Here is a 72,089-nt window from a genome sequence, read left to right as displayed (position 1 = left end):
ATCAAATCAAATCAATCAAAATATGGTACTTTCAAAACGATACGTCAATCTTAAATACTTGGTAGGGAATCCCTTTGCCTTAATCACTGCCTCGATGCGCCGTGGCATTGAGGCAATCAGCCTGTGGCATTGCCTGGGAGTTATGGAAGCCCAGATTTCCTTGATGCTTGCTGTCAGCTCTTCTTTGTTTTTGGGTCTGGTGCCCCTCATTTTCATCTTGATAATACCCCATAGATTCTCAATGGGGTTTAGGTCCGGCGAGTTGGCTGGCCAGTCAAGCACTGTGATGGCATGGGCATCAAACCAGGTTTTGGTGCTTCTGGCGGTATGGGCAGGGGCCAGGTCCTGCTGGAAGATGAAATTTGCATCTCCATACAGATCCTCAGAAGGAATCATGAAGTCCTCTAAAACATTCTGGTAGACTGATGCGGTGACCTTGGATTTAAGAAAGCAGAGTTTACCAACACCTGCACTGGACATTGCACCCCAAATCATGACTGACTGTGGATATTTCACACTGGATCTCAAGCAGCTTGGGTTCTGTTCCTCACCCGTCTTCCTCCAAACCCTTGGGCCTTGATTCCCGAATGAAAGGCACACTTTACTTTCATCGGAAAAGAGGACCTTGGACCACTGGCCAACAGTCCAGTCCTTCTTCTCCTTGGCCCAGTTGAGACTCTTCCTACGTTGGCTCAGGCTCAGAAGCGGATTGACCCGAGGAACCCGACAGTTGTAGCCCATCTCCCGGATGCGTCTGAATGTGGTGGTTTTTGAAGCTGTGAATCCCGCCTCATTCCACTCTTTCTGGATCTCTGCCAGATTCATGAATCTTCTCCGCTGAAGCCCATGGTCAGCTCTTCTGCTGGTGCATCTTCTCCTGCCACATTTTGCCCTTCCACTAGACTTTCCATTGATATGCTTGGACACAGCACTCTGTGAACAGCCAGCCTCCTTAGCTATGAACTTTTGTGGCTTACCCATTCTATGGAGGGTATCAGTGATGGTCTTCTGGCCAGTTGTCAAGTCTGCAGTCTTCCCCATATTGATTCTAACTGAGACAATTGAACCAAAAGTGAAGCAATTTAATGACACCTGGGAAAACCTGTGCAGGTACTTTGAGTTTAGTAGATGAGTAGTGTGTGACACTCAGTTTAAAACATTCATGCCCTGTAAAATGTGGGCTGATTTCTTCACAGTATTCACATTTTTTTGAAATCCTGTTTTCGTGGGTAACACATGCACGTCACACGCTACTAAAAGGTAAACTTTTATTATAGGCCTGAAACATCATGCCCAATCATGCCCACAAATATTGAACAGACTGTCCATTAGAGAGAAGCATAAGCTAATAACACTGGCTAATGTTAAATAATATGAATAAATAAATAAAAATCCAACTTCTCCCTGATCCTCTGCATGGTCAACTGTCACCTGTTAATGCACGTGAGTGACGCGTACATACACTCACCTAAAGGATTATTAGGAACACCATACTAATACTGTGTTTGACCCCCTTTTGCCTTCAGAACTGCCTTAATTCTACGTGGCATTGATTCAACAAGGTGCTGAAAGCATTCTTTAGAAATGTTGGCCCATATTGATAGAATAGCATCTTGCAGTTGATGGAGACTTGTGGGATGCACATCCAGGGCATGAAGCTCCCGTTCCACCACATCCCAAAGATGCTCTATTGGGTTGAGATCTGGTGACTGTGGGGGCCATTTTAGTACAGTGAACTCATTGTCATGTTCAAGAAACCAATTTGAAATGATTCAAGCTTTGTGACATGGTGCATTATCCTGCTGGAAGTAGCCATCAGAGGATGGGTACATGGTGGTCATAAAGGGATGGACATGGTCAGAAACAATGCTCAGGTAGGCCGTGGCATTTAAACGATGCCCAATTGGCACTAAGGGGCCTAAAGTGTGCCAAGAAAACATCCCCCACACCATTACACCACCAGCACCAGCCTGCACAGTGGTAACAAGGCATGATGGATCCATGTTCTCATTCTGTTTACGCCAAATTCTGACTCTACCATCTGAATGTCTCAACAGAAATCGAGACTCATCAGACCAGGCAACATTTTTCCAGTCTTCAACTGTCCAATTTTGATGAGCTCGTGCAAATTGTAGCCGCTTTTTCCTATTTGTAGTGGAGATGAGTGGTACCCGGTGGGGTCTTCTGCTGTTGTAGCCCATCCGCCTCAAGGTTGTGCGTGTTGTGGCTTCACAAATGCTTTGCTGCATACCTCGGTTGTAACGAGTGGTTATTTCAGTCAAAGTTGCTCTTCTATCACCTTGAATCAGTCGGTCCATTCTCCTCTGACCTCTAGCATCAACAAGGCATTTTCGCCCACAGGACTGCCGCATACTGGATGTTTTTCCCTTTTCACACCATTCTTTGTAAACCCTAGAAATGGTTGTGCGTAAAAATCCCAGTAACTGAGCAGATTGTGAAATACTCAGACCGGCCCGTCTGGCACCAACAACCATGCCACGCTCAAAATTGCTTAAATCACCTTTCTTTCCCATTCTGACATTCAGTTTAGAGTTCAGGAGATTGTCTTGACCAGGACCACACCCCTAAATGCATTGAAGCAACTGCCATGGGATTGGTTGATTAGATAATTGCATTAATGAGAAATTGAACAGGTGTTCCTAATAATCCTTTAGGTGAGTGTATATGCTACGGTATTGTTGGAACTTGCCCTGAGGGGAATATACAAGTTGTGAAGACAAAGCGGGTGAGTGTTTTTGCCACAAAGTTTTTGCCTGATCTTGACGCTGAGACACTGACTAATTATTTGAAGGAAAAACTCCATCATGATGTTACTTGCCAAAAGATGGACACTGCTCAGAATCGATATAGCTCCTTTAAAGTAACGGTTGAATGTGATAAGGTGGAAGATGTATATGAGCCACAGATCTGGCCTCATGGAGTATTTGTACGTCGATTTTTTGAGCCACGCAAACCCAGGGCAAATGCAGGCCCAGTGGATGTAGTAACAACTAGTAGCTTAAGAAGGATGTCGGCATCTGAGGCGCTTGCGTCTACGGCTTTGAAGTCATGAGAATGAACGATGTATCTTAGAGTTCTGTCATATAACTCCAGAGGGCTGCGCTTGGGTCGGAATATGAGTGATAAAGCACAACGGATTGTTATTGACAGACTCTTGGAGAAAGCGGACATTCTATGTTTACAAGAGACGTTTTTATCTAAACAAGATCTAGATAAACTTAATTCCTTGCATGATGATTTCCATGGAGTTGGTGAATCCACAACTGACTTAAGTATGAGAATATTGCGTGGCAGAATACCTGGGGGTGTGGCCATTTTTTGGCATAAGAAATACGATCCTCTGATTACTGTGATTAGGCTAGAGGTAGACTGGTGTATCGCAATCAAAGTGGAGCATAATGAAAAGGTTTTTGTGATTCTGAATGTGTATACTCCATATGAATGCAGCCAAAATGAAGATGAATATATGAATAGGCTTGCTTTTATAAGTGCTTTTATCAAAGACAATGTATGTACAAGTATATTTGTAATGGGGGATCTAAACGCTGATATATCTGATAATAATTCTTTGTTTGGCCAACAGCTAATCAGGTTCTGCCAGGATAGCAAGTTGGCTCTCTCCAGTCAATTACTATTGCCAGCAGAAAGCTATACATATATCAGTGAGGCATGGAATACAACATCTTGGCTGGATCACTGTATATGTACAGCAGATGCTCACGATTCCCTAGATAAACTTGAAATATTATATGACTTAGCTACAACAGATCACATACCAATTTCAATTATGTTAAATGTTGAAAGTTTACCTGAGATGACTAAATGTGAAAACTCCATAAAAAGTGGCAAATTAGACTGGGCAAGACTCACAGTAAATGACCTTTGGAGATATAAATTATTGACAGAGGAAAAGCTCAGCAATATAAAAGTGCCTACTGAGACAATTGTGTGTGTTAATGCGGGTTGTAAGAATCCAAAGCATAACGACAAGCTATGTAAGATGTATGATGAAATAGTGGACTGCTTAAATGATGCTAGTAGACCTTTCTGTCAAAAAAGGGTTAAAAAATATAATTTTAGGGCCGGATGGAATGAATTTGTTTCTGAATTACATCTGAAGGCCAGAGTTGCTTTTAAAAACTGGGTTTTAACAGGTAAAGCTAGGTATGGTCCAGAATTTGAGGAAAAGAAACTGGCAAATGCTAAATTCAAATATGCTCTGCGATATATAAAAAGGAATGAGATGACCATGAGAGCAAACTCAATGGCTAAGAACCTGCAGCAAAATAATGGCTATGACTTTTGGAAAGAAGTTAAGGCTATCAACAACAGAAAAATACCACTGCCGACTTGTATTGATGGGGCTGTTGGAGCCGAGAATATTGTTAACCTGTGGAGAAAACATTATGAAGCTCTTTTTAATTGTGTTGCGAGGAAAGAATTTGAAGTTGGTCATGTGTCGAATGAAGAAGATATGATTATTACACCTGATGAGGTTAAGGTCGCAATTGATAAACTTGCGGTGAGTAAAGCATGTGGTCCTGATCGAATAACAGCTGAACATTTGAAACACGCTAGTTCAAGGGTTACTGTATTACTTGCTTTGTGTTTTTCAGGTTTTTTATTTCATGCTGTGTTACCTGATTCCATGATAACAGTATTACTATTGCCTGTTATTAAGGATAAAACTGGTAAAATAACTGCGACAGAAAACTACAGGCCAATTGCATTGGCAAGTGTGCTTTCTAAAATATTTGAGCAAATCCTCATGGATAGGATCAAAGAATATTTAATAACTACGGATAACCAATTTGGTTTTAAAAGTAAGCTTGGCACTGATCTATGCATATATTCATTAAAAGAAGTAGTTAGTAAGTATAATACTCATAATTCCACAGTTTTCATGTGTTTTTTTGATGCTTCCAAGGCGTTTGATCGAATAAATCATTCTAAGGTTTTTTTTAAATTACAAGAAAGAGGAGTTCCCTCTTATATTATAAGAATTTTACTCTTTTGGTATATACATCAAACCTTAAAAGTACAATGGGGTAATTCCGTTTCGGAACCGTTCTATATGACAAATGGGGTTCGGCAGGGTGGGTTATTGTCACCCTTTCTTTTTAATCTCTACATGGATGGTCTTTCTGTGGAGCTAAATGACTGTAAGACTGGATGTCTGATAGGTGATAGCATTCTTAATCATTTGATGTATGCGGATGATGTTGTCATTATGTCTCCGTATAGTGTAGGCCTACAACAATTGCATCGAATTTGCTCAAATTATGGTAAGCAGCATGACATAAAATTTAATATTAAAAAGAGTGTAATCATGATTGTTAAAACCCAAGAGGACCAAAAGATTAACTTTCCTTCTTTATATTTAGATGATAAAGCTTTAAATGTAGTAACTAAAGTAAAGTACCTAGGCCACATCATTAAAGATGATTTAAATGATGATGATGATGTGCAGCGCCAGTGCTGTAAATTGTATGGGCAAGCCAATATGCTGGCTCGTAAGTTTTCTATGTGTTCAGACGATGTGAAAATAACTCTATTTAGAGCATACTGTGCTTCTTTCTATACAGCCCACCTGTGGTGTAAATATTCTAAAGCAAAGATGAGAAAGTTACAGGTGGCATATAATGATGCTCTTAGAATTTTACTTAAGGTCCCAAGGTGGTCAAGTGCAAGTCAAATGTTTGTGGCTAATAATATACTCACGTTGAATGCTGGCTTGAGGAAGTATATGTATAGTTTCATATGTCGGATGAATGATTCTAAAAATAGTATCATAAGAGACTTAAATAATATTGTGTTGAGTGAAACAAGGTATTTTTCTTGTTTCTGGAAGCATTGGAGAGAAAGCTTGTATGTATTTTAAACTATGTATGTTGTTTTTTGTCTATGGATGTTGTAAGTTATTTATATGGACCCATGGGTCTGAAATAAAGAATTAATAAATAAAATAAATAAATATATGCGTATTGCGTTTGTGTTGCTTAAGCGATGTATAATATTTATAATATAATAAATATAACAATATTTCATACACACTATGTGACGTGTGCTCTGCACGTATATTATGGGCACAATGAAAGGAGAGAAGCTAAATGAGCCCGAGCCCGAGTCCGACCCGAGCCCTATCTGTAAAAAAAAAAATTTGCGTGTCGGGCCCCGTCGGATCCCAACGGGCTTGCAGACCTCTAATTCAGAGGGACTCTCTTAACCACAACAGAGTCAATGACAACATCAGGAGTTTGGCACAATTTCTTCATTCAATGCAGAAGAAGTCTCTGCTTGCAATAAAGTTTAATTTACGATTTTTACATTTTGACTACCTATTCTGAGTAGTACTGTACAGTAAGAAAGACATTTCTCTCACCCTGCAAATGAACATTTCTTAGAATTAATAAACAATTAACACTGAGTGTTCATGGGACATGCAGGTCAATTTATTGTACTATTAATTTTACTACATTAAGTTAATTATATTAATTGATCCATATATTCATCATTAATTATAACAAGTTATGATTGATTATTAATATTTATTTATAATGTATTAATATTTGCTACACTCTGTACGAACTTGACGTGCAATGCCACGCTGACTGACATAATATGCGCATGAATCACTGTCACATGCTCAGAGCAATATTGTAAGTTATTGCATAATACATTTTTAACTAGCAGAATAATACAGCATCACGACACACACTGTTTGCTATGTATTTGAACTATTATAGTATTTCGAAGGGCAAAAACATGAACTTTAACTATTGGCTTTACATCAAGTCAGCTGTCACTTTAGCGCGAAACACTTGGCACAGTCCATATACCATTAGCTCCTTAGCCTGAGCTAACTTGATCATATTTCACACGTATAGTGTGAGCAGTCAAGTCGCAGCTCGATGTTCGGACCGTTTGGTGTGAGCACATAAATTCTGAGCGTTGGCTTTACATTGCATGCAATCTACTCGTACAGTGTAAATAGGTAAACTTGACGGCAATTGACACCTCTCGCAGTTCAAACACACAGGGCTGGGCAACTGCGTTCGTCATTATGTTGTGCGTCAAGTTCAAGTGTTAACCTACTCTTTTGGCGTAAATCGATGCGTAAGGCCGTGTGCCGGAAGCTAGTTATTTTAGTCGATAAAGTTTTAAATATGGATATTTTTCTTACACGAACGCATCACTTAACTTCAGAAGACATTTATTAACCCCTGGAGACGCGTTGAGCACTTTAATCATTAATAGATGTGCTTTGATGGACTTCCAAAGACATACACCCATTCACTGCCCTTATAAAGCTTGGAAGAGCCAGGACATTTTTTAATATAACTCTGGGGCCGGTTTCACAAAGATAGACTTTGACTATGGCTTAGATATAGTAGATAGTCAGACTTCAGGTAGACATCTAAATCAGACCGTTGCACAAAGCACTTAAAACTCTGACTATATTAAGTAGGACTACACTGCAATGCATTCTGGGTAAAATAAGACACTTTTCAAAACAAAAAAACATGGCGGATCGAGTAAGCGCATTCAACCGGTCAGTGCAGTTTACCCCAGTGGAAAATATGTGTTTGTTGGAGGAGTATAATAGTTAAGACGACATTTTACTTGGGAAATTTAGCGGAGAATGTAGTAACAAGAAGAAATGTTTCATTTGGAAAAAGATTGCTACAACAGTAAACAGCGTTAATCCGACCGTTGAGCGGAGCGTTAAAGACGTACAGAAAAGATACAAAAACATGGTACAAGATGCCAAAAAAGAAATATTTAAGAGGAAATATCCAAAAACGGGAGGAGGACCCCAAGAGAAACTTAAAGACACCACTGAAATGGTGATGAACATTTATGGTGGACAGTCGCCTATGTTCTTGGGGATAAGCGGAGGACGGGAAAGTGGAGTGGCGTCAACATTGACGTTACCGGCGGAGTTCCCTCAGCCACTGACAGCAGCACCCTGCCTTGTCAAGAGGAAGAGCCAGACAGTCAAGAGGAGAATACAGGTAACAGCGGGTGATTGTTTTAAAGAAATCAGTTTGTTTTTTACTTTTGCTTCATTGCCGTCAAATTTATGCTAATAAAGTTAAGTTGATGTATGCTAATGTGAACCGGTAAGCTTGCTAGCCAGCAAATAAACATGAACAACGTTATGACTCATCCCATAATACAAGGAACCTATGTTCTAGGTCTGCAATATATATAATGTAGGAATCAGATTCATGAAGCAAGTAAGGTAATGTTATGTCTGTACTTATTTTTAGTGACCCTGTCTTTGACTTGGGACCGAAGCGAGGCAGTAGAGGAGGAGCCGGGTGAGAGACGGGAGGGGACGGGAGATGAATTGTCTGAGTCAGCGTCAGCATCAGCTACAGCTGCTGGTCCCATGGTTTGCCCATCGGTGTCGAGAGGAACAACGTCAATGGTGCTAGACAAACAATACAGAAATCTTGAACTGGAAAAGAGGAAATTACTGCTCGAGATTGAAGTTTTACAGCTTCAGAGAGATAAATTAAAATTAGAGTTGCACAAACAGTCACAGGAGTTGTGAATATCTTGAGTGCTTCCAATAAGGCAATGAGGTATTTTAGGCTAATTATTTTCTGTGTTTTTTAAAGCAGTTTCAAAAGTGAATATGTTGAGTAGGCCTACGTCTAATATGCCTAAAATACCTCACTGCCTTATTACTTTTACATTGGTTTACAGTTTGTATAGTAAATATGTTGTAGCCTATTTTTAATAACCTTGAGGATTTTTATATGAATGAAAGAGACTTAAGTTGTAACGATCACCAGCTGGAGTGCCCTTGAGAACCACCAGAGGGCACTCCACACCAGACTCTCCTATTCACTCACTAACTACATTTCCCATAACTCACTGCCCGGACTCATCATCTCTGATTGCATTCACCTGTGTCTCTTCACCTGTGTCTCATCACCCTGTTAGTCTCAACCTATTTATACCATGTTCACTCATTCACACACTGCAAAGTTTTGTTTGTGTTACACTGCATCTCTGAGCGTTTTTCCCTGGTTTTCTTGTTTCTTGTTTTTTTTGGATATCTTGCCTTGTTCCCTGGATTACTCTCTTGCCTCTGGTCCCTGCCTGTTTTGTTGGTTTGTTTATTTGTTTGTTTGGACTGCTTACCTGTGTTTCGACCATTGCCTGTTTATTGGATTTCGTCTTTGGATTACCCCTCATTAAAGCTGCATTTGGATCTCTACCTTCGTGTCTCGGAGCAGTTCGTAACATAAGTGCTGTATATTTTCTTGGAATAATTTATTGAATGAACAGTATGTCACTTGAGAACTTCAAAAAAATACATTTATATATTTATTGAGTTCATTTAAGCCTAATAGGTAAAGACAGGCAACATGGTGGCCCACTTTAATGTGATTTTTGTTGTTGTTTCAGACATTGAAAATCCTGTCAACATACATCTGACGCACATATCGACCAGTTCCATTCTGCTCCTCTAAATCTCTGTCCTCCAGTTCATTGGTATTGTCATCACTGATATCCTCTCCTTCAGGGTCAGGTAGCCGGAGATCCCTAATGATTAATGAAGTAAACAATTTTGATTACAGTTGTTGCATGTGGTAAATAGTAATTCAATTAGGCCTATTGAAAATGGCTAGCAATTTAAATTGTTTGTTTTCAGGTAGGCCTACCTCGCTAATGTTACACACTCTGTCAGGTGCCATTCGCAATTCCCCATGTAGACAATGGAAACGCCTCTTCAGTACACCAAATGCCCGCTCTACAGTGTTACGAGTTGAACAGTGTGCTGCGTTGTAGTTTCTCTGTGCAGGTGTAGTAGGATTCAGGAAGGGAGTAAGGAGCCAAGGTTTTAGAGGGTAGCCAGAGTTTTGAAGAATTCGAGAGTCATGAATTGATCCAGGCCAGCGGGCCACACAGTTGAGGAACCGGAGATCAGAATCACAAACAGCATGAATGTTTAGGCTGTGATATCCTTTTCTATTCACAAACAAATGTTCATGAGCTGTTGGAGCCTGGATTCTGACATGTGTCCCATCAATTGCTCCAACAGCATTGGGAAATCTTGCTATGCTGAAGAACCCTCTTTTGACTTTGTTCAGCTCAGCCAGTTGGTTTGGAAACTGAGGGAGCTTATTTGAAAGTGCTCTTGATACCCTGTATACCGCCCGTGACACAGAAGCTTTGCTGAGACATACTGTGTCACCAACAGCATTCAGAAAAGTTCCTGTTGCATAAAATCTCAACGCAGTGCAAACCTGTAGCACTCCTGGCTTCGCAAACCTGTAGCAACCTGGCTTCTTGAAGTGGCAGGGCTCAGTACTTCAGCTAATTCATCTGTCAGACTCAGGATAGTTTCCTTGGGCAAACGAAACCGACCGATGAAGTCCTCATTATTATATATTTCCAGTAGGTTACTGCGGTCCCTAAAAACCCTTTCCCTTCTCATAGCTCTCTCCATAACGTCGTCAGCAAAACACAAATTATGAGCCATTTTCCCTTTTCTTTTGGCTGTTTGTAATGTAACTGATTGTTACTGCTGGTTGCCAAGATAACATAGAGTCTTATGCCGCGTTCCAGGCAACCTGTAACCCGTGTTTTTCCAACCTTATACCCGTGAAAGTGCACTGGAACGGCAGTCAAACCTGTGACTTCCCACCCGTGAACTCGTACTAGATCGATGTACTCCCAGTTAAGAGTTGGAAAAACACGGGTTACAGGTTGCCTGGAACGCGGCATTAGACCTTAGTTAGCCTGGGGGTAAGGTGTCTAATTTTTTGGGTCTAAATTAAGTCAGTCTTTATTTTTGTGAAACAGTCTAACTTGCATTAGACTAGTCTATGAGCAAATTTTAGACTTGTCTAACACTATAGACCGGACTAAAATAGCTTTGTGAAACCGGCCCCTGATTGTACACTGAAAAAAGGGAGACTGGTCACCTGTTAGATTTATCATATTATATTTAGTATATTTTACTAAAGGGTTTTATGTTCTTAAGTAAAACGTGATAGCATTGTGTAGACTGCACATTATATGCAGAAAGCGTGCACAAACATATTTAGCTCATGTTGGGATAAAGTAAGTCAATCAAGTGAATACCAGTTCTCATTTTATCTCAGGATATTCACGCACGGGTGCAAATGCATTTTGGGAAGAAGAAAGAAAAGTCCGTGCTTTTTTCAACGTTCCCACTTGCAACTTCCAGCTCAACTCGCCCTGGGTCTATTCCACCATCGCTCAGCTCAACTCTGTAAGTATGCTTTGCTAATAGCCTGCTGGTAACAGCAATTAAATAATGTGGGACCCCCATTTTCGAAGAGAGCAAAGAAAAAAGCAGATTTTACAAGATGAAAGTGAGACTAATGCGGGGACCGCTTTGGTCGCTTGTTAAGCACCTGCAACAAACGGTTGCGTAGCTCAGAGTAACTTTACCAGTAAGAGAGAAACAGAGACGTGCATCATGTAAGTTACAGACAGAATAGGCTACAATAATAATTCTACGAGTTAGAGGTTTGTTGCAGCAAAACTGAAATTGGTGATTTTTGTAACAACAAGGTTTTGGTGAGTTTTATTTAGTTTTTGTTGAATTTGAATGAAGTGTGTTTTAACCATAGATATAATAGAGAGTAGACGCCCTATCGACTGCTACTGCCTACTGGTGTGGACGAGCCATGGGGCCGCCATCTTAGACTGGTCACCCGCTCCACTCTGATCACAGATTACACAGTGTAATCTGTTTGGCGGGGGCAATGAGCTGTCAGCGCATTTAATTAATCACACCTCACTGAATACCGAACTGATTTTCACGCGGGGGTTTTTTCTGCAAAGGTCATATATGTAGCTATGATACAGGACACATGGTTCAGCGTATTTTAATATTCATAGTGGGCTTAACAGTAATTGAATATTCTGATATATGATAATGTGACCAGACGTCCGAGATCAAAACTGGGAAAATAATCCCCGAAAAGGGGAAAAAAACACTGGGACATTTTGACTATCAATCTGAAGTGTTTTAACGTTATACAGTCTATTAGTAACAGTAGAGATAAAAAAAAAAAACTACTTTGGGGGTGGGGTACTTAGCCCCAGCCATCTTAACTTTTGTGGTGCAAACACCCAAAATACTGCTTTGCCAGGAACTGCATTAATGTTTTAAGTTGTATGGTACATTTTGAGTAAGTTGAACCTTTTAGAAAAGACAAAGGGTCACTTAATCTACAAAATGTGTTTTTAAATGGTTCTTAGCTGTTCATCTTAAACAAGAAGGAAGAGTTTAACTTGAAAGGCTTATGATGTAACGTTAACATATAGTTTTTAATTATTTCATGGTAACATTAATTTATGTTCTTGCTCTTTGTTGTTGCAGATGGAGACTAAACTCACACTCTGTACATGTCATGTGGAGTCAACTCTTTCACTGTGGGCTCACGTTTGTGCGGTGAGTAATGTTTACATTTTTACTTCTAAAGCCTTTTCCGATGGGGTGCGACGGTCCGTTTGCGGACACATTTGGATCAATAAATAACCATTCAGTCAATAAGTAGAGGCTGCAATCACTTTTTTGCAAGAAGGTTAAGCTACTGCTTTTATATTGGTTGTATTGGCCATTTAAAGGTAATTTTCTTTAAAGGTTAATTTTAATACTTAATATACATTGTTGTAAATAATATTTAAATAAAAATATAATTCCACAGGCTTCATTATAGACACAGTGATTGGTTTCGGACGATACTGTGTCCAGGAAATGGTGATTGTCCCCAAAAATCCTGATAGGAGTACCCCTAGTATGTTTTGTTGTTGTTGTTTGATATTTCATAATTTGACAGCATGTTTATTTTTTACTTATATTTGTGAAACCTTTCTTTGATTTATCCTTATTTTATTTTTTATGTCTCTTTTTCAGTGACGAGTGATGCAGAAAATGCTGTGAATGTGGCGTTGTAAAGCATGTGGCGTTTGACAAACTTGCATACTTGCACATTTGATCTCAACAGTTTACTCTTTCAGATGACAAACATATTATTGTTCTTTTTCTTAACAGACAGTGCAGTAAGACCATGACAGCGATTCTCAGAGTAATCCTGGGGCCAGACAGCTGTCAGAGGCTGGTATTTCCTTCTGGTCTACCTTCAACTGTAACTGAACTAGAGACTGAGATAAAGACTCAATGTAAAATAAAACAATCCTTTCGACTGCAGTTTATGGATTCACTTTTTGCCAACGACTTCATGAACCTCACTTCTGTGGAAGAAGTACAGACAAAGCTACAGTCAAGGTCATATACACATCCTGCAGACCTCTCGATGGAGATCACTGTGCTGACGTTGACTCACCAACCACTCACAATGATGACTCCTTTGGTTCTTCTGATGATAGCACCATAATTCTCTCATCGTCACAGTCCACCTCTTCAAGGTCTTCGTGGCCAGATTTTTTTTTTATGTTCCTCGTTTTTCATATGATGCAGAGTTAAAGCTTGAACAAGCCCACGCAGCTTTCAGAGAAAAGGGGACCCTGCTCATTCCTGATCCAAAGCTGAAGTCCGATATACTAGAGGGGTTGATACAAGCGATAGTCCAGCACAAAGTCTATGTCACAGACAGGGAGTTTGACCAAGTTGCTGAGGCGCTCATCAAGAGGCATCCATGTTTACAAGAGAGAGGCTCAGCTACTGGCTATGGAGGATGGAAGACCAGCCTCAAATACAAGCTGTCCAACTACCGCACACATCTCCGGAAAATAGGAGGTCCTAAAGTATGTGTAAATGCTTTGAAACATAAACCAGATGGTAAACGTAGTCCTGCCTTTGACGTTAAGAAACCAAAGAGGGGTGAAGTGGCCTACTATCCCTCCTTTCCACTTGGGGAATGCGAAGTCCCTGGAGACGATGAGGGTTGAACTCATTTCAGATATCAAGCAGCGTAATAACAGAGAGACAATTAGGGCTAAAATGGAGAAAACGTTTGCATTAAGAAGACAAGAAGTAATACGTTGTGCTCCGATGATCAGCGACTTTCAAGAGAGATGGCCAGCTCTCTTTGATGTAATGGAGGCAAGTAAAAAAAAGTATCAGTAAAATTGTGAAATCTTGTGTGGTAGATTAAGGTTAGACTAACACTTGGCTCCACTTTGCATGCAATGATGTGGCTTGCAGGCTTATTTTAATGCTTACACAGGTTTATGTATTGTAGTATGTCTGATGTGAAACTGTGGTGGGCCTCCACAGTTTACTACATTCATGTTTGGAAATACTGCATTTGATCTACTCTTAAAGATTACATTTCTCTAAGAAAAAGAAGCATGAAAAAATAAAGATGGTATTTGACAAATACAGGGATTGTTGCAGCTAAGAAATAATGACATAACTTTACATTTGTTTCGTTGAATTCAGTTGAACCACATTTAAATGATATTTCTTCCCAACCTCAGGTCTAACTAATATCTTGTATGCATGTCCCTGTACTAATGTTTCAGATAAATGCAGAGTTTAAACGGATCACCACCATGCCTCTACAGTCAAGGTTCCTCTCACAGTTGGACCTATTCACTGCAAATTTGCTGAAGGTGTTTGAGAAGAGATCGGGGCAGCAGGGAAAGAAGCTGAGAGACATGTCTGTCATGGTGATGGTAAGAATACTAACTATTTAACTTTCAGTTGCATTTTTTCCCATGTTGGGATTAGGTTGGCAGAGGTGGGTAGAGTAGGCAAAACCTGTACTTAAGTAAATCTGGTCGTCAAAATAATTATTTGAGTTAAAAATCCCATTGCATGAAAATGTCACATTATGAGTTTTTTTAATCTTAATATGGCTTTCCCTAGCCTGCCTATGGTCCCCCAGTGGCTAGACGTTTTGAAGGGTGTAAACCAAGCCCTGGGTATTTTTGAGAAAATGAAAGCTCAGACGGGCGAATCTAGAAATCTTCCCCTTATGTCGTCATAAGGGGAAAGGTTACCTCCCCTTTCTCTTCTTTGCCCGCAAAAAGAATTTGGCCTGCCCATGAGAAAATGAGCTGCGCGAGCGCGATATTGGTTTTTCCTCGAGAGACATCATGGCTTGCAAACGAGCAAAACATGGCAGTTGCTCAGTGTTTGGATGTACAAATGAACACAAAAGTATTTTTTTTAGTTCCTTCATCCGAGCCTCTGAAGAACCAGTGGGTTATGTGAATTTCTGATGTGTAATTGTTCAAGTTCAGACAGATAATCTTTCTCTCAAAGTCGTTCAATACTGTTTATGCATCAGTAAATCAAGCCAGTGACTAAACGATCAACTTCACGTCGTTTCTCTTAGTAGTATGAAAATAATCGTACTTAAACTGTGATTAATATATATACAGAAAGCGATCAAAGAACAATCCCTTTCCAATCGCCCAAGCTGTCAATCACACAACGCGAGTTTATCTGGACACTTGACAAAACTCGTTATGAAATCAATGACGCTGTTACGCTGCACAACGAAGCTCTTACTGTACTTACCTCATGTTTGCATTGGTGAAATCATTAGTGAGAGTGCAGAAACTGCGTTGCAATGATAAGATCTTCATTCACGCGATCAACATGCTCAATGCTCATCACTGCAACCTTTTATGTGATGGCAATAGATCTAAATACTTAAAAAACTTCTCACGATTTGTTAATCTCGATAGCTGTAATAGTAAAAACGTGTAACAGCTGTAATAGTAAAAGTTTTCGAGAGAGTTCCTACATGTAATGCGAAATATTTCATATGCAAGCATGTTAGCCCATCACAGCAGTGGGCGTTTACACTGAAGTCTCACAGCTGACACGCCCCTTCAAACAGAGCCTTCAATCAGAGGCTAAAATCAGGCTAGGAAATATGCCTTTTATTTCTAAATTATAACAACTTTTGATCTAAAAAACATACTAACATTATAAGGGCACCCCAGGAAATATTCTAAAATAATAAAAATAATCCATGCAATGGGACCTTTAAGCTTAATTTATACTTCTGCATCAAGTCTACGCCGTAGCCATGCATTTATACTTGTGTGTTGGTTTCGGCGTTGTTCTGCAATTACACCACCAAAACGCTAGTTGGTGGTAGCGCTACAGCTTCCATTGTGTCGACTTTTGCCGGCCAACCAGGCTAACTTCCTGTTTAGCTCTCGCTTACTTAAAGGGGATAAAATTATATATGTGCGGCTCTTATAGACTTTTCAAATGTTATTGACAAAATGGATCACATTCTGAAAATTTACTTCAAAGCATGGAACACTTCCTGTGGGCTTGGAGGCATTGCAAGGCTATCCAGCCGACCAATCACAGTTTTGCGGTCCACATCGCTGCGACATAGTTACATTTTTACATAGGTGCACGTTGGGCTAAGCATAGGCTACGACGTAGATTCGACGCAAAAGTATAAATCAAGCTTAGAGTACAAAAAGATTTTGTGAAAAAATTACTTGAGTAGCAAGTAACTTAAGAAATATAAACATAAATAAAAAAACACTAGGGACAAATACTAAATTAATTTTAAAGTCCTAAGTACATCAATAAGTAATTATTATTTGAAAATGTTCTTGTCATCTACTGTAATTTATTATTAGGCAAACAAATTAAACAAACCTATGTATTATGTCCATTGGTAGTCAATTGATGATGAAATGTCTTTACCTTTGCATTCAAATAAAACAACTATCTGTAACTTGGAACAACTTTGTGTTAAAATGCAGTCATATGCTTTGTTTTATTCTCTAAGGATGACATTGATGCTGGTCGGGCTTGTCTCTTCCGCGAATAGTGTATCAGAAAGCACAACTACCATCCAGCATTTTGGCAACGCAAAAGTAACAATCATGTATTAAACCTATGTATTATGTCCATTGGTAGTCAATTGATGATGAAATGTCTTTACCTTTGCATTCAAATAAAACAACTATCTGTAACTTGGAACAACTTTGTGTTAAAATGCAGTCATATGCTTTGTTTTATTCTCTAAGGATGACATTGATGCTGGTCGGGCTTGTCTCTTCCGCGAATAGTGTATCAGAAAGCACAACTACCATCCAGCATTTTGGCAACGCAAAAGTAACAAACTTAAAGTAACAGTGTATCACTTGTTTCCTGGTTGGCGGGCAGCGGAAAATGTATTTTTTGCCCTCCTAGGGAGCGTTTTCCTTAGAATGTGATGTCACGTGAAAACTATGAATATGCTGATCTTGTTGGTTGCTATACAACCACAGAATTAGCTGTAATTTTGCTGTTAATTGAACTTGCACATCTGAAAAAACATTTACATAAAAATAAATGGATGGGCAGAGAGAACCACAGAAGTTGAATAGTAGGATATACTTTGTAATCTAAATGTAAAAATTTAAACTACAAACATGTTTTATCTGCTTTAACAAAACAATACAAGTTAGCTTGCCCTTTAACTTAAAATAATGTACATAAAAATAGGACGTCTATCCCATTAAATTCCTTTGCCAGGGTAGCAAACAAAATCTTAAATAGAAGTTTTTTTAAAAAAGGATCACAAAAGCCCTGGCACATTTTATGTATTCAACTGTAGCCACAATTTTTTTGTGCTGCATTTTGTACTGCATTTTTATACACTTAGGGGGCTTTCACACCTACCAAACAGACGAAATATGGTCCAACGAAAAGAGCCAACTAACCGAATGTATCAAAACATGAACTTTGATTCATTCAGGTGTGACAGCCCCCTTTAGTGTGTTCGCTAGAGTTTGGGTACTGCTCATCTGGAATTCTGTATCAGTACCCAAACGGTACATTTTAAGGTACCAGTCTCTGTAATAACAAATGTACTGTAATTTCAGTTAATCAAACAAAACATTAGTGTGTCTGCTGTTTCTTTATGCAAAAGCACATATGCCAGAGGGATTTGGATCTTTATAACTAGGGGTGTGACAAAACGCTCACGAGACGAGACACAAAATTGGGTTCACGAGATAGAGACGAGATTTTGACAGTGCTTTTAAGAGATCTTCAATGCTGACTTATATGAAGATTTTGAGCATTAATTTATTTCCTGCAATTGACGGTAAAACATTTTTTATTTATGTAAAGAGTAAAACAAAATTCTGTATTTTTAAGCACAAAAGTAATGTTGGAAGTAACTTTGGTGTAGTTTAAAAGATGCTCTATGTCCTAATGAGGTCTGAGTTTAAATAATTGTGTCCTTTCTTTTCACCAGGAAATGGCTGAGACCCATTTCTTCAGTGCCATAGAGATGACGACAGTGGGGATCTATGTTGTGAAAGACACTGCCAACAGCGAACCCTCTGACGTCGGAATAGTCATCGAGGGTGTGGTGGCACTTCGAGATCTTGAGAATGTAGCCCTTGCGTCTGCAATGTTGTTTGGACTCTAAACATGCAGTACCCTACAAAGCTCCACTACACTTTTGAAGTAATTCAAAAGATAATCATGGATGTGGATGCAGGTGACAGGAAAGGCTCAAAGCTCGAAAACTAAGCTCCACCAGTAAAGAGAGCTCATTGTTCTTGGCTCTTGGTTGGATTAGGACATGACTTTTGGCAAACTAATAGTCTCCAACTCTACATTGAACTTTTAATTTTGGAAACTCAGTGCCATTTTTTTCTAGCCACACCTGTGCAGTACATTCATTTGTTGAATAAAATGTCAGAATTGAACAGGCTTATAGTTTTTAATGAAAATATGTTGTTAATGTTTACAATAGTAAAGTGAAATGTCAACAACAATACATTTGATAATTGTTTATTTCTTTACTAATTTGTTTGTGAAGTCATCCAGGTCATGGTTATCCAAGAAAGGTTGAAATCAATGCCAACTGGACTGGCTAAGGTTTCTTGAAGACGTTTCACTTCTCATCCAAGAGGCTTCTTCAGTTGTGGCTGAATGGTAGTTGTTCAGTCAGAACTAAATAAGCCTCTCAGATGAGAAGCGAAACCCCTTCAAAAAACGTTAACCAGTCCAGTTGCCCTTGATTTCCACTTTCCTTGGTTAACTGGAATTTATTTTATTAATACATATAGATTTAGAACATAGAAATTACAATTTAACTTAATGTAAAAAGAATATTTACAATAATCACATTCCATTAACTTTATATCAATATAAAGTACTTGAGTTGATGAACATGAATAGTCTGTGTTGATTGAACATGAATAGTCTGTGTCCGTCTGTGTTGTTTGAACGTGAATAGTCTGTGTTGATTGAACATGAATAGTCTGTGTTGTTTAAACGTGAATAATCTGTGTTGATGGAACACAATTGTGTAAGTGGCTACCAAAGCAAACAGTTTGTGTGCAACTGTAAGGCCCGCTATATTGGTCCAAATGCCGGTTCGCCAATACACGGGGAAGTGTATTGTTCAAATTAATTGGTTAGATTTTTAAAGAAATTAAAAGGATTTTTATATTTTATTAACTCAATAGCCTACAAAAGCAATACGAATTAAGCTAAAAAAAACATAGCACAAATAAAAAAAAAAATGATAAAAAATGCAGCAGAGTTTTCTATGGTTGGTTGCTCAATCGACTTTTATGATTGTCCAAAATAGCTGCAGTTGCAGCCAATGTTTTTCTATCAAGTCAAGTCAAGTCATCTTCATTTATATAGTGCTTTTAAAGGAACACTTCGACTTTTTGGGACTTTAGCTTATTCACCGTATCCCCCAGAGCTAGAAGTCCATACATACCTTTTTCATCTCCGTGCGTGCTGTAAGTCTGTTTGACGCACCCACCGCTAGCCTAGCTTAGCACAAAGACTGGATGTAAATGGCTACAGCTAGCATACTAATCCCAATAAGTGACAAAATAACGCCAACATTTTCCTATTTACATGTTGTGATTTGTAAAGTCACAGTGTGTACAAATAACAAGGTCATATGAGACACAGACATTTTTTAAACGTTTAAATACTGGGAACTATTTTCTCAGAAGGCGAAGCACTGCTACTTGGGCGGAGTGATTAGCGCAGCACCCGAGAAGTTGGAGTAATAGAGTCAGCAATTACTATATAGTAAATGCAAAGTTTACAATCATGGGTGTTCGCTGTATTGTAAAGAGCTGCGACAATAAACAGGGGAGACCAGGTGTTTCATAGAATTCCAACCAAAAACGCTGACCTGATGAATCAATAGCTACTTGCTCTGGATATAGATCCAAACACACCTGTAGACATCATCAAGGACTATCGCGTTTGCTCAGAACATTTCACTGAGGACGACTATTTTGAAAAAATGGAATTTGCCACACGGACCATGAAACGTGTGCTGAAGGATACGGCCATCCCATCGATAGTAAAGACAGGACAAAGTGGATCACCTGCGGCTGCGGTAAGTGTTCCGTTATGTTTTAAATGTTTAAGTGTTACGGAAAGTTTTCATTTTTGAGAAACAGTGACCTTGTTTGTGAAATAGTAGGCTACTCCCGTTCTGATTCTCCCCTCGACCTTGGTCTGTTCGGCATCTTGTCTATCAGCTTCCAAAGTTTGTAACTCCTCGTCTGTGTATTCTGGCTCAAAACGATATGGTTCTGGATCTTGGTTTGATACCAAATAAAAATCCTCTGACAATTCCTCAAAGTCAGCCATGATCACGAATCACATTCACTACTAGCTAGTTAGTCACGTTGGTTTTGTTGACGGAACGGCGCTTCTCGGGTGCTGCGCTAATCACTCCGCCCAAGTAGCAGTGCTTCGTCTTCTGAGAAAATAGTTCCCAGTATTTAAACGTTTAAAAAATGTCTGTGTCTCATATGACCTTGTTATTTGTACACACTGTGACTATACAAATCACAACATGTAAATAGGAAAATGTTGGCGTTATTGGGATTATTATGCTAGCTGTAGCCATTTACATCCAGTCTTTGTGCTAAGCTAGGCTAGTGGTGGGTGCGTCAAACAGACTTACAGCACGCACGGAGATGAAAAAGGTATGGACGGACTTATCTAACTCTGGGGGATACGGTGAATAAGCTAAAGTCCCAAAAAGTCGAAGTGTTCCTTTAACAATGTAGATTGTTTCAAAGCAGCTTTACAGAGATAAACGTATAATTTAAGGTAACAGAGATTGTTTTGGCTTTATAGCGGTTCTAAAGTTATTTTCCAGCTAAAGTTAGTTTTGATTGGTTCGCTTCTGTCGCAGCGATCATTTGTTATTAAATTAGGGGCAGCTAAGACGACACCATTCTCTCTACACAGACTTTTAACGCGAACCTGTGATAAACGCTGATGGCGTTCACATGCACATTAAGAATTGGTTCTGTAGTTATCAGTGCGGGTCCTCACAGAACCGATCATCAGAGCAAACCACTTCAGGCAAATAAACTGTGATGAACCAAGATTTTAGCAGAACATCTGAACAGAAACCATTACTTTAAAGGAACACGCCGACTTTTTGGGACTTTAGCTTATTCACCTTATCCCCCAGAATTAGATAAGTCCATACATATCATATTCATCTCCGAGCGTGCTGTAAGTCTGTCTGACGCACCCACCGCTAGAGCCTAGCTTAGCACAAAGACTGGAGGTAAACGGCTCCAGCTAGCATACTGCTCCCAATAAGTGACAAAATAACGCCAACATTTTCCTGTTTACATGTTGTGATTTGTATAGTCACAGCGTGTACGAATAACAAGGTCACATGAGACACAGACATGCACTGCTACTTCTGCGGAGTGATTTACTCCAATTCTGAGCGAACTCTGCTCCTCACCACGGGGCTTCTCAGGTGCTGCGAGCAAATCACTCCGCCTAAGTAGCAGTGCTTCGCCTTCTGAGAATATGTGACCATGTTATTTGTACACGCTGTGACTATACAAATCACAACATGTAAATAGGAAAATGTTGGCGTTATTTTGTCACTTATTGGGAGCAGTCGGGTAATTTTTTTTTTTTTTTTTTAACAGATTGGGCTTTGGTCGGACTCAGGCTCATTTAGCTTTTCTCCTTTCATCGTGCCCATAATATACGTGCAGAGCGCAGGCTACTGTATGAAATATTGTTATATTGATGTAATGGGAGATTTTTGATTTTCATTACTTACTTTGATTTTCATTAACATACACAGGATTGACTTCTATGTGTGCTGCTGACTATGTGATATAATGATTGATGTGAAACGCCTGCGAAGCAGGAGAAGAGGGGGAGAGCTTTGAAGGCCGAAGCCCTGACCCCTAAGGTCAAAGGGCTGTCCAATTTAGGACTTGCAGACTGTAAGTTAAGCTAAACTAAAGTTCAGTGTATAATAGGATCACTGGTGGAGTGTCTTATCCATCTCTGGAGTTTAAAGAACCTTGGAAGATAACAATAACAGAGTATAAAGACTGGCCTGCCCCTCCCTCCTGGTCGCACTTGTTTCACAGACTGTACTGTCTACCTCTGTGTGGCAATTGGGCCTCTTGCAAGACAATAAATTACTTTTTAATGATCATTTGATTCCAGACTGTCTCTTACGCCAAAGATGATTGTTTAGTGAATTAAACTGCCATAACAGTTGGTGTCAGAAGTGGGATTCCATGGCGGTTTCTTCTGGCCCTGAGTAAAGCGGATTGACGACTGATCATCCTGAAGCACCAGGCTTTAGTCTTACCTCGCAGAATTGAGAGAGAAGAGCCAACTGCTATCAGGGCCAGGAGGAACTCCACTGGAATCAGAAAGAATCCAGGTGGCAACAGAAAATCTTGGGTAAGAGACAGCAAATCTATTTTTCATTTGGGGATTTTGAAAAGAACATTTTGTGGGTGAACCATAGTGGCTGTATTTGAGAACTGAAACTAGAGCTGTGGTACGAGGAAGGGAAGGCTTTTAAAAAGGGCGAGGAAATTGAGACCTAGGCAGGTCAAGCGATTGTCCAGACCGAAGCCGAGTACTCGTTATTGTGAGATTAATAGGAGCTGAAATAATTGATCACTGGAACACTTCCAGGGAGTCAATTGAGAGTATGCAGAAAAATTAATTCCAAAACCTTTCCTGATTTCGGGTGAAAATTAGAGTAAGCGCGCTGAAGTAAAATCCACATGCAATAGTGAAAGAAGGAAAATAACAGCCATTATGGGGACATCTAATAGTAAATACTGCACACCGGTATACTGTGCAATGAAGAAAATTATGGGCAAAATGCATGCAAGTCAAATTAAGTGATATAAAGATGAGGAATGAAAAAAGGTTTTATTAAGAAGAATGGGGAACAATTATATATTTTATTGGTAAAATAATGATGTCTAGAGAATTTTCGTCATCAATCAAGGAGGCAGCTATAATGGCTGTCTGTGCATTTTAGGGAATGAGAAAATAATGATAACATTAATTTGGATTTGTTTTAATTAAATTTATGGCATATAGTACAAATTTTATACTTTATGAAGAGAAAATTAATGCTGCCAATGATAATGATGAAGATTATAATTCGGCTATGTGATTGAATCTGCCACTGGTGGACTGTAAAAGAATACAGAGAACTGCTTATCAGTGGCTCTGTTTACATTCCTGATTGGGACACACTGCTTCAAGGGTGTGCAGTAAGTTGGAGCCGTTTGCAAGCTCAATGATCAAACTATAGGCAAGGTGACAGAGAGTGTTTTAATTGTGGTCAGCGGGGCCATTTAGCCCGTAATTGTAAATGGACACTCAGAAAGTTAAGGAAAGTGATAATGTGAAAGTGACGTGTATTAATGTGTGTTTGAAAGTAGTCTGAGAAAGAACTAAGAATGTGAACGCAGTGTTAAAGAAAGTGAAAAGAACGTACGAGTAAGTGAGGTAGAAAAGAAAGTTAAAGGAAAGTTGATAGATGGAAGTCGTAAGAAGATTGAAGGTTAAAAGAAGGTTGAAAGATTTAAGTCGGGAATCCTTTTGAAGGAAAGAGCTGCTGAATTGATGAATACAGGTTGATGTAAAATTACAGATAATGACAAAATATGAGTTGCTAAATGTAAAATGTGTAGAAAGGCATCTGATTAAACAAACAGATTGTTAAGTGTTTTGAACGTGGATGGAATAGTGTTGACCATGAAAGAACTAGGAGCTGATGTTTTGCTTTAAGAAGATAAGCTTGTGATTGGCTGAAACAGTTTGCTTATCTGAATCTGGTGTGTGCTGTGGCTGAAACGGCCAGTGCGACAGAGACACGATCTGAGTGAAAATTTGTAATGTGGGCAAAAGACAAATATAAAATATGGTTGTTGGAAAATACATGTAAATTCTGGCAAAGATGCCTAACGCTGGGCTAGAGTTAAAAGATGGTAGATAAAGTTTGATTTTAGAAATTTATGAGAGTGCAGTGTACCAGTCCTAAATGCTTCAGGGTCTCTCTCTCATTCAATGTCAGCTAAAAGCTGTTATCTGAGCCTGTGTCATAAATGATAATAGGCTATTTATAGTAAGGCACAGTGTTTTAGTTGAAAACCATAGATATGGGGATGTTAAAAGAAATTATGCTACAGGCATGTCATACATTTAAAGGGTAAATGTTTCAAAAGTAAAACTGAATGTCTTTAAAGAAGTCTTAAACGATAGAAGGGACGTTTTTGACTAGTTTAATTCAGGGCCAGTAACTTTGTCTGATTTTAGCCTCCACCATGAAACAGGGCTGATGGCTCCGGCTACAGATGTAACAGTACACTGAATAGACGGATGTGATTAAAATTCACTGAGATTTTGCTGATTCGGACAGATTTAACAGATTTTTGTGATTAAATACTGTTGTTATTAACCTGTCTCCCTGTGTTAACACTATTAGGCAGTCCAGAGTACTCTGGTGACTCTTGAATGTGCCTTTCCTAAGCTCCAGAACACACTGAGTCTGTTGAAGAAAACTGATTCTGTGATGGGAAAGAGCGGTAACCAAGTGTGTACGAAGTGATTACCCCAAAGACGGGTAAGATCCTTTGGCCAAAGGTCAACCTAAGACAGGGGAAGTCACGCCACAAACACTGGGCATCTCCATAATGGGGAGGTGTTTTTATGTGAGAAAGGTATTAGAGTTGAGCAGGTGACTGTGAGTGGCCAGCAGCATCAGCAGATCACTGAGAGGACGGATGGGCTGTGAGGAGTTACGGCACGCCTGACCCAGAAAATGTGAGTTCCTCTATATACCACTCACCAGAAAAACCGCATTTATTGTATGGCTTGTTTTTCATTGTGACAAGTGTCTGCAACTATGCCAGGGGACAACACCCTGAAGAGAAGAAAATTATAGATTAAGAGCTAATGGGAATGGGCTTTCAAGAGCCAGCTGAGACCATGAGAGGACTGTCATTATTTGTTGTGGAGACAGTAACAAAACTTAATTTATGTCAGGAACATGATGCTGGTTGCCTTATGGGCAAGGGTGTTGATATTGAAATAATATGTCTGTAAGATAGTTCTAACTCCTGAAGGTCATTAGACATGTTGGTGGCTAAAGATGAAGACAGCTTGTGATGAGTTAAGAGAAATTTCTGGATAACAAAGGTTAGGTGAATTGAGTATTTAAACTAACGATAACCTTAGAAATGCTCATAGCATAATGTATTTTAGATTGTTGTAATGGTACTAATTTGAGTTAAACATTTGTATTTTAAAATGCTGTAAAATTAAGGGTTCTAGACTATGATTTATTTAGTTACAGTCTTTGGGGGCTGTTGAAAAGATTATTTGTTTATAGTGAGAGAGACTGCTGAGTGGAGGAAGGGTACTCTGTCTGTCTTTCTGTTATCGGCCTGATAAAGCAAGCTGAAGCAAAATAATGATAATGAACAAGAACAACCCAGCTGACTTTTCTAAGAGAAAATGAATAATGAACAGACGTGCTTTGAAACTGGTTAAGAGACCATGTAAAATTAGATCAAAGCTACAGGAAAATGAGAAGTTTAAAATCGTATTTAAAATTTAAATATGTTTAGAGTAAACACCAAAAGATATGAATATGAGAATATGAGCGGTTCATAGTCAGGTATGCGTGTATGTTTGTTTGGCGGTGACAGCATTGTATGTTTTATGAGTGTTAATTCATGTTTGGTATGTGTTTGTTTAGGGGAGCTATTCCGTCTGAATAGTGTGTATATTGTGTCATTAACATCTGGAATGAGTTTTATCATGACAGATGGGTTAAGGCAAATGACAAATTTTAAAGAAGCCAAAAATCTGATGAAAAGACAATACAGAACACGGGGCAAGCTTTAAGGTGATTAGTCATCAAGCTCTGTCTGGCAGTAATTATTTTTGACATTTATGGTGTTGATTTGAATTACTTTCTGGATCAGTTTAAGTATTTATGTAAATCTGAACTGTGAAGTTGCAGATCGTCATCCATTATGAGTTGAGAAAATGGTATAGATTTGATGGCAACGACAAAGGTGACACATTGGCGAAGGCAATATCAACTTATCCAGAGAGCCCCTCACATTTATGAATATTGTGAACTGAACAAAGAAGGAGAATGTTGTTTGACTGATACTGACCAAGTCTGTACACCACGACCTGACCTGATAGAAACAATTGATGACTTTGACATTGGAAAATGTTTGTTGATGACTGACTTAAGAGAGCACACAACAGGCCTGAAAGGCGGATATGCGGTGAAACTGAGGGCCGCTGTCCTTCAAATACTTCGATAAGAAGATGAGATTGTGGCTTGGAGTGAAGAATGTAATGTTTTGTTTCAGAGGCAGAGAAAGATGTCTGGGGGAAAAAACCCTGCAAGAAGTCATTCTTCTCCCTAACAAAAGTGTTGTATGTGTGTGATAATAACAGGGACTGTTTGAACAGGGAACGCCAGGGAAGGCCGCGGCAGCACCGCAGACAAAAGAAACTACGTACTTTACTATCTGACAGTAACCTCGACATTTGTTTTTCTTTACAGAGCATGCAGACTTTTGATACAGGGCAGAATGTCAGGATGGATTGTGTCGAACAGAACTGATTCTGTTCCAAATGTAGAAATATTGTTTTGTTGACATGAGCAAAGTGGACTGAGTGTTTTTCAGGTAAAACAAGGACCCTGAGTGCTATTCAGTGAGCAAAATTATCTGGTGAAAATATGTTTCAGGTGGTTGATTCCACAGGTCACACCAAAAGGGACGACCGGCTAGACAAGCGGTCAATAATAAAATAGCTAGGGTCTGCATTCACAGGTGACAGCAGGCAGGAAATGGTTCAGTCCAGTGGAGGTGCGGTCGGGATGAGGGAAAATCTTGTAATGCACGCAAAGTGGTTGGAGAGGGTGACACCTGGGTCCACGCCTCTCACCTTGGACTACACCAACAAACCTCAGCAACCCCACGCGCCGACGCGGAGGGCAGTGAGGGATCAAGGACGTGCTAGTAACGTACCTCCCTTGCCAGCGAGGGAAAGCCCATTGCAACGGCACGCAAAGTGTCATATTGGTGAAGACGGAATGTCCATGGGGCGAACGAGATGATCAACACACCTGGAGGAGGATGTGGACCAACTAATGGTTTAAGTTTAGCAGAATAATTTGTTTTGTGACGATTTTGATGATTTTATTTGATTGAATTAAAAGCTTAGTATTGATATGGATCTAATGATTTGATTGGTGCAAATGTTTTCAGGAAAAGTAGAAAATCTATTCAATGATGACTCTTATGGTTAGATTTTATTAAATAGGGTATTAAATAGAGCTTACTAAGTAAAACCATTGCCCGATTGAATTAAAGGTTAACAAAAAATGGTTAGGAAATATGTGGATGGGCATGGATTAATGGAAAAGGCTGAATGTATAGGTTATGATTGTATGTGTTATTCTGATAATTTTGTTATTCATGGGTGAATATGAGTGCGGGAATGAATGTTCAATTGGCGAAAATGACAGTCCATTCTGATGATGAAACTGGTGAACAAAATGTGACTGATACTGATAGCGGAAGCTATAGTAACATGTGGTAAATGAATGTTTTCTTTATGTTTTCTGTTTATGTTTTTATTTTTCTTATTTCATTTTTGTTGAATTTTTCTGATGTTTTTATTTTTTAGAACGATGATGATATGTAAAGAGGGTTAAAAGCAGTAGCCATCCGTATTACGAGATGGCATACAAGGACAGGGTTTGAATATGAGGAGTTTTCCTATCTACTTTATCTGTGTTTTTATAGCATGTTTTGTTTTCCTACAAAATATTAATCCAACTTTTTCTTGTTTATACTGTAATGACTGAGGGTCCGACCTATAGTGTTGGGGATGCAATGACAGAGCTCGTTCGTCTAGCCCGGTTTCAGAATAAACCTTTATCTGCTTGCTGTAAAATTAAGGGTCTATCCCTGAAAAAATAGCCTGAGCTTATTTCATTTTAATCTTTTTTTCAAACTAGTTTTAATTCTAATGTTTTGCCTAATAGTTTTAATTTTAATCTTTTTGTCTACTAAGTTTAAGAGTATGATCAGTTATATGAAATTGAGAAATGAGAAGTATAAGTGTGATGTAAGACTTAAACTTGGTACGTTTCATTATTATTTATACTGTGTGAGTGTTTTGATGAAACAATTATCAATGAATGATAAAAAGGGAGGAGTGTAATGGGAGATTTTTGATTTTCATTACTTACTTTGATTTTCATTAACATACACAGGATTGACTTCTATGTGTGCTGCTGACTATGTGATATAATGATTGATGTGAAACGCCTGCGAAGCAGGAGAAGAGGGGGAGAGCTTTGAAGGCCGAAGCCCTGACCCCTAAGGTCAAAGGGCTGTCCAATTTAGGACTTGCAGACTGTAAGTTAAGCTAAACTAAAGTTCAGTATAATAGGATCACTGGTGGAGTGTCTTATCCATCTCTGGAGTTTAAAGAACCTTGGAAGATAACAATAACAGAGTATAAAGACTGGCCTGCCCCTCCCTCCTGGTCGCACTTGTTTCACAGACTGTACTGTCTACCTCTGTGTGGCAATTGGGCCTCTTGCAAGACAATAAATTACTTTTTAATGATCATTTGATTCCAGACTGTCTCTTACGCCAAAGATGATTGTTTAGTGAATTAAACTGCCATAACAATTGATAATATTATAAATATGCAACGCAATATGCGATCTGGTGAATAAGCTAAACCAAAAAGTCGGCGTGTTCCTTTAATATATGTGACAACAGAAAATGTGATATGGATAAAACTTGAGACTTGCGTTTGCGTTAACCCTTAAAGACCGATACAGCCGCCCGCGGCATAAAATAACTATCGTTCTAAAATGTTTAATAACTTTTGAGTCGCTAATCCAATTTGTATACTTTAAAATGCACCGTAAAGATGAGATTCTCAGCTTTGCAGTGTTACCACGGTTGTCTCTATTGGTCATTCAGTGGCTCCGTAGTGCCGGTGATGTGTCATCAAAATCTGCAGCAGTGATTCGTCAAGGAAACACATGTGGTTTCTTTCTCTGAGCCAAACAGGAACGATTGTTGATGCTTAGTCCCACCCCCATGCCCAGATTCTTCCAAACGGTCATCAACTCAACAAATAAACATAGTGATTGGTGTTTTTAACAACCAATCACGTCTCTTTATAAATGTGAACAAACGCAATGCATTGAAATCTATGCATAAAACTAACGGATGCAAAGTTTTTGACCATAGCGCAAAACATGAAAGAGGACAAAACACGAAAGAGCATAAAACACGAAACACGAAAGAGCATGAGTATGTCAACACAGCAGTACACAAAGGAGGATGTGTTAGAATTGATTTTTTTAAACAAGTCGTTAGACGATGACCTGGTGGAATCTTCCGATTCTGATGCAGATACGTGGTGCAGTGAGGATGATTACATTCAAGGGTTTGATCCGTTTGAAGACAAGTGAGTAACCTTATTTCATTATTTTATTTTACTGTGCAGTTTGTGTATCATTCATTGCTTGCTATTTCTGTACAATGAGGATATAATTCCCTCAGGTTTTCTAATCCCTGCGCACCGCACACCAACAAACATTTTCAGTAAAATTCATGGCAAGTATTGCGTTGTGTGTGTATTACTTGATGAGGATTGCCCTTTTTTGTAGTTTGCCATTCGGCCATTTATTTTATATGCATTGCATAAAAAGTCTGTTGGTCATACCATCAAATTTGCTAGTGATCTTGGCAGGGGGATAGAGTGTGTGTGTCAAATCAACAGTTTAGAAGTCTGTGTGAATATGAGGATGACAAACCAACTGGAGCAACAATCAGAATATGCTTTTAGGCAATACAATTGAATATTATTATTATTATTATTATTATTATTTAGGGGTGTAACAATATATCGTGTCACAATAAATCACAATACAAAAATGCATCAATATGTATCATGGGTAGTTCACCCAAAATAACAATTACTGTGTGAGAAAAAAAATCAAGTTTTCAAGTATTGTATAAAACAATACAATATATAAAGTATTATAATGCAATGGGAGAATATTTGTGGGTCCTGATATTGCCAAATGTCTGAAGTGGCCAGTAAATATATCTAACTTATGACAGAGTGCAAGTATATTTGTCTAAAATAATTCTGTTTTCAGCTTCAGAATCATGAATATTTTTATTCTGGTGTCACCATTGTCTTGTGCATTATTCATTTACACCCACAAAGTAATATGAAATTTAGCATTTTAATCAACAGTACTTTTTTTTTTTTGTTAATCTTTTACCATATGTCTTGGAGTATCACACTAGTATCAGTTCAGAGTTCAGAATCGTGATGTGTATCGAATCATGACACGAGGGTATCGTTACACCCCTATTATTATTATTATTATTAGTAGTAGTAGTAGTGGTAGTAAAATAAAGGATAAAAAAATTCACAATATGAACGGATGCCTTTTATCAGATGTTATATACAGTTATTATATATTTTATACATATGTTTTCTTCCCTTTTTATTGTAGTCGAGAGGATGAGAGAAGAGATGCACTGCCCATCAGCATGCTTCCTGCAGACACTGGGGCTGAAAGATGTGTCCAGGAGGGTCCAGAGGGCCAGCAGAGGAGACAGAGGGCCACACCAAATACTTCCTCCATACCAGCCTCCCTGACTGGGAAAGGAAGAGTGAGAGGAAGAGACAATGGAGCAGAAAGGTGGCAGGGAGACACAACACCTCATGCCCAAGAGGAGCCTGGAGCTGGGTGGAATGGGCCTCTAGAGTGCCCGCCGAGGAGACAGAGGGTCACACCAAATCCTTCCTCCATAGCAGCCCCCCTGACAGACAGAGAGAGAAGGAGAGGAAGAGACAGTGGAGCAGGAAGGGAACAGGGAGACACAAGACCTCATGCCCCAGATGAGCCAGGAGCTGAGTGGAATAGGCCTCCAGAGGGCCAGCAGAGGAGACAGAGGGTCACACCAAATCCTTCCTCCATAGCAGCCCCCCTGACAGGGAGAGGGAGAGGGAGAGGGAGAGGGAGAGGAAAGGGGCTAGGAAGGGGAAGAGACAGTGGAGCAGAAAGGGACACAACATCTCATGAGCCAGGAGCTGAGTGGAATGGACCTGAGGTGACAGATAATGTCCAGCAGCTTCCATCCTTTTTCCCAAAAAGAACCCCTGGATTACAGGGTTTTGTGGGTGTGACATACTCTCCTGCACAAATTTTCAGACAGTTTTTTAGTGACAAAGTTGTCAAGATAATCTGTCACAACTCCAATATGAATGCAGAAAAGGAGCATGTTTGAAGTTTGTTTGGGAAGAGCTGCAGCCTGTCACTTTTCTGGTGTATGTGGGCCTTATGATTTATATGGCACTTGTAAAACTCCCAAAAGTTAGAGACTACTGGAGGAAGGGATCACAGCTAAGTGTACACTTCCCTGCTACAATCATGGTCAGAGATAGGTTCATGGCAATTAGCAGAACTGTTCACATGAGTAACCCAGAACATGACGTTGTAAATGACCGGAAAAAGGGCTCCCCTGAGTATTATCCTCTCCAGCGTCTCCAGCCTCTTTACACAACTATGAAGCATGCATGCAAGGCATTTTGGCAACCTAGAAAGCAAATTGCCATCGATGAGAGAATGGTGGCCACAAAAGCTAAAATTGGGCTCAGACAGTACATGAAGGCCAAGCCAACTAAGTGGGGTGTGAAGCTGTTTGTGCTTGCTGACTCTAGCAATGGGTACACCTGCGATTTCTCCATTTACACTGGAAAGAGCCGATTCGTTTCAGGGCAGGGTCTCTCGTACGAAGTTGTCAGCAGCCTCATGGATTCATCATTCTTGGGCAGAGGTTATCATTTATATGTTGATAATTTCTATACAAGCCCAAAACATTTTACAGACTTGTATGCCAATGGTTTTGTTGCATGTGGTACATTCCGTGATTCACGCAGGAATGTACCTACCACCAAGAACAATGCACTGACATCACGGAGCCCCAGGGGTTCAATCCGATGGATCAGACATCAGGAACTGTTGTTTGTGAAATGGATGGACACGAGAGAAGTGTCAGTTTGCTCTACTATACACCAAGCCTTTGATGGAGGCACTGTCACCAGAAACGTGCGCAGCAAGGAAACTGAGAGGTGGCAGAAAAAAAGCATCACTGCACCTTGCTGTGTGCTAGACTACAACAAATACATGGGAGGGGTAGACCTTTCTGACCAGCTCCTCCAGTATTACTCTGTTCTTAAAAGGTCCAACAGGTGGTACAGGACACTGCTGTACCACTTCATTGACATGGCTGCAACCAACAGCTATCTTTTGTACAAAGAGATGTGTCGGATATCAGAGACTGTGCCCATGTCTCACAGCCAGTTCATGGAGGAGTTGTCTGCAGAGCTGTGTGGAGTCCCAAAAGGCAGTGATGTGCCACCCAGAGCGCCACAGTGCCTACCTGAGTCATTGGCCTGTGTGGATGATGAGGAATAGGAGGAGGGAAGTTCCTCATTTGAGAGACTGAGGTCAGCAGAGACTGCAACAAAGGGCCGGCGATGCTGCGTACTCTGCAAGAAGCGCACTATTTGGAAGTGCGCACGGTGTGATGTGGCCCTGTGTCTTGTCGCCCACAGAAACTGCTTCAGTCAGTGGCATAGGAGCAGGGGGTCACAAGGTGGCACATAAACCTTAGGACTGTCGTCACGCAATCCAGTTTGGTTATTATATTATGTAACGTATATAGTTTGAGAAGATTGTTTGAATCATTTGCACTGTTTATTTATCTATTTGTATTTAGTTTGTGAAGATTATTTGCACTATTTGTTCATTAGCACTCAGTATATTACCCTCAATGAACCATTTGTTCATTTGCACTGTTTATTCCTTTTTGTATTTAGTTTGTGAAGATTATTTGAACCATTTGTTAATTTACACTCTGTATATTGTATTGTTAGTATTTATATTGCACAGTTGTCACTACTTGTTATATTGTTTGCATTTGTTGTTCATGTTCAAATTATATTGCGTCTTTGCAAATTATATTGCGTCAGTGTTCTGTTGTAATATAACAACTTTTCTATTTACTTTACTTCCTGAACTTATTTGGACAAATCTACATTTTCAGTAAATGTAATACACCTGTTTTTACTCAAAAACACCTAGAATAATATTATAATAAATGGCTATAACTTGCTGAGGGATTGTTACATGTAGACAAAATTTCATCTGGAAGTCTAAAACAACCAAGTCTAACTTTCTAAAAAAAAAAAAAAAAAAAACTTCAGGAAGTTCTGTTTGAGTTCACACTGAAAACCACATTTTTTGCTGCCGTTTTTCTTAAAATTCTGTTAATTTCATCAATTATCTGACAAAATAAATGTAAAACTGGGACTTTAAATGAGCTAGATGGAAACATTAGGTTCTCCTGTTTAAAATGATATATGACACTTGATGCTTGCTGCTAGAATGGGTTAGAAAAACAAAGAAAAGTACAGGTGAGTCAGGCGCCCCAAAAATGTTCTAGGTCTTTAAGGGTTAATGAGACACACAGAGCTGCATGATTAATCATTAAAAGATCGCTATGTCGAGTCAAACACCCCATCGATCTTATTCCTAAATTACATCCAGTAATGAAACAAGTGAACTCTTTATGAGCGAGTCATTAAATCATTAATTCAAGCAGATTTAAAAAAAGGAGAATTTGAATCAATCAAATATTTTTTAGACTGCAGCAACTAACATTGTGTCAGAACCATAGGGTCAGAACCTGTAGTAAACTACATGTTATTTAGTTTAGTTTTGTTTGTGATCTCTGTGAAAAAAAAAAAGTGAATGTGATGTCAATTATCAGAATTGTGCAGCTCATTGAGTAAACACAGTATCATATCATAATCTCATGTGATGAAACAGGTGGGGGAGATATTAATACTGTATAAATACTTAAAAAAAAAAAAAAAGAATCAGTTAAAATTATTTCTGAGAATTCTTATATTAGAATACAATTGTTTTTTTTGTTGTTTTTTTTTACTCCAATGTTTATATGCTAACAGCATTAAAACAAAATGTTTGCACATTAGATTACCTTTCCCTCAAAACTAGATACACCTTTAAATGTGTTTAATAATTGTGGATTTTCAAAGCACTAAACTGAGAGGCCACCATCTAAAACATCCTACAGGGTTTTTTTTAAAGGTTTTTTTTTACCAGAGGACAAATGTTTTTATAATGTTTGTGTGTGAACTGTTAAATTCTGGATGCACCACATATGCAGATTCTTACACAATAATGTATCTTTAATTTAGCCAAAATGACACAGGTAATTATCTCCAAGCAGAGGTTCTGCTGAATGAAGAGCTTGTGCCACACAAAAAATTTGTTTGGAGCAAACATTACATATTGTATAATGTATGAAACATTTTAAAGCATTTTTTAGAAAAAAGTTTTTAGATTCTAATTTAATATGTCCACATTTTAATATAAGGACAAAAAAACAAAAACACTTTTATATGTGTTTCAGTACTGAAGTGTGATGTATTAACTGTTTTATGAACTCGGGTTTTAATCACATCTGTCACTTACATTTTGATTATATTTAGTAGTCTATTATGTGTGTTTTTTTTCCACCCTAAAAATTACAGGTTTGCTGTTTAGACATAATATCACACTCTTTCAATAGTAGTTAATATTTCACAAAGAATTCAACTCTGAATTCCTCTGACATCTATTTTACTATATAATCTATGCACTTTTGCGATTTTAGGTGTGTGAGCAGGGCCTTTATTTTGGCATCATGACATCATAAGTGTGCGACCCGCTCGTGCATCTGCTGTGGTTCAGCTGAAGAAAGGTTTGTGTTTTAAAACATTTTAAGTATTTAAATCGATTAAAAAATAAATAAAACAAATGCTTTATCTAACATTAATGGACGTTATTTCTGTCAGTAAAGCGCATTCACACATGAGTAATAGAAAAGGTGCGTCTCATTTCTCCCCCAGTGTCGTGAATCAGTTTATTGTAAACACCAATTCGGTCACTGGCGAGTGGTGATGGAGAAACGGAGCTTGTAGAAACTACAAGTCAATTTAATAAAATGTTACGCATAATAATTCAGTGATTCGAATCACCCCATACTGTCAAAACAGTGTAAATGCAACGTGAACACAAACGTGTGATTACAACTTTACCAAACGCAATGTTTTTAGGAAAGTGGTATATATCAAGTATTGTATATATAATGTACATATCCATTAAATTCAAAGCACAAATTATTAAACGTGAGGTGTCGGGTTTAATTTGTTCATTTGTATTGCTAAATGTGAGGTGTTTTTATTTATTTATTTATTTATTTTTTAAAGCCATTTCTCCCTCTTATTGACTCTCATAGCAGTGCACTGAACTACATTTAGCCTACATTTATTTACATTTATGCATTTGGCAGATGGTTTTATCCAAAGCGACTTGCATTGCATTGCAAGGTACACATTTATATTCTTATCAGTTCTTGCTTTCCCTGGGAATTGAACCCATGACCTTGGCGTTGCAAGTGCCAACGCTCTACTGTTTGAGCTACAGGAAAGTGAACTACTGAACTAGAGCTGATTAAGAAACACACAGAGATTTAGTTTGGATTTATTTTTCTTTTTGTTCATTATTCTCATCTTAAACATGTCAAACTGTTCAAACACACAGAAAAACTCCTGGTGAAGCGACTGAGATCTATGTGAAGATACTGAAGAACAAACAAAGATGGCGTTTATTAAAGAGGAGAGTAAAGAAATGAAGATTGAAGAAGCGATCAGTGTGAAACAAGAAGATGCTGAGACACAAACAGGTTGGTTTTGTCTCAAAGCTGAACTCAGTCATTATTTGATCCTTATTAAAATGTCCAGCTCTACAGAAATTAATGATATTTTTTGTAAAAGGTCATATGTAACAAACCCAATATCTACTTCTGAACTGAAACAAGGAAAAACATTCATTTCTATCACTTTTAATTATGCAACCGTAACAAAACATGGATGTTACAGCAACTAAGGCCCCGTTTACACGAAGGGAAGATGCAGATATTTCCCTGTGGTTTGGCCTCTCATTCATACGAACCCTGTTTTTATCACAGAAAACGATTATTTCTAAAAACTCCGGCAAAAGCGGAGATTTCTGATAACGCCGGTTATGTGTTGCCGTGTCAACTGGGAGAAACGGGGTTTTAGGTTCTCAAACGTCACATTATGCGCCAGAAAAAGCTTAACGTCATGTGAGTGCCCTATGTTTACAGTTTGTTTGGCTATTGATCATGCTTGACGGCGTATTTATGCGGGTTTGATATTAAATATAACTATGTAAAAATTTAATAAATAAAAGCATTATTGTACTTTATTTAGCTAGTTAAAAAAAATTTAAATAAACAAATTAATAATTGGTGTGATCATACTAGTATTAAATAAAATACAATTATTTATTGTACACTTAAAAATATTTATTTTAATATTTGTTCTTTTTTACTGTTTTATTTTTATATGAATTTTCAACATTTTCAAACCTAAAATCAGCAAGCATTTATTTTGGCGGGTTTCCAGGAAGTAAGTATATGCACTGCCTAGTGAACCACGGCATGGCAGATTTATTTTGCCTTCAGTTCAAATGGAAATCTTATACAGTATTACAGTTAGTCTATCTAAAACGGTGATTGTGCATTAACAGCTGTCAACCATGTCGGTACGCAAATGAGTGGTCTGAACTTGTTTACCTAGCGCATTTTTTATTTTGGTTACACATGCGCACCACTTATGTGCACCCCTGGTTATAAAGTTGTTACCATTAGTGTAAGAAGGGCATGAGGTTAATGGAGGTCCACTCTCAATACACTCTTAACCCTTTCACACGTAAGTTTAAAATATTCAGGCTGACCCCCCAGCGTGAGTTTTTCAAGGCGACCGTTATTTAGAATGTGTCACTTTATGGTTTCCGTGGTGACGCGTCATTGCTTGTCACGTGACACACCGCAGCAACAACAGAGCTGAATGAATGATGATCTGCTTTTATGTCATTTTTCCTTTTTTATTCAAAATATTCACAAATTTGTTAGATATGGCATGAAATATCTGATATTCCGGTTGTCAAATATATGCAAGTGGAAGTGTTTTGTTGTTTAAACACATTTATAACGATCGCGTTAGTTCAGCTGTATTCGCGATGGGCGCCGCCATCTTAGTTTGTGCCGCAGACGCGCAGTTCAGAGAATCGGATCTGTTGGATTTACAACACGTTAATTCATCCACTTCTCCCGAAATACATACAAGTAAGTGGCAGGTCAACTGGGAGAAGAATAGAGTAAACTTTAAAGTTACTTACACAATGTGTATCTGATATGAATAAAACTAATTATAATGGAAAGGATTATTATTGCCTCTTCCTTTGACATCAGTGTGTATTTTACGAACTGTAATGTATTGTTTTTTTAGGACTTATATGTCTGGAACCTAAAATAAACATTATGAGGTTGAAAACACTGAAAAGTTGTGATATATGACAGCTGAGCGCGCCTGTCTCTGGCTCAGCGCCAGCCAACGCGGGAAAGCACATTTGAATTTAGCAGTTGATCACGTCATGCACTGACCGTTCTAATCACACCGGTGTGATCGTACGCTCCAGGGACCAGCTTAGACTGATCACACCGGTGTGATCGTACGTGCGAAAGGGTTAATGGCCATTGAATAGATTCAGCAGCGGTATTTTTAAAAAATGCATCTCGCTAATGGAATTGAAACCGGTTCACCGCCCAGTACTAGTTGTGACCTTCACATCTTTTATTAACCTCCATTGTGAGCACGGAGGGGAAATTGTTGCCTCTCCACTCTGCTCACATACTTTGGCCTGTACATATCTGTTCACATCTCAAAAAAGGTGTTTTGGGGTTTCATGGCCCTTTAAAGGAACACTCCACCGTTTTTTGAAATAGGGCTTATTCACTTTCTTTCCTACATTTAGATAGGTGGGCAAATGCATTTTTGTCTCAGTGCATGCATTGTTTTAGTTTGAGGGTCTGCGCTAGCTTAGCTTAGCACAATGAATGGAATCCTTTGTTGCCAGCTAGCATGTCCTGAGTAAAAGTGATATAAAAAATAAAAAAACCCACCTAATTACTTCTTGTGGCCTGCGTATTCACAACAAGTACAAATAGTGATGCAGATTAACACTAGGCGATTTCCTAGGCAGATATTGACTTATATATTAAGGACTATATCAGGGTGGCCGCGGGTCCTTAAAAAGTCTTAAAATGTCTTAAATAAAGTTTTCCTAAAAAAAGGCCTTAAAAAGTCTTAAAATGTCTTAAATTCAGATTCGATAGGTCTTAAATATTTCTGGTCACGTTACCGCTAAAATTTCTCCAGTCTGACGGACCTAATATCCGTCAAATAACAAGTGAAGCATCGAATCGCGAGAATGATTCAGATTTTATTACATAAACAGCTATTGATAATGATAATGTAGGCTTTTTCTGGTAACGCTGTTGAGGCTCGCGCTGCTTGTCTCTGTGATAGATTTTATAGGAAGAAATCAAAACAAATGAGCATAACGGCAAACAAAAAAACTCCCAGAAGAAACATACTGAGGTAAAAATACACTCTCGCGTTTCGGGAGTCGGGATAGACGGAATTGTCACTTGCATAATCGGGCCAGCATTGCATCATAAGTAACTTTACCATTTGCACGTCTTTTAAAGTTTTACCTGATTAAACATTCACGCGATTTGAAACTATTCAGTACTTGCGCGCTGTCTGAGAGAGATGGGTTTTTTTCTGCACACATACATAGAGTAAAGCCGCCTCACAAACAGCTCGTGGGTAACAAAAGTTATTTTTCGTGGATTTTATCGCTTTAACAGTCAAAAACATGCGAAAATGATGTCAATTTCGGTCTTGGTGAGTATCCTCTAAACACAGTCGGTTATGTCTTAAATAAGCATAAATCGCACGTGACCGTATAATGAACACAGGATCCGTGCACTAGCTCTTAAAGGGACAGCAGCCATATGTGTCTGTCATTCATTTGGTTGTCAAAACAACAAACCATAGCTTTCATTTTAAGGAATCAGGATTAATAGCCTATGTATTTAATTTAGTCAGGACTAAAATACTACCCAGTGTTATTTTACATTTGATTACTTTATTCAGTCTCTGTAGTATTTCTGAATACTAGTGTTAGACCTAAGCAAAAACTTTTCTCTTTATTTCTCTTTATTGGTATCTTTATTCTATTGTATTTATTTGTGCTACTTTTTTCAATTTAATTCAAAGATTGAAATCAAGCTTCCTTGTGTTGTGTAAATTCTTAAGACCAAAATTACCCCATTGTAAAAATGCAATGAGTGAGCATACATTTAGGCCAGATACATGTAATAAATAAAAGAAAAAGTCTAAACTCCCCCCTCAAATTAAAAATCTAATACGCATGTAATATAATATGTATTTCCATCACAGGTTTGGTCTTAAATTTCATTCAAAGTGGCATTAAAAAGGTCTTAAAAAGTCTTAAATTTTACTTGTTTATATCTGTAGACACCCTGTATATTAGGGCGAAGCACTGCTACTTGGGCATGATATCTCTGCGCCCAAGTAGCAGTGCTTCACCTGTGCTTCCCCCTAATATAGTCCCAAGTCAAAATCTGCATAGGAAATCGCCTAGTGTTAATCTGCATCACTATTTGTACTTGTTGTGAATACGCAGGCCACAAGAAGTAATTAGGTGTTTTTTTTTTGTTTTTTTATCACTTTTACTCAGGACATGCTAGCTGGCAACAAAGGATTCCATTCATTATGCTAAGCTAAGCTAGCGCCGACCCTGTCAAACTAAAACAATCAATGCACTGAGACAAAAATGCATTTGCCCACCTATCTAAATGTAGGAAAGAAGGTGAATAAGCCCTATTTCAAAAAACGGTGGAGTGTTCCTTTAAGTTCTTATTTTTGCATCTTAGTACACTTGAATGGTTTAATAGCACTTAAATGAGAGTGTGATCATATACTGTACACAGCCCAAGGATGACAGGAAAAAACTGATGCTGCGTTAAAGAGGTCATGAACTGAGAAATACAATTTTCCTTGAGCTTTTGACATGTAAGAGATTATTATAAGAATATCCTAAAAGTTAAGAAACTGAAAACATCCTTGTTAGTCCAAAATCAGCTTTTATTGTTATCAGGCCCAGCGAACAGTGTTGCCAGATCGGGATGGTTCACCAAGCTCACCAAGACCCACCCACTCAAAAAAACAACAACAAAACCCCCCCAAAATTTTACAGCCAAAATAATGTGGTGATATTTTATTGCCATGTCATTCAAGGTTGATAATCAAAATTTTTATCTCCTTAAAACAAAATAACGATAATAAAAGAAAAGAAAAAATTTATTAATTTCCCAGGAAAATGGATCAAAACAGGGCAATAAATTAAAGAGAATTAGCAAATATGACTAAAATGTCCAGGTGGACACTGTCAAAACGCCAATCAAGAAATTAACTCATGACTTTAACCCTCGGATGTACACATTGCAGAACATAACGCAGAATTCAGCAGTCAAAACTGATTCATCGTCAACAGCTGTCAGGGATGAGTGGAGTGCAGTCTGGACGGTGTAAAAGTTGCAGATGTCTGGTTAGGCCAGTGTGCACGTGACCATGGCCAGGAGTCGTCCCATATTCGATTTCAAGTCAAATCAAGTCACATTTATTTATATAGCGCTTTTTACAATACAGATTGTTTCAAAGCAGCTTTACAGAGATAACAGGAAAATAATGCACAAAAGTTTGTTTCCAGAAGAAAATAGAGTTCTTGTATAATAGTGTCAATGCAGGCAGATCAATATTATTGTTGACTGAGTCATTCAACTGTGCTCTCAGAGTTAGTTATATTTATTAAGAGCCATCGAGTTACTCTCCACACAGGTGTAATTCACGTTTTTAGAGTTGCTCACTATCTCACTCTTTGCTGTAGATACAACTTACTGTATATTTATGCCACTTTGGTATTATCGATCACTTGAATATACAGCTACAAGTTATCGTGCTAAATCGCGTCTGCCTGCTGATCGCTGATTGGCTAAAAGTGTGTGCTCGTCTGAGACGTCAACACCAACGCCAGCTGACTCTGCATGGGCGTGTGTTTAGTAATGTCACGATGACTGATTTTATGGACTACATGCACACTTTAGTTTTGTTTATTGTCCATTATGGTGCGTTCACACCGGACGCGAATAGCGCGTCAGGCGCGAGTGATTTCAATGTTAAGTCAATGCAAAGACGCGTTACGCGCGTAAAAAATTCCTGCGGCGCGAATGAGGCGTAGAGCGCGGCGCGGTAGACGCGAATACGCCTCATTCGCGCGTCAAGTTCGCGCGAATGGCGCGAAATGAGCGTCTGGCGCGTTAAGCGCGTTACGCGCGAATGTTTTATGTAGTGCTATTTGTGCATTCTCGTGTTTGACGCGAATTCGCGTCTGCCGCCCGAGTTGAAAAATCTGAACTTCTGCGTCAATTCGCGCCGCGTTAACCAATCAGGAGCCTGCTTGCTGCTGTCACGTGGTGAAGTGACAGTTTATAATGTTATTTTATGTTTGGCCTCAATAAATTATTTTGTAATATGACTAAAATGCACAACAAAGCAAATCTTTCACAGAAAAACTCGATTTCAATATATGAGAGATACTCATTTTGTATTGAATGCTATTTATTCCATATCTATTCTAGATTATTTGAAACATTATTATTCTAATGTAAAGACAACAAACACAATTTAGTGTATAAAAACAAAAATCACAGGACAGGTTTCACTTTTGGAGGCTGACTCCATTTATTATCAAAACAAAAATAAATGACAGATTAGGTGGGTGCGGGCGAGGGTGAACCTCGCGCCGGGCTGTAGAGCGCGGGCTCGTCAGGCAGCGACCACTCGAGGCCGAGGCCTCACGGCCTACGCTGTCCTCGTCAGCGTCCTCACCGTTAGGTCCACCAAACCTAGCTCCTGGAGCAAATTGTGAAACTCCTGAAACCCTCTGGAGGGTCTGGTGGACCCGAGTACAGCGACGATGTCCCCTACGCAGCTGTTTCTGCTCTCCAGAGCATATACGAGCGATGACTCTCTCGATTAATGCTAACGCTAATGCTCGATAAACATCTAAAAAAGATGGCCGCCAAAACTTTCACCTCTGACGCGCGTAAATTTCGCTTCAAACTTTTGTTTTTACGCGCGTTAGACACGCGAATTAACACAAAGTGGTCAAGCGTCAAACTAGTCGCGGCAGGCGCGAATTTGACGCGCTATTCGCGTCCGGTGTGAACGCAGCATTAGACTTTAAAATGTAGATGTTTGAAAACCACGAACTGACCCCAAACCAGCCCAAATTTTGTCCACCCGACCAAACCCTTTTTAAAACCGCACAATCAAATTCAAAACCGGTAACCCGCCCAATCTGGCAACACTGCCAGCGAACGACTCATTCTGGAATATGCCTCTTTATGACGTAATAAAGTAGTGAAAGACTGCCTCTTTAGAGCACAGGGTCTGGAGCACTAGTCACTGGACTAAAAGTAGCATTACCTTCTAAAGGATCCTAATGCTGGGAATGTGGTTGTTTATTATAAACAGTGTGACTGTCTCATTTGAACATTATTTATTCATATTCGGTACATTTCAGTCTGCAAGTTTCTCTTAGTAGGGTGTGAATAATCTGTTAATTAAATTGATTGAATGATATATAGAAAGCGATCAAAAAAAGCTCAGTTTAGAATAGCTGTTACAGCTGTCAATCAAACAGCGCAAGCTGGAGCTGTCAGTCAAACAGCGCGTTTATCACTGACTGAGTTCTGGACTCACGCCAAAACTCCCATAATAATCAACAAATCTCTTATTAACCTTGTGTTTGCACTGTTAGTAATGATGAAAGCATTCGTTGGTGCGCAGAAATCGAGTTGCAATGAGAGATCGCTGCATAAATGTCTATGGCTATGCTCATCACTGCAACCTTGATATCTTGATATGATGCCATAGATTTGCAAATATCCTGCAAAATGTGCCTAAAATGGCTAAAAAAGGCTTACCCAAATTAAATTGCATGCTGTTTTTTAACCATTTGGAGTATATGCATGCTTTTGGTCTCTTTTGAAAGGGGACACTCAGAATCACTGTAACTCTTACTGGTATTGAGTAAAAGAACTTTGAACACAGTGAAAAAGGACCAAAAAATCGGCCTACATTTTTTTTTTTTTTTTTTTTTATCAGATGCCTGCAGATTCACTGTCAATAATTGCTGACACATAGTAACTGAAGCATAATCACATTACATTACATTACATTTAGTCATTTAGCAGACGCTTTTGTCCAAAGCGACTTACAAATTGGGACTAAATCAAGCAAGTCATCGTGAAGAGGCAAAAAACAACGCAAGAAGTGCTCAAATACGAAGTTCAGGCATTATTCAGAGTAGCATAAACCCGATAAGCGAGAATTTACAGGAAAATATTTTTTTTGATTTTTTTATGAGAAACACATTATAGTGTTTCTTTTTTCTTCCAATTCTTGAAACCAAACTTTCTATAAATAAAGATACAAAACAAGTGCTATGGTATTAAAACACTTTAATATTAGAACTCACACTATATATGTATGTTTTTTTGTTGATATCTTTCAAAATCCATTGCATTTAAAGGGATAAACTATTTATTTTATAGCTTAATTTGACCAAAGACATTAATATATATAAATGCTATTAAACCAGGCTGAAGCTCAAATTATTTAAAAGTTTTTATTTGAATAAATAATTTAAAAGGCACTTTTACAAAAATGTACTAAAATCAGAAAGATTGAACAGAGGTCCTACATTTTTGCTAGAGAGAGAGAGAGAGAGAGAGTGTGTGAGTGTGTGTGTGCGCGCGTGTGTGTAAGAGAGAGAGAGAGAAAGTGAGAGAGGCAGAGAGACAAGGAAACAGAGAACAAATAATGTTAGCCTATGCAATCATATCTTTGTGTAGGCTAGTTGACAATAACAGTGGAACAAATTCATAACGGAGATACCAACAGTTAAATATTGGGTTAAAATAAATCAAACACATTATAATGGATTATCCTTGCAGATAAATACACTCACAGAATAATTGCACTCACTCACATCCATACACGATAAATACCACAGGGCTGTCTCTGTCATCAGTGGATGACACGTCTCCAGATCCAAACAAATCACTGACTAGCCTTAGCCACTCTTGCTGACCAGCAGCAGAGCTTAGGTTAGAAGCCTCCAGTGAGTTCAATGCTTTTGGTGACTTTTTGGCGACTTTGCTCTCTTTTGACAGCGACATTTCTCAAATTAATAATATTTAATCTTTCTGAGGAGATCTGCTAGCTTGTTTACACAGAGCGCTGCGAGTCTGACAGGAGGATGGCTGGACCAATCGCGTGCTGGTCAGTCGAAACGGGGATTCCCATTGACAAATGATCAGCATTTGTGTACATTTCTAAGCTTTTTGATTGGTTCTATACAACATGTAACACCATATTTGGAGAGCAGAGAGAGTGACGTTTCAGGGAATACCCGGGAAATGCTCAGAGGTGACTAGAGGAGTTGAGAAAAGCAATGTTCATTTCCAGCAAATTTAGTAAAACTTTGTAAACTTTAATAGTCATTTAAATACCTTACTCAATTATCTGGACTACGAAACTTTGGGAGATTATTTTTGAATGTCTGTTCTTTGAAATTAGCACAAAAAACAAAAACAAAAAATCTATTATTTCATTGTTTTTCCACATAATCGGCCCATATCTTAAAATGGAACGTTGCGACTTCCGACTCATTTCGCCAGAGCGGGTCACATATATTTATATATATACACACATACACACTCACACATGTATGCAGGACTTGACATAAACTTTTTTGCTCACTAGCCAATGTGGCTAGTGGTTTTCCAAAGTTACTAGCCACACAGCATTTTTACTAGCCACATTTTTGTTGTTGTGAAATTATCTGATAAAAGTTGACTATGGCGTGCTAAAATTTACTTGAACTAGATTTACAACCCTTTTAAATGTAAAACCACTGTACACACCCAAATCAAGACTACATAAATATATAACAATACAGGTCATTATCATTAGCTCTGATAAGGTTGTGTGTAAAGCTCCTTTTTTAAAATAAAACCATGTATTATGTATTATATGTCGCCACATTGCTCCACCGGCATACGACGTAACTCCAGCAGGGCAGCTAGCTGTCTCTTCGATTCTTTGTTGTCGGTCACTAGCGATCAATACTCATTAGGGCTGTCAAAATCGCTCAAAAACGACATTCGAATATTCCCTCTAAAAAAAACACATAGCTTATTCGAACTATTCGAACATCTGGTTGCGCATTTTGTCAATGACGCGCATTACGTCAATAACAGGACAAATTAATACAAAGAGACATAACTACTTGTATAGGTAGTTTATTTAAGTTTAAACATATTTGACAACGTATTACCTACACGAAAACAAGTAAATCAACTAATGGCCAAGACCGCAGACCTCGCTCACTCGCAGGCACTCTTTCTCTCTCTCGCCCTCACCCTCATGCTGCGTTCACACCAAACGCGAATAGAGCGTCTGGCGCGAGTGTAAAGAGACGCGTTTACGCGCGTCTGGAGGTCTTGCGGAGCGAATGAAGGCCAATTTATACTTCTGCGTCGAGTGTACGCCGTAGTGTACGTCGTAGGCTACGCACGTAGGCGACGCCGTCGTGAGCATTTATACTTCTGCGAATGTCTGTGTTGCTCTGCAGTTACACCGCCGAAACGCTAGTTGGCGCGGGTGGGTTTCCCCACGTCACCCGACGCAGAAGTATAAATTGGCCTTGAGGCGTCACGCGCTCTGTGCATAACAGATAAGCAAATGTTGTGCTGATCAAGAGATTTGTGCAAGCAATTTAAGGTCGCGACTCTTATATAGCAGGCTTCATTCAGTGATTGAAACAAATATTATTAACATTAATTGAAGTTTTACAGTAGGCTATATAGAACCGACATTGAACGCTCCGAGCGAGCTGTGCTGTGTTAACATGGAACTTTTCCTTGACATGAAACGGTAAATAATCAAACCAGTGGAAGCCTGCAGTGCATGAAACTGCTGTATCTAACCTACCTTATTCATGCAATATCTATTCAGTCAGTACAGTAGCCTACACTTTAGTAATGTTTCTGTTTAACGTTAAATAAAATGACCCCTCAGGCAGCGCGCCCACTCGCAAAGCAGACAGCCGCGCCTCTGCTACCGCGGGCGTTTTTCCACATTCGAATATTAATTTTCACCTTTGAAATTCTGTTTTTTAAAACTATTCGAATATATATTCGAATTTAGAATATTCGTTGACAGCCCTATGGGAGTTGTAGTGTCGTAGTGTCACACTTATTTCAGATGCCTTTTGAAAAGACTACAATTATTCAACCCGCCAAAGTGGCTAGTTGGAGTGACTGTGTTACCCGCCACGAGCAAAATCCACCCGCATTTGGCGGGTTGGCGGGTGTTAATGTCAAGCCCTGCATGTATGTATATGTATTTCAAACTATTTACAAATTATGTAATAATTCACATCTGGGGCACAGGTTATTGGCAACATGCCAATCATTATAGCAATCCCAATTTGGGACAAAGCACAGAGGCACATCACAGGAGGAGAACTTTACTGGTGTCTTTTGCTTTGCTTTGGTCTGCTGCTGCCAGCTCCTCAACAAGTGTCTCCCTAAAGGCCTTCTGGTGCATGGGTACCTCTCCTTTACCTTTTTTTGATGTCCTTGTAAAGAAGGAAGGTATTCACAACAGCAATGTCCATGAAGTGATAAACAAAATGTCCTATACCACTTCTGGGTCTTGTGGATGACTTTGTAGTAACTTATTAGGGCATCAGATAGATCCACCCCACCTGTTTGGACATTTTTTTAAAACAATGAGATATTTTATTTCATTTCAAATAGCATAAAAGATTGTTGATTTATATAATACATACCAGTTGTACTCCTTCATTGCTGGTGGAACAGTGATGTCCTTCAACATCCAGTGCCCATCTGGATCTCTGACTCTCCTCTGAACAGTGTCCCCCGCATGGGCTGTGTGGAGTGTGGAACACATGAACACGTACCTTGTGTCTCGCCACTGGACAAAGAGGAGGGAGTCCTTTCGTATCCATCTGATACTGCCACAGGGAGATTTAGAGTCCAGAACATTTATTTTTGTTTTTGGAAAAACAATTCTGTTTGTGCGTATGGTTCCGCACGCCCAGATCCTCTTCTGAAGGAGGTCGCAGAAAAGAGAGGGACTGGTGTAGAAAAGATCTGGTGTAGAAATGAGACACGGCCCTTCAAAAAGAATGTACAAGTCAGAGGCCAAAATCAGGCTAGGAAAAATGCCTTCTAAATTATGATTAGTAATTAGAAGTAAAATCATACTAACATTATAAGTGCACCCCAGGAAACATTATGAAACAATAAAACAATAATTAATTAACCCCTTTAAATAATTTGAATGCGTTAAAGCACTAATTTTGGCTGCTTTCTACAAGTGTCTTGGAGTCGTTGCTACCGTTCTTCTGGATTTAGATAAACTTAACGATGGTGAGATCAGATCTCCATGTGGAGCAAAATAAATGTTTGGAAATGTAAGTGAAAATACATATTAGCAATTTCACACTACTTGTAGCCATGCAATATGGCTGTATATCAGCATGGCTGTGATTCGGCCGTTGGTAATCACAGTGTGTTAATATATAGCCATATCGCACAGCTACGAGTGTAATATTGCAATTATACAACAGGTATTCAAAGTACTTCCTTCAATTTGACAGTTTAACAGTTGAGCCCAAGCCTCCGTTACTGCTTCTAAAACATCATTTTTGAACTCAGTAACAAAGGAACGTTGAGTCTCTTCATTGAAGCTTGTTGTATTATGTAGATTAGAGTAGGGCTGAACAATTGCATTTGCGATAATATCGCAATATGATAAAACAAATTTTTTTAACGTAGAGGCTGTGATTACATCCTGGTCACGTGACACGCTTGAGTAAACAGTCTGCAGAGGAAACATCAACTGGGCATGCTACGCATATAGGCCTGGCATACAGGAAAAAACTGTTTATGTTAAATCTATCTAATATTGTGTTGGTCATACAATACAATAGAGAAAAGATTCTCTTTTTTCCAACTATTCTGTATTCTGAGCATAGTTTTGTTGTTTGGATTGCAGTGGGCTTATGTATTAAAAATATGAAACTCACTGACAGAAGGCTGCTTTAAAATTTCAAATGCTGATGCGCGCTTTGTGAAGAGCGCTCGCTCACGTGGCTGTGCGTGACTCCGTGTAAGTGGTTAAATATACTTCCATTTCAAAATGCTTTCATGACGTGAAATTAATGTAAACACAGTCAGTTATGTCTTGAGGGATTAAACAGACAGGACAAACCACATCTTATATTTCAAAAGAGAACTGCATTAGTGTGGATGCCGCTTATGCGTTATTGGCAGCGTCACCCTCTGGTTACGTGAACGCGTCACCATCGCATCAGCACCGAAAACATGGAGATTTTATTTTAGAGAATAATTGCATAACCTATTCAATATTCAAACTATTCGATATTAAATAAACTAATTGAATATTCAAAAATCGTGACTCATCCTTGCATGGAATCTCTTGTTTCTTTTCCCAAATCTTCACGCACGTCTCACTCATTTTCGTAGGGGATTATAAAGAGTATCACGCGTCTTTGTGTGGAAGTATTAAACAAGTTATTTTTTAAATAGATTGAACTTTATTATATTATTTAAGTTTCCAATACTTACTGATATTTATTTCAATACTTTACAGGCTTTAGTGTGTTGTTTCTTTGACGGAATTAAATAAACACTTTTTTGCTCAAAACAACCCCCCAACCACCGCAGGCAGGGCTGGACTGGGACAAAAAATCGGCCCTGGCATTTTGGCCCAGACTGGCCCACTATATGATCATAAACACCACCCGTATTTGCACGCCCTTAAATATATGCATACCAACTCCTATTCCTTAAAACCACTAATGCCATGTAATGAGTGAGTAGAAATGAGTGAGAGTTAACAGATGAAATAAGTAAAAATTTGACATTTATTAATACAATTGATCTATACTCCACAGTGGTGAATCTTAAAACAAGCTATAAACTGCATTGGCATAGCAATACCAGTGTTTCTCACAGGATTTTTGGTAAAACTGTGGTGGGTGGACATCAGTCCTTCTAGGGGGGTTTGGGGGCATTCCCCCCCACGTAAGAAAATGTTGTGCATTTTAATGTAAAATTCATCAATCTGGTGCACTTTGAGTTCAAAATTAAAATCTCCAACCCATATTCAGTGTGCAAATTAAACAAAGAAAAATTCAAACCTCTTTTAGTTACAGTGTCTATTTACATTACACCTACTACATAATAATAGTTATAATATTAATCCAATGACAGTAATAGCCATATTTTGTAAAACAAATGCACTAAAAAAATAAAGGAAACTTTCATAATTAGTTTTGTACCAATTTCTATACTTGAAAGAGATAAGCACATGATCTTTTATTTTGACGGAAACTGCATCAAGCTTTTATTTTGGCAGAAAACATGGATTACAAATGCCTCTCATTAAATTTCTAGTAAATTGCGATAATCGTCAACTATGCAGATGTGGAAATAATCTGTAACTGGGTTATGGGTTCCTACACTCATGACATAGCCTAAGTGTTTTGAAAGTAGTTCTGCTTACCGCAGGCTCTACACTTTCTCATCTCTCTCCAGATCCTCCAGATCCAGAGTCACTGGAGCTGATGAAGGTCAGAAAACATATATTTTGACACATTTTACAGCGTCTGCTTTAAGGGCCTGTTTCTATTTTTTTCACGCTATTTCTCTGCACAATCCTTGCGTTTCTTCTCCATCTCTCTGAATATTTTGACAGATACACACTGACACTGCTGCACGCTCGCTCACTCGTTTAAAGTTGTGATTGGGCCAGCCCAATGTCAATCAAGAAAAGAACCAATGGGCCGCTGATCTACGTGTTTCATGGGCCGGTCTGTCAGACTTTTTTTTTGACCAATGCATTACACCGGCACAAACCCAGCGCCGCCAATTAAGCAAAACAAAACGAATGGGCCGCCGATGTACTAGTTTTATGGGCTGTAAAAAAAATATTGTATTGGCCCAAAAAGCACGTCGGCCCACCGAGAAAGTGCCCAGAATGCCCGATGGCCAGTCCGCCCCTGACCGCAGGTAGTTGGTCCATTACCACCGCGGTGGTAAAAAACTCCCACCGTCACAGCCCTATAACCCAAAAGTAAAACAGATAATTTTATAATTAAATATTGCAATACTTTGCGCTACTGTATCGATATAATTGCGTGCGCAAAATATCGCGATACTGAACAGAACGGATTTTTTCCCCCACCACTATGCTAGGCAGACATCTTCAATCAGATACCTGACGTAAGCTATGTGCCTCAACACCAGGCGTGCGCTCGGCCAATTCCTTCAGCTTTGAGATTGGAAGGTGTGGCTGAGATGGGGAGATGGAGAGGGTGAGATGGGTGTGCCAGCTAGTCCTGCAGGGCTAGAGAGAGAGAGAGAGAGAGAGAGAGAGATCAGTATATTGGCTTCCATCTTCATGAGCACCAAATATAATTAAATAGAAAAATATGGACACAGTATGTAACACCTTTCAAGCGTAAAGGTCTCCAGCAGCAGCCCACACCACCATCTCCTGATAGAGAGCATGTTCACCTGAAAAGTAAAGTTATGCTTTAAATGTCTTCACAGCCTGATGTCGACACAGCACATCTTCACAAATACATGTTACAGTACTGTTTACTCATTGATGGGAACTATGGCAGTGTATTTTTACAGATTTTAGCCATCTCCTCCAGTAAGTACAGTACCTGCAGACAAAGTTAGGTGTATGGCCTATTGGTGCATATTAACTGTAGCCTCCAGATTGGACTAAATTATTAAAAGCCTTATATTTCACGCTACACATCTGATTGAGATTTGAACGTACACACCTCACAGAAATCATATGGCTTTTGGAGGGTAGCATACATTGCATACTGAAATTAACATACAAATGTGTTAGTTGTTCTGCAAACTAGTCATCACGCCCATTTCACACATACTCCACATACTCTCGTATGCGGTGCGTATTTTTTTCCGTACCCATGTTAACAGGTTAGAGCTTTCACACTGCGCGTGGATGCGGTCTGGTGATCGGTTCCAGGAGCTGTGCTCTATTTTTGCTGTGCTGCACGCGCTGAATTAAAGTGACAGCGCATGTTTCGTGGTCAAAATGATCACAGATTGACCTGAAAATGTAATCATCTCACCATAAATGTATTTAATTATATACTACTTTTTTTCACAGTCATCTTTTTACTTTAAGACCGGGGTAAGCAAGGAAAACTAAAATTTAACTACTACTGTTCAACATAATGAACAACACTTGTCTCATTCGTGGAGGTGGAAAAACAAGGTCTTTGTGACATGAAAGATTTATTGTATTAAAATTTAAATGCAGAAGAAAAGGCATGAGAGTCGACTGTTTTTTGTCAATTTTAAGTTTTAATTTAAAATGTTTGTGATTTTAATATAAGTACATGGTTAAATATTTGACCACTTGCTTGAGCAACTTAATATAAGTAGAAGTAATGCATGGAATAATAGGCCTACGTTGTTTAAAGGAGTCATGACCTGTAATTTTCACTTTTCCACGAGAATCAATGTATGTTATGATTGCCTAACGATTATACACTGGCCGGGAAGTAGTGATGTATGTCTCGAGACCACTTTTACGTGGTCTCGGTCTTGTCACGGCCTTGGCGGTCTTTGGTCTTGGTCTTGTCTTGGTCTCGGACCTCTCGGTCTTGTCTAGGTCTCGCTGTCTCGGACCGACATAGTGGTCGGGGAATTTAGCAGTACAATACTACAATATCCACGACGACACAACGTTCTATAATGCAACATTATTATCCACAACGGAACGGATTGAAGCGCGCGTCCGAGTGAAAGTGCGGCGTGTGCGCGAGCCACACCAGAAAACACGTTTATCCGTGTCACTGATCGCAGCGGCAACGAGCACTTTGATCACTTGATTTAAAAAACACATATCAGTGACATGATGGGTTTTAACTTCATTCAGGAGATTTTGGGTAACTGCACAACTGACAGATGACTTTGAGCGCACCGCCAACGGTGTGTGTGTGTGTGTGTGTGTGTGTGTGTGTGTGTGTGTAACCATAGCGACAAAACGACCAACTTTCGGATCCTGCACTTAAGCCTATAATTTCGTTTATAAAAATTGAATTATGTATTTAAAAGTTGCAGAATGGATTCATTTGGAGACTCCGAAATCGGCAGAGATAGGCAGGCATTTGCTTAGATGAATTTGTGACTTTGATATCTGTGTGTGTTAGACTAACACAGAAGATGGTGTTAGACTAAATAAATGGTCTTTTAAATATCATATGCATATCTCCGTTGTGTAGACTAAACATTAGGCCTAATCCAAGTTTACAATTGTGCATCTTTAATTTGATGTTACGATTTCATCTACACATTAAGTATAATTTCAATTGGTTACATTACATATTTCTCATTCTTTAGACAGTTTTTGGAGGAGCAAGATGGTGTTGGATGTTTTGTCAGATGAACCATCAGTACCAGTCATGTCAGTCCTCAACAGTACACACAAAAGTTAAGGGAGTCTCAATCCTCTAATAGTGCAGTAACAGCCGTCATGCAATTGCTACACATAGTTGATCTCACCCAGTCTGCAAAAACATTTACAGTGAGCTCACAGTCACACACATGACATGGTCTGTCTCTGTATTGTTCTGCCTGTGTAGTTGAAGTAATACCGTCTAATATGTATTGAATGTAAACTGCGGCTGAACCCTAGTATGCTGCTGTTCTTGAATTCATACAAGTTGCTTAGCTTCAACACTAGTCTGTTTTTTTCCCCTCCGGTCTCGACTTGGTCTTGGTCTCGACTTGGTCTTGGTCTTGACTTGGTCTGTCTTGGTCTTGGTCTTGTCTTGGTCTCGATACCCTCTGGTCTTGGTAGTGTCTTGGTCTCGGTTTAGGCGGTCTTGACTACAAGTCTACCGGGAAGCCGATATTTAAAAGTGAAGCGTTTGTTTACCCCTGGGTCCGTAAACCAGCCCACGTGCACGCGCACTCAAATACGAGATTTTAATTTCTGCCCCGACTTGACGTCAAGACGGGGCAGGATATACCATATATATGGACACCACAGACCTATGCTGCAGGAAGCCCGCCCTGCCCCTCTCCCCCTCATATTCAGTCGCGAAAGATGCAGAAACGTAGTGCACACGTGAGTTGCTCTGTTGTTGACTGCCAGAATCAACATGTAACTTAAATGTGTAACTTAAATGTGTTTTCTCTCCCAAGAACGGACCAAGCTGTCAGGGACCAGTGGATTAAATTCATTTTTAATGACGCGGTTCCTACAACCCTTCCCACTGGCTTAACGTTAGGTGTCTGTGCTAATCATTTTACGCCAGAATCGTTCACAAATTTGAATGTCTAAAAAACCACAACGTGAAACAAGGCAAAAACACCACATGATAGCAAACGTTGATCTCAATAACCACTGTAAGCGGATAAAAAAAAGTAGACTACATCTCCGTTAATGTAATCTACATTAAATAAAAGGTATAATGTAGGTCTCAGTCAAAATGATTGTCTTTACCATTCAGAGACATCTTGATGTAGACGTCCTTCCAACGACTCTACATCTTCCCTTTCCAGCTCAGGTTCAGAGTCTGGCTCGTGCATATACGGTTGAATTCCGTAGGTCGCGGCCAGGTCGGGTTCATTCACAACTTGCGCCATGATGTCATTTTGGAATGATATGCTGAAGTTACCTGCGGTGCAGAGCCATATACTGCGGTGTCAACCCCCTCCTTCCTGCCACCAATCAACGCGCCCCTCATTTGCATTATTAAAATGACCGTCCACAACAGCCAAAATATCGCATCAGATCTCGCGAGACAATAATGCCTTCAGAAATAAGGGTCAGAGGAGCTCTGTGTTTATTTTTTTTCCACTTTTCTTTTTTAGAAGGGCCTGAAAGACTATAATAGAGCGTGGGTATCCAAGGTAATACTTAGGTTATGACTCCTTTAAATTGTGTTTAAACGTGCATACGTCCATTAAAGAGTGTATATGTGTACAAAGAGAATCGCAATGCTGACAAAACTTTTTTTTAATAAAAGTTGCTGCATAACTTCTATGTGTAAGTATGTGTTTGTGGTACAGCCGTGGATCAGTTACGCACTGCAAACGCAGCATATGTGAAAGCACTATAGCACGTGCTGCTTCTGCACCGCATACGCACTGCAACACGCACCGCATACCACATACCTGCTGCGTTGAATCCAAGGAATCCTCACGTGAGAAAGCTAAAACTTAGTTAAAAAACTAACTACGTGAAAACGGAGTTAGTAAACAATGTGCGTTTATAAATTCTGTACCTGTAGAAGACACCCAAGCCACAGCTGGACCCTCCTCCCTGGAAGGGGATGCACAGTATTTGCAGGGCTTGAGTATTCCAGGAGAAAGAGGTTTCCACATAACATCAGCTATGAACACAGTGTCACGTTCCCTCCTCTCAGAGAACCATTTTTACTTTAGAGTAAAACAGTACATCCACTGAGATCCAGAATTCTATGTGGAGGTTTTTGGTTATATACTTAACACCCTTGTCTTGTCATAATTTAATTGTGGAAAATTACATCACATATTTTTCATGAATTCCATCTGTTAACTTAAGGAGTTGTGATGTTTCTAAAAACTGAGTAGTATTGGCATAACGTAGTGAAATCCAATGATAATGTCTCTCAGGGGAAACATATAAAAAGAAAAGCAGAGGCCCTAACACTAAGCCCTGTGGCACTCCTTATCATTTTTCATTCACTTAAAGTGGCAGCGGTCAGATAGACAGGACCTAAACCATACTATTGCTTGTCCACAAATTCCAACATAATAATGAAGCTATCCAACAGAATCTAGTGATCCATGTTGTCGAAAGATCTTATAGCAAATGCAGAGAGATGTAGCCACAATCAGGTGCCAAAAGCGAGGTATACAAGGTAATTTGTAACTTTTTTTAAAGTCCCACCATTATAGAAATGATTTTACAGAGAAGGGAGCTATTCTGGAGAGTAACAGGGCTCTCAAGTCTCATGCATTCACCGTGAAACGCATGCATTTCAACCAGTTCATATTTTGATAAAACTTGAGAGTTCTGTAGTAACTATTCAGACTTGATCAACGATGGGTTTAAATGATGAAGCGTTATTCTATGTGAAATTATAAAACAATGGTATTTGTATTTTGAATGTATCCGTTTATGTAAAATAAAAAAATTCTATGTGATGTTATGATAAATTCTTGTCTTGATTGTTATTGGTGGTGATGTGTCATGATGGGGTCAAAAATGCAGTGATTGGATCATTTTGTAATAGTCATTTTTTGTTTGCCTGATGAAAGTCATGGGACCAAACTTCGCGCTTAAAAGACTAATTTTGATATTTGCAAGTACAGTTATTGTGCAGGATTCTCTTGTTTTAAGATAAGAGGTTTGATAATGTCCCGTAATAAAGTTAATAAAGTTTTAACCAGAGTGATATGTTAACCAGAGGTTCTGAGATTACAGGTAACACCTCTTTAAATAGCATACATGATGATTTTGAAGCTTTAAATGTCAAAATCTTTATATATGTTGTTTTGTGTTAACTTGTATTTCTTTTTTGTTTTAGGCCTGATGCAGCTGAAAGAAGAGAGTGAAGAACTTAATGAAATGAAAGAGAAATATCAGTATGTGAAACATCATGTTTTCACAACTGGAGAAAAATCGTATAGTTTTTCACGGACCGAAGAGGCCTCCTCACGAAAAAGAGCTCAAAAGACAGTTGCTAAAGGTCATTTCACCTGCCAACAGTGTGGAATTTTTTTTGATAAACTCGGAAACCTTAAAGTCCACATGAGAATTCACACTGGAGAAAAGCCTTTCTCCTGCCAACAATGTGGAAAAAGTTTTACTCAAAAAGGAAGCCTTAAAAACCACATAAGACTTCACACTGGAGAGAAGCCGTACACATGCCCTCAGTGTGAAAAAAGTTTCACCCATAAAGAAAGCCTTAAAAATCATTTGAGAATTCACACTGGAGAGGACCCTTTCACCTGCCAACAATGTGGAAAAAGTTTCACTCAAAAAGGAAGCCTTAAAATCCACATTAGAGTTCACACTGGAGAAAAGCCTTACACGTGCAAACTGTGTGGAAAGACTTTTACACATAAGAAAACTCTTGATTCCCACATAAGACTTCACACTGGAGAAAAGCCTTTCTCCTGCCAACAATGTGGAAAAAGTTTCACTCAAAAAGGAGGTCTTAAAAGCCACATAAGACTTCACACTGGAGAGAAGCCGTACACATGCCCTCAGTGTGGAAAAAGTTTCACCCATAAAGAAAGCCTTAAACATCACTTAAGAATTCACACTGGAGAGGATCCTTTCACCTGTCAACAATGTGGAAAAAGTTTCACCTATAAAGGCAGCCTTAAAAGCCACATAAGAGTTCACACTGGAGAGAAGCCTTACACCTGCAAACTGTGTGGAAAGACTTTTACAAATAAAAAAAACATTGATTCCCACACGAGAATTCACACGGGAGAGAAGCCTTATACCTGCAAACTGTGTGGAAAAAGTTTCACTCAAAAAGGAAGCCTTGAAAGCCACATAAGACTTCACACTGGAGAGAAACCTTACACCTGCAAACTGTGTGGGAAGAGTTTTACACATAAATCAAACATTGATTGCCACATGAGAAATCACACTGGAGAGAAGCCTTACGCCTGCAAACTGTGTGGGAAGAGCTTCTCACAAAAGGGAAATCTTACGAATCACATGAAAATTCACACTGGAGTAAACACGTTTGAATGAGTGTGGAAAGAGTTTCAGTTGTAAATTTAACTGCCATGTGAAGATTCATTTGAGAGAACTGTTGTAAATGTCATCAAAGTTTGAAAGATTGGAATCACCTTAAAAATCATGTAATAACTCAAACTGTGGAAAGAGTTTCACACTTAAAGGAAACCTTTTAAATATGTATCTGTGGAATTAAGGCAATGTTCACACTGCCACAAAAATCTGATCATTCATGTTCTGTAACACTACTCTTATTTGCATTCCTATGTTCTTTATAGTTTGATTTGAAGCTTTTTGTTTTCTTGTCATGTATTTATAAACTCCTGTATCTAGACTTAACCATATTCTTTGCTACAGTTTTTAATATTTAGCAGTTGCAGTAGACACCTTCTAATTTCAGTAGGGGAGACCGGGTATAATTGTAACACGGGGAGAGTTGTAACACAACCAATTCCACGAATCAGGGATAAGATAGGAGTCATGTGAGAGTTTCAGTTTCCTCAGGCTTTCTTTGCAATCCCTCATGGAGTTTTTCCAGTCTGTGTTGCTATCTCTCCTGAAGAACAGCAGAAAATCTAATTCTGAGGTAAGAAAGTAAAAAAAATAATAAGATAATATTTTGTTTAGTACTTATACTGTTCTAGATAATGTTGTATGAGTTATATCAGGTCAAATTGTAGTTTCTCTAGTAAAGAATGGTGTATCAACCTCCTGTTAATGTCAAAGCACCATGCTAATACAGCTAGCTAAACAATGGGTGACAGTGGTGGGGAAGGTTGTAACACGTGTTTTGAAAGTGTTACAATCATCCCCTTACATTCAAATAAGAACATTTTTGTGGAAAATCTCTCCTTGATGGCTGACGTGGCTGCATCAACGACAACGTTGAAGAATCCAACCTCCAACTTGCCAAGTGCATCACTGAAAGGCTCATCATGTGATTCATATGAGAAGTGGCACTTTGTGGACCTCTGCCTTTTTTGTTTTAAAACAGCCTCCACATTCATTTCTTCACAATTGTCTTTGGCCGCCATCTGTGGAGTCATTAAGCCACTTGCCCTGTAGCTCTGGAGATCCCGCTAAGTCTTCTTCAAAAGACTCAGAGCTAGGTCCACATGCATATTAGGAGACTGCATGAGTTTGCTGGCATGCTGTATTGCAGATAGCATGTCATACCAAACAACCGTGCAGATGCTGAAGCATTTCGACCCCACCTCCTGTCGTAAGAGTTGCCACCTTGTTTGTTGTCCAGACAAAGACTGTGCCCTCAGCCTTTATAGCAGGGTCTTTGGTGTGGTCTCTCACCTCAATTAAAGCCTCTCTCACGGCAGCTCCCTGGTACCTCATGGGCTCAACGCCCTTGACCTTGCTCTCCCATCTTGTTTCTGCCCACATCTTTAAGGTGATGCTCACATGGTTCTTCAGTATGGCCCATCTTTGGGTGGAGGCTGAAAATAACGTGTATAGCTTTTGCAGGGCACCAAAGTAACTTATAGCATCAACAGATCCCTTAGCAGCATCACACACAACTAAATTCAATGTATGCGCCACACATGGCACAAACAGACCTCTGGAATTATTTTCTAAGAGCCTGGCTTGAACTCCCTTATTTTTGCCTTTCATGTTTGCTCCGTTGTCATATGACTGTCCTCTGCAGTCTTCAAAAGGAATTGTCAGGATCATGGATGCCAAGTGATGGCCTGTGGACTCCTCTGCCACCAAAAATCCCATAAAATGTTCCCTAATATGGGGCTTCTCCATCAGTGACACCACTCTAATGACTACTGAAAACTGTTCTGTGTGGCTTATATCTGGGGTGCAGTCCAGAATTACTGAAAAAACTTTGCCTGCTTGATGTCATCCACTATAGCAGATATGATTTTGCTGATCAGCTTATTCTGCACATGATGGCCTAGGTAGCTGTTGTGACTTGCTGTTCCTCTTTTGACACAGTTAAAGTGATCTTTCATAATGGGATCAAACCTGGCCATAAGTTCGACCTCTTTGAGAAAATTCCAATTTGATGGTGTGAACGGTGTTTCTGTGTGTCCCCTTAAGAGCCAAATGTTGAACTGCCAGTGACTGCACGATAGCAGTGAGACGTATCAGCACTTCTCTCCATCTCACCCTCTCAGCCTGCAGAAGTGCCATCTCCAGCTTATCAATAGTTTTCCCACTTTTTAACCTCACTGAAAGTTCCTTCCATGCTTTCATGCAATTGAGGTGTTCTGGATTGTTTTAATGTGATGTGAGGTAATTGCCATCTTTTCACCACTTACTAATGTCTTCTTAAAATATTGGTGGTGGCAACTTCTCCCATCACACTCATTCCTACGGAAAACAAAGCCAGGTGGCACCTTACTTGGTCCTCTGCGAACCAGCTCAGTCCGAATCCTGTCAGTCAGTTGTGAGGGCCAGTTAGCAGGGTCGTTTGACAGAGGCTCATCCTCAGCAGTGGGGCTCAGTGGGGGTTCAGCTCCAGGCATTTCTATCAGACAGCATATTGGCACATTACTCAGAGCACATAGCAGTGGAACATAACACATAGGCCTACGCAGAAATTATCAGAAATATTAAAATTACATTAAATTGCAGTGGTCTTGTAGCCTAGGCATACCCCCTCCACACAAACACACACACACACATACAGACATATGCAAAAACCCACCTGAAGGCTCATGCTGGGTAGAAGTCGAGGCAAAGAGGTCTTCATCCTCAATATCAGATATTTGTAGAGATATTTGTGGAGACATATGTGTAGCTGAGGACATAGATGGTAGCTCATTGGGTCCGTTCTTTGTACGTGGATTACTCATCTAGCTGGATTTCATTGTTGACGATTTGATATGATCACGGAAAATTCCGTTGGCTAATTACAGGGTCTAACGTTAACCCAACTGATGGATATAAATAATAACTGAACTTGTAACAGTTTTGTTGCAAAGCACACTATTATGGTGAAATTAGATCTCGTGTTTGTTGAGTTAAAACCAAATTATTGTTGAATAAGCATAGCAAGCAAAAGGCTAACAAACGTAAGAGTTATACCCACCAATTAACATTAGGCCTTCATTCATGACATGGATACCGTAATTATACTGAAAACATAGTTGCATACCTTTATCTTTTGCTCATTTCTCCTCCTCTTCTTTTCTTTTTCTAAATTGGGCACCTGATGGCTTTGACCTTTTCCTGCCCATCTCTGTTTATTTGGCACTGACAATCAACAGATTTCCCATCCCCCCAACACTGTCACTCAACCAGAAGTCAAGACTAAACCAATTCACCTTGGTGACCACATAATCGTTTTGTATTACCTATTTTTATTAGCCATTTCACACAATTCAGAAAAACAAAAATGTGCAGGAACTATAGGCCTGTATTTATAATATTAATTATGAAATGTGCGTTATTTGGAAGAAAGTCGAGGTGTGACTGACTTTAGACCACTAATTCCATTAGAGTATTGCTCTATACAGTGGATCCCCCGTTCCCCCCCCATGTCCGTTCCATTTGGGAGAGACCCAGAGGTGAACTGTCCCCCGCGCCCCTTTCCCCTTTCCCCTTCTCACACAGCTTCTGTGCACGGCACCTTCTCTGCAAGCAGGGGCGCCTGCAGCTGCAGGGGGCGCCAATTTGCTAATTCCCCACACAGTGAAATGATAGATAATAGAAAACCGCTTCGCAGCGCAGAGGATTATTTTTATTTTTTTACTGCTCGTGCCGCGTGTCATAAAAAAATGCCGCCCCGGGCAATTGCTCGGTTCGCCCGTGCCAAAAACCGCTACTGCCACCAGGCATGGACTACAGGCCTGACCAATTTCATTTGTCACCATTGTGACTCTGATTATTGTTCTTGTCACCATTGTGACTTATAAGGGGAGACACGGCAGGCAAAAACATCGGGTTTTTTTCACTGGTCAATTTTGAGATTTTGGCCTATTTGTCTTCTTTCAGACTTGTGGTAAAAAAAAAAATCCAAAAAACACATTTAGGTCTTTATTTTATTACACTTTGTCTATTTGCGTCTGTAGATTTCTCCTAAATTCAACAAAAGTTGCCGTTCTAAATCAACATACTGCTCCGTGATCGCTGCCGGCACCCTGTCATCACATATACCGTTGGAAAGCTCTCTCTCTCCTGTACAATGTTGTCGGATCAAAATATGGTCATTTTCTTTTTTATCAGCAACCAGTCGTGAAAGTACAATGGAGCATTTAATTCTAAAAGCGAAATCTCTTTGGCTGATGTCAATTTCTGACAACGTGATTCGTTCAGATGCATCACGTGACGTGCTCTGACATGGGACCGTTTGTGTGTGTTTTTGACTGGTTTTAACGGGTTCTGTTCAGTTGAAGGCCATAAATGCTGTGTTATAAGTTTTGATGTCTTTTAGGTGGTTTGTATTGTTGTTGCTAGTGATTTGATAAGATATTGTGTCTGTAAATTAGCCTGGAAATCCAGACCTAAATCTAAAAGATTAATGGTCTGGCGTCGACTAATGAAAATCGCCCAGCTCGAGGGGCGGCACCAAGCATGCATTTGAAAATCTCACTGCACGCAGTTGGATAACACTACGACCAATCACAACAATAAACCCCATACGCTTAGCTACCAGCGGAGCTAACTGGTAGATTATACTCTTGCCGTATTCGGTCGGCAAAACAGCAAAAACGTCCTTCTTGCAAAGGAACGATTCGAGCAGCGTCTTCTGTTCCTGTTTTAGATAAAAAGCCAAGTCTAACTCGTTCATTGTAGTGGCCAAAGCCGTTTCAAACTACTGGTATTCATCCATAGCCATCTTGCAATGTTTACTAATGACTTCGATGTCACAGCGCTGTCGTCATCTGTTTAGCTCGCCTCTGGCCCGCCTATATCAGATAACCCGATGTGATTGGTGCAGCTCAGATCGAGGGGCATATTTAATAAGCATCATTACTCGACACCAGAGTAACTCGCTGAGCAAATTCAACTTGTGCTCTCGCGAGAACTCTGGATTACCAGGGTATCTGTAAATAGTTGTTTCCACTAAAAAAAGTATGAATTTTTACAATACAAATCTTTAAAGGCCGTTTTCTCACAATGGGTTTTTTCCTCATACTCTGAGCCAGAAATCTCCGCTTCAGCAGCACTTACATACTCCAAACTTTCCAGTTGTATTCTTATCTATATTCTTAAGGTTTTTACAGAGGAGTTTGCTCACATATCATTCAGATTCTGATTTATACAAAATTTTATACTTAAATGTGGGGCGAAATTATTTTTTTTATCGTTGACAAAAAAACCCCGATGTTTTTGCCTGCCGTGTCTCCCCTTATAAGTCACAATGGTGACAAGAACAATAATCAGAGTCACAATGGTGACAAATGAAATAGACCAATAATAGGTTTGTAAACATCCGGGATGCATGCGCATCGTGGTTGCAGAAAGACCCGTTTAACAGCTGATCATTACATGGATACGGTTAAGAATAATACTAATAGCTCGATTTAAAACATTTTTAATATATATTTGAGTTTATATTAAATTTTCGGAATGTTCTCCGCGTATTTTTTTTTACCACTTTTGGTCCCGACATGCGCAGTAGAACCTGCGTGACGCCGTGTGACGTAGGGTGATAATTCCCCTATTGGTCAGGCCTGTAGTGCATGCTGATATCTATGAGTTTTCTTTTTGTTTTGTTTTTTACCTGGGGTGTCTCCCCTCAAGAATGCATTTAAAGGGATAGTTCACTTTGAAATACATTTTTGGTATGTTTTAGCTTACCTCAAGGGCATCCAAGATGTAGGTGTCTTTTTTTCCGCAGTAGTTTCAATTTTGATATTTTTAGGTCAAACCGTTCTTGTCTGTCAGTCATATAATGCAGGTACCTCTTTTTGAATGTTTTATAAATTTTAGTTCAATAATATTTATTTAATATTTGATGAGATCTTTTGGTACTAAATACTGTTTGTGCAATAATGATGGTCCATCAATGACAAATTTACTTTTTTCTACTATTTTTTATTATTTATATTACAGAGTTATGGAGAAAAGGGTTTTAAATTCCAATGCAAAGAGGCAAATTAGAGTCATTTTGTGGCTATATAATAATTTCCATTTGTAATGCCATGGTTTACCCACTAGGTGCCTGTATGGCTCTTTATTAAATATATGTATCTACTAGTCTAGTTGCTCAAAAGAGTATTGCAGGTCTTAACTGCTTACTTTTTTTGTAGGTTTTGCATTTGAATAAATATTTAGACATGACTAAACACTAGATTTTTCAAATGATACATTTAAAAAAGTTTATAACTTGTTTCCTATTATATTTTAATGATACTTGTATAACACACACACAAGTGAATATTAATGAATGCAAGAAAATACTGAATTTAACCCAAGAAAAGTAACAAATTGTGCTAAAAAGGCAAACTGCATTCAACAAAATATATTTTCCTTATATGTACAGTAGGCTATATACATGTGATTTGATAGTGTATTAAGATCGAAATTATTATAAATAATATAATTTAATATATTGTTTGTATACTAGGGTAGGCATGAAAAATACAGTAGGCTACACTGCCTATCAAGTCAATCCCTGGATATTGAATTCATTGCTAATCATAAATAACCAGCTATATAGACAAACTTTATATTACTGTAATGGTCTTACTGTAATGTTTTAAACACACCCATTTTTCGTGTGTTTTGCTAAATTATAAATATTAATTAATAAATAAATAATAGAATATTATAACAAATTTTTGCAATTTTGTTGCACTGAACTATATAGCAAGAGTAGGAAAAAATCACAAAGTTTAATTCTATTTAAATTAAAGAAACTTCATAAAATAAATAAACCCAGATTTGACAGTGAATGGGAAACCATCTTGAATTGCTCCTGCATCATATTATGTTAACTGCATTTATGACAAACAACTATACAGACAGATGCAGATATAATAACAAACTATCAATAAATGCACACACATTGTCCTCTGCTTTTGACACTGACGCTGCTGCAGATTGCTGCTGCAGACAAAAATACGGGGATGAGCCGAAGCCTGCCGAAAATTCACGGGTGCGCACCCGAGTTCGGAAAACAGCGTTCACATCATCCAAACGAACCGAACTCTGACGTCATTCGAACCCAGGTGCGCACCAAAAGTGCTAGTGTGAAAGCGCCCTTAGTCTCCTCGCACCCCTCAGGAACCTGACGATCTTGTCGTGCTTTCTAGTGTTGCTTTCGTCAACGAAAATTATGACGAAATATTGTCGTCAACGAACCGTTATCACCTGACGAAGACGAGACGTAAATGCTGGTCATGTGACGATGACTAAAATACATGTATAATGCAATATCGTTGACGAATAAGAACGAGACTAAATGTGGTTTACAAAATAAAAACTATGCTAAAATGTCTCTTCATTTTCGTTGACCAAAACGAGACGAGACGAAATGTTATAACGTCACGACGAATGAGAGAGTTGTGCGTGAACCCAATAGCTTTGTCGGCTTTAAATTCTGGTTTGCGATCTGGTCACCCGATTATCAGCGAATTTAACAATATTACTCCATTAGTTATTCTATTAAAATGTCTCATTGGTATATTTGACACATTCATAATCATCACTTTTGCCGGTTCTTTGTGACAGCTGTATGTTATTGGCAGCGTCATCCTCCGGTTAACGCGTCACCGCATCAGCACCAGAACATGGAGATTTTATTTTAGAGAATAATCGCACAACCTATTCGATATTCTATAATTAAATAAACTAATCGAATATCCAAAATTCGTGACTCATCCCTGCATGGAATCTCTTGTTTCTTTTCCCAAATCTTCACTCACGTCTCACCCATTTTCTAAAAGGATTATAAACGTTTCTTCATTGGTTCGCTTTTAATTAGGCCTATTATATTCGTATTCTTTACTGTGGTAAAGTAGAAAAACGCTGTTGGACAGATAGCCTATACATTTGTACTTGCATGTCAAATTCTTTAAGACAGTTTGTGCTTGTTATTAGACATGATAAGGCGCGTCAAGTTTAGTTATAAAGCGCGCTTCACATGCGCGGGTGATTTTTAGTTTCACTTTCTCTGGCAGCGCAATCTCAAACATAGCCTAAATATTTCGCCCTTGTGGAGGATAAAATTCGCTCTTCAGACCAATTTACATAAAGTAGAAAACACGAAGATATCATAAAGAGATCGATGCATGGTCTCTCTCCTGCTCGTGTCCCACATCCCTCTCAAAGCGCAGAGTGGTAGGCTATATCACGCGTCTTTGTGTGGAAATATAAAACGAGTTTTTATTTTTAATTTTTTTTAAATAACCCCCCAACCACCGCCGGTAGTTGGTCCATTACCGCGGTGGTAAAAAAAAAACTGCCACCGTCACAGTAAATACTAAATATAATAAGATAACCTTGTTTGAAATTCTATATTGACTGGGTTAAATAGAATTGCATTACTAAAAAGAGACTAAAATACAATTTTCATTGACTAAAACTAGACTAAAATGTCATCAGTTTTCGTCGACTAAAACTAGACTAAAATGTCATCAGTTTTCGTCGACTAAAACTAGACAAAAATGTCATCAGTTTTCGTCGACTAAAACTTGACTAGACTAAAAAGAGTATGAACGTGACTAAAACTAATAAAAACTAAAACGACAGCTTGACACAAAGACTAGACTAAAACTAAAATTAAAACAGGCCGCCAAAAACAACACTAGTGCTTTCCCAAGGATTTTCTATTTACTACATCATGATGTGCGGGAATCGAGGCAATATACTCTTTGAGGGTAGAGGGAGACAGCCTTCGCTCCAACCCATCTTGCAGAAAGGAAAGAACAGAACTGACCGAACATCTTCGGGGGTCTTCTTGGTCAGAAGGACACCACTCAATGAACAGGTTCCACTTCCGAGCGCAAGCATGTCTCGTAGAGGGCGCTCTCGCAGAAGTGATGGTGTCTACGACTGCTTGTGGTAGATCACCTAAGTCCTCCGCATCCCGTCCAGGTACCAGGCAGAGTGTCCAGAGGTCTGGACGTGGGTGCCATACGGTGCCCCGTCCCTGAGAAAGGAGGTCCTTCCTCAAAAAAATGGGCCATGGAGTGGCTGTCGAGAGGAGCATGAGTTCTGACAACCAGATCCGGTTGGACCAATATGGGGCAACTAGCAAGAACTGCTCCTTGTCTTCCCTGACTTTGCACAGTGTCTGTGCGAGAAGGCTCACTGTGGGAAATGCATACTTGCGTAGGAAGTGCTGGAAAGGCCTGTGACGTGGGAGGATCGAGACATGAAAGTATGCGTCCTTCAGGTCGATCGTTGCAAACCAATCTCGGGGACAGATGCACTCGAAAATGCTTTTCTGCGTTAGCATCTTGAACGGGAGCTTGTGCAGGCCCTGATTCAAGGTTCGCAGGTCCAAGATTGGTTGTAACCCACCCAGTAGCGCGGGAAGGGGGGTGAAACAGTCCAACGGTCTCCATTGACTTTACATTGCGAGAGGCTGCCTCTTTGTCATTTCTTGCTTCTAACAAAATACAGAATAATGCCTAAAAGCTGCTATGTGACAAGGTGTACAGCAAACAAGCTAAGAAACCCAGAAATAAGTTTTCATAAGCTGTCGACCCCAAAAAACGAGCGTTTGAGGACATAAAAGTGGATACAGGCTGGAACGAATGGGTAAATTGTGGGATCCTGACACTCAGTATGCACTAAAATACACTATGTGTGCAGTAAGTTAAACATTTGGTCACTGGTGAGTCAAATATCCAAATGTCAGTTTTATATATTATATTTCTGTAAGATAAACTATCCTGTGTTGCCGATTACAGTCTCCTCCGGCGGGCGTACGTTAGTTCTCAGAGTAATGAGACACGTGACGCTCTGTCTCAACTGCCTGTATCCACTTTTATATCCACTTTTATGTGATGACACTCGTTTTTTGAGGTCGAGAGCTAATAAAAACGTATTTCTGTTTTTTTTAGCTTGTTTGCTGTACACCTTGTCACACAGCAGCTTTTAGGCATTTGTCTCTCTTTTGTTAGAAGCAAGAAATGACAAGGAGGCAGCCTCTCGCAATGCAAAGTCAATGGAGACGGTTGGATTGTTTTCCCCCTGGGTGTGGGCGTGGCCTAATACGCTCTGTCTCTATTCCGCTCAGGGTCGCTCGCTCAACCCAGAATGGCCTGCTGGTTTGAAAATATGTGAAATAAGGGCTGCCTCCGACTAAAGTATTTTTTTCTAGTCGACTAGTAGTTGTTCACTTAAGCCATTAATGGACAAATCACCCCTTTATACTAATTTACTTAAATAGGTTATATACAGAATAATGAGCGTGTACATAATATAGCCACACTCAAGCGCACGACCGCACGCATAAAGCTTGCCACAAAGAACCGGCGAAAGTATGAATGTGTCAAAAATAGCAAGGAGACATTTGTTTATTAATAAACTGGTGTTTTTCTGTGTCACTGCAAAGATGAAGTTGACGATGCGGACTCGCCATGAACGCCAGAGAGAAATGCACATTTCATATGGATTACATAATCAGAGAGTAGCCTATTTCTTTTCGTTTTGAATAGTTTCACTTAAAAGTAGACATTTCAAGCCTTCTATAATAGATAGCTTGTGCCTCACAGATTTGAGAAATATAGGCTGAGTTTCGGCGCCCTCCAGTTCACGTGCAATGCAAGTGATTGTGTCGGCACATTATGACATTGTCTGCTATATATGTGCTTCTTATTTATTAATTACAGATAAAACATTGATCAAAATTAAGATACAATTTATACAAAACGAAAATCTTTTAAAAATAGTCTTTCTACAAAACATGTCTCACATGTCTTACATGTCTCCAGACATATTGCGCATCTCATGATGTATCATTATCTTTCTCATGCTGCATGCTCACTTTCATAATCAACATTTCGTCCCCTTGGAATTATAAGGTTCTATCTGCGTTCTGAGCAGTTTGCGTTCTGATTACATTTTTTGCATTCCATTCGACTGTGTAGAAAGAACCTTTTTATTTTCTAAATAAAAAGTTCCAAAATGTACACAACTTAAAAAACAACATCACATAATGTAAAGAAGTGGTCACAGAATAAGAATATGTGAATAACAAAATTTTGACAAAAATGTCAGATAGAACCTTATAATTCCAAGGGGACGATTTATAAAATTTAAAAAATAACATTAGCCTATAATATTTAAACATAAATATGCAACAAAATTTTTTTTTCTTTAATGGCTACTACACATATACAGTACAGCCGCAACATAATGACGTCACATATTTTCCAACCCAGCCCTCAGCCCCCCTCGCATGAAACAGCTTCCAGCGCGCCTGAACCCACCGCCTTGCGTACAATGAAGGATGGGCTATAGAAGACGGTCTTCATATCGGCTGGAGGGACCAGCTCTATTGCGTACTTCGCCAGTAGGACTGCGATTTCTGTGCACATGACAGGGGCACGTTCGCTCAAGCCAGGGGGACCAGGGGCACCACAGACGTACCCGGGGTTGGGCAGCGAGGTGAAAGACAGGGACCCAACTTGGAAGGCCCGAAGTAGGGTCTGAGTGTGCTGTGCAACACTTACCTGTCTCCACAGGTCGGCAGGGGGTGTGTGAGAAGGCGTAATCGGGTCCTCGAATCGCACCTGGCTACTGAAACAAGAGGTGGCAAAGCTTTGCAGGGTCGCACAACGCCAGTCTGGCCCTCTTGGGACCCAGGAACAGAAGAATTTGCTCTTTTTTTGAAAATGTGGGTGACTCTGGGGAGCCAGCGGCAGAACAGAAACGAAACAACGATTCTCTTCTCGGCCCTCCTCCGGGGGAGGGAGTGGTGCGGTCACAATTTCCAGATGAGAACCATCCCTGGTGGCCCGTCTCAGGGACGCTTGCCACCTGGCCTGGCAGTGTTTTTTTTTTTAAATCCCATATCCCCAAATTTAACATGTACTGCGTTAGATTAAACTGAGAAGGGTCATAGTACTTGCATATTGTTGTCCTACTGTTAGTTTAACTGCTTCTATTGTTCTCATTTGTAAGTCAAAATCTACAAACAGAACATGATCTTCACCTGCAAGCAAGTCACTTTACATTCATTCAAATTCTGGTTTTCAAGTACAAGTCACTGATTTCTATTTGTGAATCAGGATGTGTTTATTTGTGGATTTTTAATCTTTTTGTAGATCATGCTTTATATTTGTGGATCACAAAGAGTTTGTTTGAGGACTTTATATCTATTTGTAGATCTTGTTTTACATTTGCGGATCATGAGGACTTTGTTTGCAGATTTTTAATCTATTTGTAGATTGTGTTTTGTGTTTACAAGTTGTAATATCTATTTGTGACTTTTAGTCTGTCCATTTTCAATGGTTTTGGCATCAATTTACCCCCATAGTTTGAGAGCTTGAGACAGAGCCTGAAAGCTTCCAAGTGCATGAGAGTTGGCAACCCTGCATTTGTAAGATTACTAGAATGATAATTAAATGTCAGGGAAGGAACATTTGAATTCTTATGACCCCTGTAATGTTTCTAAAAAGTAGAAATAAGCTGTTGGAGCGCAAAGCGTGTCCGGTGTAGACAATATCACTGATCGTAATCAATGCGTTCTGTTTATACACGATGGCATGCTAATCACTTTCACAACAAATATACTTTAAAACAAACACCAGAGACTGCTTAAACAAATGTTTCACATGCTGAGAGCGCTAACCTAACATATAAATCATAAATGTTTAAGAATCACTTACCTCCGGGTAATACATGATCAGGTAGAACAAAATAACGACCTCTTGAATCACCAAACCTGTGCCAGAAAACACTACTGCAGCTCTGATATTGGACAAAACGCTCTGTTCTACTTTTCTGAGACCCTCTACTCTTCCCTGTGATGACCTCTGATCTACTTTCTGTAGGATCTGAATTTCTGCGTTTTGAATTTTAGAATAATGATTTTGATGTTCCGAATTTCTTCATCTTGAAAACTTGAAGCTGTATTTTTAAAAACAGATATTTGCAGTCTAAAGCCGCTTGTCCACCAGCGTCGGATCAATTTTTGTTCCGACGCGACGCCTGTGACGTTTTCGCTGCTTGGGGGCGGAATTTGTGGGCTGGACATTGTACGGACGTCATTTGTGAAGTTTTGGAGGGAAAAATACTTTTTTATCATTTATTTATCATTTTGCAATGGATCGACGACGAAGACTCGCTATCAGGAACCGGGTGGTCAGCATTGCGGTGTTGTACCTGCGTTGGAAGAGGGGGAGACGGCAGTTCTGGGTCCATCCCATCCTGCTTGGCCGGCAGCAGAGTGGGGAATATCACCGTCTCGTCCAGGAGCTGCGACTGGATGATGACCGGTTTCAGCAGTATTTCAGGCTGTCGAGAGAGCTATTTGACGAGCTTTTGGCGAAAGTGGGGCCGCAGATCGCCAAGAGAGATACGGTTTTCCGACTGGCTATTTCCCCTGCCCAGCGCCTTGCCATCTGCCTTCGGTAAGTTGCACATTGAAATATGTTGCCGTAGATTTGTTTACTCCTGTTGAGATAGCTAGCTACATTTGGCCCCTCTGTGGGTGAAAATTGTCTTAATTTTCTTTTAATTTAATGTGTTTTGTAGACCTATGTAATGTAAACGCACATAGATTAATTTGATCATTTCTAGTGTTTTATAATATATAATATCCATAAACTTCAACAAACTTGATCCTATCCCTGTATCCAACTTTATTTATTATTCTAATAACTCTTTTTTACAACTTCATTATCGGATCTAAATATGTTTTATATGTGTTCCCCCACATTTCCACACAATATGTCATGTAGGGCAAACAAAGAGAAATGTGTATTGTGTATATAAGTGAAGGCCGCTCTTATTCACAAAATCTCTTGTTTTGTAAAAAATAGAAATAGACTCTGATACTTAATAGATACTTAAATGTTACTCCTACTACATCCAAACAACATACATTTTGTTGTACGTTCATTTAATGATAGCTTGTTCAAAGCAAACCATCTATTTAACTTATATACACGCAAGTTATATGCACTTGGCATAAGCCTCTGATAACATATGTTTGTCCTACTTTTTCTCTCTCCCTTTTCATAGATATCTTGCTACAGGTGACTCATTTTGTAGCATTGCTTTCGGCTACAGGGTGGGTCACTGCACTGTAGCAAGGATCGTGAAGGAGGTGGCAGGTGCCATTTGGGATGTCCTGGTGGAGGAATACATGCCCATGCCGGACATGCAGGAGTGGAAGGCCATTGCACAAGGCTTCAGTTCCCGTTGGAACTTCCCCAATTGCCTTGGAGCTATCGATGGGAAACACATCGTCATCCAGGCCCCCAGCAACTCTGGTTAGTTATTTTTTAACTACAAAGGTACCTTCTCGATTGTGTTGTTGGCGGTAGTTGACTCCAACTACCTTTTCAGGGTAGTTGATGTTGGTGGGTACGGCAGGACGAGCGATGGAGGATCCTTGCATAACTCGGCCTTTGGTGAGCGCCTTCGCGACGGTACCTTGGACCTCCCAGCAGATGCGGTCATCCAGGGATCGGAGCACCGAGGAACGATGCCCTTCGTGTTTGTTGGTGATGAGGCTTTCCCCCTGCGCCGAGACCTGATGCGCCCCTACCCTGGTCTTCATGCTCCTGGACCACAGAGAGTATTTAACTACCGTCTCAGCCGTGCCAGGTTAGTAGTGGAGAACAGCTTTGGCATACTAGCTTCTCAGTGGAGGATGTAC

General features: G+C 39.4%; 1 protein-coding gene across 1 annotated transcript; it reads left to right on the top strand.

Moving 5' to 3' along the window:
• The first annotated feature begins 35,105 nt into the window (after window positions 1–35,105).
• On the top strand, window positions 35,106–57,679 carry LOC309497659 (uncharacterized protein). Its single transcript, XM_082167959.1, has 3 exons — window positions 35,106–35,163; window positions 36,006–36,147; window positions 56,172–57,679. The coding sequence occupies exons 2-3, from the start codon at window positions 36,063–36,065 to the stop codon at window positions 57,353–57,355; spliced, it is 1,269 nt and encodes a 422-aa protein (XP_082024085.1). The 5' UTR covers window positions 35,106–35,163; window positions 36,006–36,062; the 3' UTR covers window positions 57,356–57,679.
• The last annotated feature ends 14,410 nt before the right edge of the window (window positions 57,680–72,089 follow it).

Source organism: Leuciscus leuciscus (assembly GCF_965113295.1).
Source record: "Leuciscus leuciscus genome assembly, chromosome: 4".
In the NCBI taxonomy this organism is placed as follows: Eukaryota; Metazoa; Chordata; class Actinopteri; order Cypriniformes; family Leuciscidae; genus Leuciscus; species Leuciscus leuciscus.
The sequence above is the reverse complement of the archived record's forward strand: the minus strand, read 5'-3'. Positions and strand labels throughout refer to the sequence as shown.

What these genes read in the sequence shown, in the direction of transcription:
- LOC309497659 (XM_082167959.1), top strand. Translation starts at nt 36,063, where the DNA reads ATGGCGTTTATTAAAGAGGAGAGTAAAGAAATGAAGATTGAAGAAGCG. An exon ending in AGATGCTGAGACACAAACAG is followed by an intron (nt 36,148 to 56,171) that starts GTTGGTTTTGTC and finishes TTTTTGTTTTAG; the next exon opens with GCCTGATGCAGCTGAAAGAA.